The sequence below is a fragment of the Erinaceus europaeus genome, chromosome 6, assembly GCF_950295315.1.
Source record: "Erinaceus europaeus chromosome 6, mEriEur2.1, whole genome shotgun sequence".
Classification (NCBI taxonomy): Eukaryota; Metazoa; Chordata; class Mammalia; order Eulipotyphla; family Erinaceidae; genus Erinaceus; species Erinaceus europaeus.
Window position 1 is genome coordinate 17899454 of NC_080167.1, and position 60948 is coordinate 17960401.

The 60948-nt window shown below is 48.7% G+C and overlaps 2 protein-coding genes and 1 pseudogene across 3 annotated transcripts in view; 2 read left to right on the plus strand and 1 right to left on the minus strand.

The window, feature by feature from the left end:
* DHX37 (DEAH-box helicase 37) overlaps positions 1-31430 on the minus strand; it is a 34104-nt gene extending 2674 nt beyond the window's left edge. Inside the window, exons 1-21 of one of the 2 annotated variants that reach the window (XM_060193271.1) lie at positions 31232-31430; positions 30076-30245; positions 26363-26475; positions 24489-24816; positions 21351-21499; positions 21126-21218; positions 18281-18377; positions 15989-16102; positions 15497-15598; positions 15224-15338; positions 13912-14007; positions 13657-13739; positions 11494-11638; positions 11031-11107; positions 10513-10745; positions 6467-6578; positions 4349-4455; positions 4064-4252; positions 2313-2437; positions 2080-2196; positions 1245-1417 (exon numbers count right to left, since the gene is read on the minus strand). In XM_060193271.1, coding sequence (XP_060049254.1) covers positions 1245-1417; positions 2080-2196; positions 2313-2437; positions 4064-4252; positions 4349-4455; positions 6467-6578; positions 10513-10745; positions 11031-11107; positions 11494-11638; positions 13657-13739; positions 13912-14007; positions 15224-15338; positions 15497-15598; positions 15989-16102; positions 18281-18377; positions 21126-21218; positions 21351-21499; positions 24489-24816; positions 26363-26475; positions 30076-30245; positions 31232-31337 — 2844 coding nt within the window. In that variant the 5' untranslated portion in view covers positions 31338-31430. Of the gene's footprint in view, positions 1-1244; positions 1418-2079; positions 2197-2312; positions 2438-4063; positions 4253-4348; positions 4456-6466; positions 6579-10512; positions 10746-11030; positions 11108-11493; positions 11639-13656; positions 13743-13911; positions 14008-15223; positions 15339-15496; positions 15599-15988; positions 16103-18280; positions 18378-21125; positions 21219-21350; positions 21500-24488; positions 24817-26362; positions 26476-30075; positions 30246-31231 lie in introns of both variants that reach the window. The other variant, XM_016184936.2, reaches the window with a different exon arrangement.
* Positions 31431-33571: 2141 nt separating this feature from the next.
* Positions 33572-33677, plus strand: LOC132539173 (small nucleolar RNA SNORA70; annotated as a pseudogene).
* A 2503-nt stretch (positions 33678-36180) lies between these two features.
* Positions 36181-60611, plus strand: BRI3BP (BRI3 binding protein). Its single transcript, XM_016184924.2, has 3 exons — positions 36181-36490; positions 44831-44933; positions 59778-60611. The coding sequence occupies exons 1-3, from the start codon at positions 36284-36286 to the stop codon at positions 60197-60199; spliced, it is 732 nt and encodes a 243-aa protein (XP_016040410.2). The 5' UTR covers positions 36181-36283; the 3' UTR covers positions 60200-60611.
* The last annotated feature ends 337 nt before the right edge of the window (positions 60612-60948 follow it).

Here is a 60948-nt window from a genome sequence, read left to right on the forward strand (position 1 = left end):
CCTGTGAAGCGACTCCCCTGCAGCTGGGGGCTCGAACCGGGATCCTTATGCTGGTCCTGTGCTTTGCGCCACGTGGACTTAACCCACTGAGCTACTGCCTGATTCTCTATTTATATTTTTATTTATGTTGGATAGAGAAACAGAGGGAAGGGAGAGTAGAAGGGGGAAGGGAGGAGGGAAGGAGTGCAGGAGGGGGAGAGAGAAAGGCCTGCAGCAGTGTTGTGCTGCTTATGAAGCTTCCCTGCTTCAGGTGGGTACTTGGGACTTGAACCTGGACCCTTACACACTCTATATAAGGGACCAAATTTGGGATCACATGCCTGAGAGGTCAATGCTTTATACACTATGCTGCCTCTAGGCCGCTTCAGGAGCTTCAGGGATGCAGAGGTAATGAATGAGATGGGGTGTGACTGCCCATGCAACAGGCCTTTGTTTTGAGAGTGATGAAAGTGTTCTGAGATTGCTTATGGCTGGGAAACACACTGAATTATACACTGTACTTATATTTGCTTTCAGGGCTTTTTGTGTCTGCATGATTCTACTACTCCTGTGGATTTTTTTTTCTTTCAGCATCAGCTGAGAAAGGAAGAGGGAGAGGGACAGGGCAATGGCACATCTGGCTAAGCACACACGTTACAATGTGCAGATACCTGTGTTCAAGTCCCCAGTTCCCACTTGCAGGGGGAGAGCTTCACAAGTGGTGAAGCAGTGCTATAGATGTGTGTCTCCATCTCTATCTCCCCCTTCTCTCTCAATTTCTCCCGGTCTTTCTATCCAGTAAACAATAAATATATCTCTCTATATAACTGTATCTTTATAACTATATAGGGTGGGAGAGGGGGAGAAAGAGAGACCACAGAAATTCTTGTGAAGCTTCCCTTGTGCACAGTACTCCCACATGGGTCTGGAGGCTCTAACCTGGTCTGTGTGTGTGTTAAAGTGTGGACCTCAAAACAACAAGGGCAACAAAAAGGAAATAAATAAGTATTTAAAGAAAAAAAAAAAGTGTGGGCCTCACTGGGTAAGTGGTCCTCCAGCCCCAGTGAACTGTACACTTTCAAAGGTGAACTGAGTGATAAGCAAGTCACATCACAATTCAGTCAAGTAGGTGACACAATGGCCTGCAAGGCCTGTGACCAGGAGGGCAGGCTCTTACACATGCCTCCTGTTGCCAGGAGCCTTGAGCACCCATGGTCGGGAGGCAGTCCCTGCACCAGCTGCCTCGTTGCCCGCTCGGGCCCCACCTTGTAGGCATTCCTCCACTTGTCATCCAGCAGTTCCTCGCTCTGGACCCTGCGGGCCAGGTGGTCACCCAGGCCAGCTGTCACGATCTGCCGTAGGTAAGTCACCTGGATTTCGGAGGGGGGCTGCATTTTGGGGTCCACGAAGAGCCCGGCCTCTGGGCACACGGCATTGACTGGGGGCAGAGGAGAGTAAGGGCAGAGGTGCCGGGGCTGCCTTGGCTGTCGCCTTTCAGAAGGCCCATGCCAGCACCACATGGCCTGTCAGCTGCCTACCTTGGCCGCTGTCCCTCAGAGGGGCTGCCATCAGCAGGGGAGAGAGAGTTGGCTGCTCTGCTCACAGTGGCCCCGGGGACAGGACACAGAACTGCGTGGGCCAGGGCTTCCAAGTGCCCCCCATTCTATGCCTGGCCCTGGCGTGGTCTCAACGGGGGCCCATCTCTGTAGCTCACACCACCAAGGTGTGAGACACATGGACCGAGCCAAAGCTGTGCCCCGAATTCAACAAGGGAGCCCCGTCTACAGTAGTGGAAAACAACCAGGGTTGGACTCCGCTCAGGAGCGGGAAGCCCTAGGCTGGGGTCATGGAGGGGGTCTACTTGGCAGGTGTGGGGACAGTATGCTCTCAGGACTAAACTTTCACTGCTCGTGCACATCCGTCCACATGTTGACTGGACTGAGTGGGGGGTTCTGACTGCAGATAGCAGACGGATTTGGAAATACAGAACTTGTAGATAATAGGAGGATTCTATTCAGATCACATGGCTCAAAGCAGGGCGAGGTGTTAGAAGGGGCTGGGTTAGCTGGCTGCAGGGACCCTATGCTGGCATAGCCGCACCTGCTGTGGTCAGCTGGCCGCGCAGGCGCCGGATCTCCAGCATGGCCTTGTACCGCAGCCCGTTGGCCTCGCAGAACTGGGGGGAGCAGCCCGAGTACTCGCAGGCCCCCACGGCACCTGTGGATGACGTCAATGGGGCATGCTCACCCTCCGCCCCTGACCAGACCCTCTACCCCCCACCTCTGTGGGGCTACAGCTGGCCTGTCCTTTCCCCCACAGGGCCGGGCACATACCCAGCATCACCATGATGTCGCCGAGCTTCAGAGATGCGCCTTGCCCAGCCCAGATTCTCCTCATCTGGGCCACCCGCGCCCGCTGGCTCTTCAGCTGGGCCAGCTCCTCGTCGCTCGAGGCTGGCCTGCAAACACGACAGGCTATTGTCCTTGCCACTCCAAAAGTGACAGAGCCAGGGCACCGTGTCTTCATCAAAACAGGCTCACAGACAGAGAATTCTGGAGGGGCCATTGATCAGTGTGATTAGGGTCCAAGCTCTGGCTCAGAATTCAAGAGCAGCCACCGAGGTCAGAAACGTCTAAGCTTCTGAGCCTAGCAAGCCCGAGACTGGAAGGTGGCAGAGAGAAATCAGCCAGGGGCTGGGGGTGATGTGCCTGGCAAAGCACAAGCCCCCATGTTGGAGGACCTGGGTTTAAACACTCATCTCCACTTGCAGGGGGGAAGCTTTGTGAGCAGTGGAGCAGTGCTGCAGGCACCTTTCTTTCTCCCCATCTCTCTTTCCGTCTCTCACACTCTCACCTCAAATAGTAACAATAAAAAGCCACTGGGGGTGGGGGAAGAGAGCATAATGGTTATGCAAACAGACTGTCATGCCTGAGGCTCTGAAGTCCCAGGTTCAATCCCCTGTACCACCACCTGGGCCCCTATAAAAGAATTTTTTTTTTAACCAGAGCACTGCTATGCTCTGGCTTATGGTGCAGAGGACTGAACCCAGGACTTTGGAGCCTCAGGCATGAAAGTCTGTTTGCATAACCATTATGCTATCTATCCTTGCCCTGAAAGAAAAATTTTAATTGCAGCTGGGGAGGTGGCACAGAGGATACAAGTGTTGGACTCTCAAAAATGAGGTCTTGGGGGCCGAGCGGTAGCGCAGCGGGTTAAGTGCACATAGCACAAAGCACAAGGACCAGTGTAGGGAACCTGGTTTGAGCCCCCAATTCCCCACCTGCAGGGGAGTCACTTCACAAGCGGTGAAGCAGGTCTGCAGGTGTCTATCTTTCTCTCACCCTCTCTGTCTTCCCCTCCTCTCTCCATTTCTCTCTGTCCTATCCAACAATGACAACAATAATAATAACCACAACAATGATAAATAACAAGGGCAACAAAAGGAGAAAAATGGCCTCCAGGAGCAGTGGATTCGTAGTGCAGGCACCGAGCCTCAGCAATAACCCTGGAGGCGAAAAAAAAAAAAGTCTTGATTTCAATTCCCAGCATTCCTTGTGTCAGAATGACACTCTGATACTCTGGTTCTCTCTCCTCCTTGCTTATCAACCAAACAATCAGTCTTTCAAAAGGAACACTGTACTTTGCTTTGCTATTGATCAGTAACACAAAATCCTGAGTGCTCCTGGACGAGCCACCAAGTAGGGAATGGATCAGTGGATTTCTTCTCTTGACTGTGGAGAGAGTTGACTGGCCAGGTTCAAGTCCTGGCTGCACCTCACAGAACTGTCTTGTGGCTTCAGTACTTTGCCATGTTCAGGCCCAGTTTGAATCCCTTTGCTTGTGTTAACTAACCAAACCCTGTCAAGTTGGCTGTGATGGACATCTCATCTTCATCACCCAGAAGGGACAATGAGGCAAAGCCACCTTTCAGAGGCCACACACTCACACACAGGGCATGGCAGAGGGTGCTTTGAACCCAGGTTCTTAGCCCAGCATGCCTGGAGCCTTCAGCTACTGCTTTGAGAGACGTGGTACCAGGCCCTCTCCCTGGCATGACCCCAACGCCCGACCCCAAGCCCTGCACCTGTCCAGCTCCTCGAACAGCTCGCGCACAGTCATGGCGGCCACGATGGTGATGGCATAGGGCAGGCAGTCATGCTGGCGGCTCAGAGCCAGCATTTTGGCGTAGCGGGGCGCCACAGGGAACGTGGCCATGGTCCTGCCCAACTCCGTGATGGGGCAGCTCAGCTGGGCGCTCTGCAGCTGCTTCATCCTGGGGAGGAGAGACGGAAGAGCTGGGGCCCCAGCAGAGGAATGGTGGGGCTCAAGGAGGACCTGCGTTCCCCACTCCCCCCAGGCCCTGTCCTACCTTCCCGATTTCTGGGGAGCCTGCAGGGCACCCAGTGCAATCAACAGCTCCTCTGCAGCAACGAGGGCTTCCACAGAAGGGGGCGTGGGGAAGGGGAAGTTGATGACCTGGGACATGGGACAGAGTATGCAGAGTAGCAGGGTGGCCATCAGGGGAAGCAAAGAGGACAGGGCTCCACTTCTCCAGGGATACCATTCATGCTAACAATACCTGGGGGGCCTGGACACTCATAAAAGGGCCCAGGCAAGCGAGGTCCAAAGTGTTAGTGTAGGTGTGTGTGTGTGTGTGCACTCCCTCTTTCTGATTCACTGAGTGGTACACTCCGAGTCACTCAGTAGCAGAAGCCGCCTGTGAGTGAGCCAGGAACACACAGGTGTGTGTGTGTGCGCAGATGGGGGCATTGGGGAGAGGGCAGAGGGTAGTGGACTTTCCTGGCTCCGACTCCAAGGTCCCAGGTTCAATCTCCACAGCGCTACAAAAAGCCAGAGCTGAACAGGGCTCTGGTTTTTCTCTGTATCTTTCTCAACAGAGAAAAAAAGTTCAAGCAAATGCAGAACGTTCACAGCTGCATTATTCACAGCAGTCAAAGGTGGGAAGAGCAGCTAACAGACACAGGAAGCCTAGCGGGTGGCGCAGTGGGCTCTCAAGCAGGGGGCCCTGAGTTTCATCCCTGGCCTCACAGGTGCCTGAGAGACGCTCTGGTCTCCTCTCTCTTCTAGTGTGTTTGTTGTCACTGAGGTTTCACTGCTTCATGGTAATGTTTCAGACACACAGAAAGAGACCACAGCACTGAGGCTTCCTCCAATGTGGTCGGCGGAGCTGGGCTCTAACCCAGGTGGCACACATGGCAAAGCAGGGCACTGCCCCGGTGAGAAATACATCTTACAAGAAAAAACAATAATCTGTTTACTTATGGGGGAGACCCAGCGCAAACTATGGCACATTTGATGCTGGGGTTGGAACTCAGGACCCCTTGCCAGAGTCCACCCCAGCTGGGGAGACAGAATAATAGTTATGCAAAAAGACTCATGGCTGGTGGTCCAGGAGGTGGCACAGTGGATAAAGCATTGAATTCTCAACCATAGAGTCCTGAGTTCAATCCCTGGCAGCACATGTATCAGAGTGATGTCTGGTTCTTTCTCTTCTCCTATCTTTCTCATGAATAAACAAATTCTTTAAGAAAAAAAAAGACTCATGGCTGAAGCACCAAAAGCCCCAAGTTCATTCCTCAGCACCAGCATAAACCAGAATGGATTAGAGTTCTGGTTTAAAAAGCAGAAAATAAAACCTGAAAGTCTAACATCTAATTCACTGTACCATCTCCTAGTCTGCAAAAATATACATCTTTTTAATTTTAATTTTATTTACTGTTGAATATACAGAGAGAAATTGAGGAGGGAGCGAGTGATATAGAGGGAGAGAGACAGGGAGACACAAGCAGCCCTGCTTCACCACTCATGAAAATGTCCCTTTGCAGGTGGGGACCAGGGACTCAAACCCAGGTCCCTGTGCACTGTCATGTGTGCGCTTAACCAGATGCTCTACCACCTGGCCCCTGCAATAATAAATCTTAACAGAAAAATACAGGTACCAACTAGACTGTATACTGTGTCAGGGTTCAGATGCAGAAAGAAGTGATGACACATCTGGATGAGGGGAGCTTATAAAAACTGCCCTGCCTGAGGAAGCCAGACCCAGAAGCGGTGTGTGCGCGTGTGTGTACGCGTATGTGTGTGTGCACTGGTTACTGTGCTGAATGCTCTCTGGGTGTGAGGTTTCTGCCCGCCTGCGTCATGCCTCCTGAAATCAGAGAGAGGTCAGCAGCCCCTGCACAGGGAAAGTGTGAAGCCTGAGCAGGCAGAGCATTCTATGAGCCACAAGGACACTGACAGCACCCACAAAGTGGAGGCTCCTCCTGCCCAGCTTCTGTACATGTATCTGTGCTCCCCAGAGGCCCCAAGGAGCATCTGCTGATGTGATGGCCCTGAGTGTGTGTCAGGCAGCTAGCTAGCACCTCAGGCTGACCTCTCAGCCCCCACCCACCTCGCCCGAACCCCCAGACACTAAGTGTGGGGATCTCAGTGAGGTGGAGGAAGTGACAGGGGTGGTGTAACTGACCTTCTCGATGTTGAGGGCTTTCATCTGAAGAATCAAGTCTTCCACAGGCCTCCGTGTGATCTCGGGGGGAGGAAACTGCTCAAAGTCCCCAAAGACTGCAGATGAATAGAGCCTGTACAGAGAGAAGCGCCCCCCACACAGTATGTCAATGGGGGGGGGGGGGCGGTGAGAGGAGGGAAAAGCCTGGCCAAACCTCTCAGTTAAGGGAAATTTGATTAGGTCAGTGACAGAGTACATTCTGAACTTCCTGGCTCACAAAGCAGGGCCAGGTGCCAGCATGCAGGCGAACTGCTCCTTTGGAGGAGATGGCAATGGCCACAAGCTGACAGTGCGGACGGCCACGCTCTGGGCCTGGCTGGGGGCGGAGAGCACACCCTCTGCAGAAGTGGCCCATAAATAAAGCAGTATCTTCTTTTTTGGTGCAGGGCTTTGTGCTTGAACAACACCACCACTACCAAAAGGGTGGGTGTTTTGTTTTTTTTTAATTAAACTTTATTTATTCACTTTTTCCCCCTTTTGTTGCCCTTGTTGTTTATCGTCACTGTTGTTGTTATTGCTGTCGTTAATGTTGGATAGGACAGAGAGAAATGGAGAGAGGAGGGGAAGACAGAGAGGGGAAGAGAAAGACACCTGCAGACCTGCTTCACTGCCTGTGAAGCAACTCCCATGCAGGTGGGGAGCCGGGAGCTTGAACCGGAATCCTGATGCCAGTCCATGTGCTTTCTGCCAGGTGCGCTTAACCCGCTGTGCCACTACCCAGCTCCCTCTTTGTTGTTTTTTAAATTTCTGATAAAGGGGGAGTCGGGTGGTAGCAGTGTGTTAAGCGCATGTGGCATAAAGCACAAGGACCGGCGTAAGGATCCCAGTTTGAGCCCCCGGTGCCCCACCTGCAGGGGAGTCACTTTACAAGCAATGAAGCAGGTCTGCAGGTGTCTATCTTTCTCTCCCCCTCTGTCTTCCCTATTTCTCTCCATTTCTCTCTGTCCTATCCAACAATGATGACATCAATAACAACAATAACAATAAAACAACAAGGGCAACAAAAGGGAACAAATAAATATATTTTTAAAAAAAGTAACTTAGGGCACAAAAAAAAATTCCTGATAAAGACAGAGGAGAGGGGCCCGGTGGTGGTGCATCTGGGTGAGCGCCCACATCACAGTGCATAAGGACCTGGTTTCAAGCCCCTGGTCCCCACCTGCAAGAGGAAAGCTTCAGGAGTGGTGAAGAAGGGATGTAGGTGTCTCTCTACACCTCTGTCTCTCTCTACCCTCTCAATTTCTCTCTATCCAATAATAAATAATATACATACATACATATCATCCAGGGTTACTGCGGGGGCTCTGTGCCTACACTATGGATCCACTGCTTCTCGGGCTATTTCTTCCCTTTTGTTGCCCTTGTTCATCGTCGCTGTTGCTATTATTTTTATTGTTATTGCTGTCATTGTTGTTGGATAGGACAGAGAGAAATCGAGAGAAGAATGGAAGAAAGAAAGGGAAAAAGAAAGATAGACACCTGCAGACCTGCTTCACTGCCTGTGAAGCGACTCCCCTGCAGGTGAGGAGCCGGGAGCTCAAACCAGGATCCTTATACAGTCCCTGTGCTTTGCACCATGTGTGCTTAACCTGCTGTGCTATTGCCCAGCCCCTAATAATATATATGTATATTTAAAAATCTATATATTATTTATTTATTTTGAATAGAGACAGAGAGAAATTGTATGGGGAGGGGGAAATAGTGTGGAAGAGAGACAGAGAGACACCTGCAGACCTGCTTAACCGCTTGTGAAGCTTTCCCTCTGCAGGTGGGGACCAGGGGCTTGAACCCACATGCTTATGTACTGCAATGTGTGCACTAACCAGGTGCGCCACTGCCTGGCCCCTTATAATATATATATTTAGAAATATTTATTTATTCCCTTTCGTTGCCCTTGTTATAGTTATTATTGTTGCTGTTACTGATGTCGTTGTTGATATCGTTGGTGGATAGGACAGAGAGAAATGGAGGAAGGGGAGAGAAAAATAGACACCTGCAGACCTGCTTCACTGCTTGTGAAGTGACTCCCTTGCAGGCGGGGAGCCTGGGGATCGAACCAGGATTCTTATGCCACTCCTTGCACTTTGCGCCATGTGTGCTTAACCGCTGCAATAATATATATATATATATATGTGTGTGTGTGTGTGTGTGTATATATATATATATATAATTTTTTTATTATTTATTTTCCCTTTTGTTGCCCTTGGTGTTTTTTATTGTTGTGGTTATTATTATTGTTGCTGATGGATAGGACAGAGAGAAATGGAGAAAGGAGGGGAAGACGAGAGGGGGAGAGAAAGACAGACACCTGTAGACCTGCTTCACCACCTGTGAAACAACTCCCCTGCAGGTGCGGAGCCGGGGGCTCAAACCGGGATCCTTATTCCAGTCCTTACGCTTCGTGCCTCATGCACTTAACCTGCTGCGCTAACGCCCAACTCCTAATAATATATTTTTTAAAGAGAGAAGGAAAAAGAGAGAGAGACAGAGAGAGAGAAGAGACATTGTAGCACTAGTCCACTGTTCACAAGCTGCCATGTACGGTGCTCTCACGAAATGTCTGGGTCTCTGCAGTGGTCGAGTGTGCTCTACTGCTTGAACTACTTCCAGCCCCCAAACAGTTTTGTTTTTTTTAAGATTTTATTTATTTATTAATGAGGAAGACAGGAGGAGAGAGAAAGAACCAGACATCACTCTGGCACATGTGCTGCCGGGGACTGAACTCAGGACCTCATGCTTGAGAGTCCAAAGCTTTATCGCTGCGCCACCTCCGGACCACCAAACAGTACTTTTTATGGCATGTGAAGCATACATTGAAATAGTCAGTAGCGGAGAGGCTAGGTGATGGCGCACCTGGTTGAACACACACGTTACAATGCACAAGGAGCATTTGAGCCCTTGGTCCTCACCCACAGGGGGACAGCTTTGCAAGTGGGGAAGCAGTGCTGCAGGTGTCTCTCTTCCTCCTCGATTTCTTTATTTTTTAAAGATTTTATTTATTTACTCATGAGAAATGATAGGAGAGAAAGAACCAGACATCACTCTGTACATGTGCTGCCAGGGACTGAATTCGGGAGCTCATGCTTGAGAATCCAGTGCCTTATCCACTGCGCCATCTCCCTGGCCACTACCCCTTGATTTCTTACTGTCTCTAGCCAGTAAATAAAGATAATAATAATAAAAAAATTTGAAAAGGGGGACGGGTGGTGGCACACCTAGTTGAGCAACATGTTACAGTGTGAAAGGACCCAGGTTCGAGTCCCTGGCCCCCACCTGCAGGGAGAAAGCTTTGCGAGTGGTGAAGCAGGGCTGCAGGTGTCTCTCTATCTCCTCCTCCCCTCTCGATTTCTGGCTGTTTCTATCCAATAAGTAAAGATAATAAAAAAAATAAATAAAAGTATAATAAAAAAATAAATAAAAATTTGAAAAGTTAGTGTGGGGGTAGAAAGCTCAATGGTTATGCAAAGAGACTCTCATGCCAGAGGAAGCTCCAATAGTACCAGGCTCAATCCCCTGCACCAGCAGAAACCAGAGCTGAGCAGAGCTCTGGTTTGAAAAAGGAAAGAAGCATACACAAAAGTTGTCAACAGGGAGTCGGGCAGTGGCGCAGCGGGTAAAGCGCACATGGCGCAAAGCGCAAAGACTGGCAGAAGGATCCTGGTTCGAGCCCCCGGCTTCTCAACTGCAGGGGAGTCACTTCGCAAGTGGTGAAGCAGGTCTGCAGGTGTCTGTCTTTCTATACTACTCTGTCTTCCCCATCTCTCTCCATTTCTCTCTGTCCTATCCAACAACAACGACATCAATAACCACAACAATGTTAAACAACAAGGGCAACAAAAAAGGGGAAAATAAATAAATGTTTTTAAAAAAGAAATAAGTAATAAAAACAAAAAGTTGTCAACATAAACCAAGTCAGCTGAGAAAGGAAAGAGCAGCAGTATCTGAAAGCCCACAGCAGCCCTGGAGGGATGTAGCCTGGGAAGCGCTGGGGACCATTGGAGCCTCACCTGTAGCAGTGTCCAGGCTCTGTTCGGCCTGCACGACCTGCCCGCTGGTCAGCTGAGGCCTGGGACACCCAGGTGACACGGAAGGAGGACACGCCGGTGACACGGTCGTAGTAGCGCTTCTTGACCTTCCCACAGTCCACCACATACTTGATGCCTGGGATGGTAAGGGATGTCTCGGCTACGTTGGTGGCCACCACACACAGGCGGGTCCCCTCAGGGGGTGGTTTGAAGACCTGGCATGGGGGCGGGGGGGCGGCAGTGAGAAATCAGGGAAGACCTCCTGGGTCGGAAGTAAGGGTGCAAAGATAGGAAGTGAATCCGCTCTATGAGGCCTCAGCCATCCCTGGCCACCATCCCCTAAGTTAAACGCAGTGAGGTGATTCTGTTCTCCAAGCAGATCTATCAGGAAATCTGAGGGTGGTGACCAAACAGCTGGAGGACTGACCTGGTGCCATCTGAGTGCCCCAAAGCTGCCCCATCAAGAAAGCTTCCCCATACCCCAGGCCTGGCACTCTTACCTGCGCCTGCTTCTCGGGGGCCAGCAGAGAATAGAGCGGGAGCACGTGCATGGGGAGTGAGGCATCTGGCTGCCCACCTACAAGGGGGAGAGACTCACTGGCACCCCCAAACGCCCAGTGGTGGGAGCCAGTCTGAGGCAGAGTGGGCAGTCAAGGCATCGAGGCCTCAAAGACTCTCCCCACCCCAAGTCACCCGCCACAATGCAAAGTCCACTCGTAGGATGAGTTGTACTGCAGGCCTCCTGCTTTTAGGGGGCTGAGGGAGGGCAGAGGCCCATGGACTGTTCCACATGGCCTGGGCCTAGCGCACTGTGTGGGCCCCATCTGGCTTGCTGAAGGAACTGAGGGGCAGGGCTGGGGAAACAGCATAATGGTTATGCAAAAGACTTTCATGCCTGAGACACCAAAAGTCCCAGGTTCAAGCCCCCGTACTCGGGGGCACCAGGCCCTGTTGAGACCACACCTGTGTCCTCTCCACCGTCCCCCAAGTCCAGGTCGAGGTCAGAGCCCAGGGCATCCTCTTCGTCGTCCATTTCTGCCTCCCTGTCTTCATCACCTTCACCGACAGGCAGCACTGAGTAGTTGTCCAGGCTGATCTGGGGTAACGCCTATGGCAAAGGAGACTTCTGAGAGAGCAAGTCACATGGCCTCTCTGCCTCGCTTTTCCCATCTAAAAGCTGGGGATCCTCTTCCACAGCTGATCTGTATAGAGCATGTCAAGAACTTCAGCTGTGGGGGGCCAGGCAGTGGGGCACCCTTTTAAGAGCTTACATTACCGGGAGTTGGGCAGTAGCGCAGTGGGTTAAGCACAGGTGGCACAAAGCGCAAGGACCGGCATAAGGATCCCCGTTCAAGCCCCCGGATCCCCACCTGCAGGGGAGTCACTTCACAAGCGGTGAAGCAGGTCTGCAGGTGTCTATCTTTCTCTCCCCCTCTCTGTCTTCCCCTCCTCTCTCCATTTCTCTCTGTCCTATCCAACAACGATGACATCAATAACAATAACTACAACAATAAAACAAGGGCAACAAAGGGGAATATTTAAAAAGCATACATTACCATGCACAAGGATACAGGTTTGAGCCCTAGCTCCCCACCTACAGGGGGCAGGGGGACAGCTCAAGCCCCTGGTCTCCACCTACAGGGTCAGAAGCTTTATGAACAAAACAGATAGCAGTGCTAGTGCTATCTCTCACTCTCGAAAAATAAAGAAAGGAAGAAAGGAAGGTATCAGGAGTGGTGGAGCCCTGTAGGCACTAAGTCCCAGAGATAACCCTGGTGGGGGAAAAAAAAAGGGAGCCGGGCGGTAGCACAACGGGTTAAGCACAGGTGGCGCAAAGCACAAGGACCAGTGTAAGGATCCCGGTTTGAGCCCCCAGCTCTCCACCTGCAGGGGAGTCGCTTCATGGGCGGTGAAGCTAGGTCTGCAGGTGTCTATCTTTCACTCCTCCTCTCTGTCTTCCCCTCCTCTCTCCATCTCTCTGTCCTATCCAACAATGACAACATCAATAATAACAACAATAATAAAAAGGGCAACAAAAGGGGGAAAAAAAAGCGCTTCAGGCTGTCAGCACACAGGAAGGCCAGTGCCTATGAGGTGGTGGCCCTGGAGCTGAGGGTCCCTAACAGTCCAGCCGGCCCCTTCCCTCCCCTATTCATGAAGATGCTCCCTGGGACCCTCAGCTAAGGCAGTCTACCTAAGGCACACAAATCCACCACTCCCAAAGGCCTTTTTTCCCCACCTTCTATTTTCTTTGATAAGACAGAAAAATTAGGGGCCAGGCGGTGGCGCACCTGGTTAAGCACTCACATTATAGTGCGCAAGGACTCAGGTTCAAGCCCCTGGTTCCCATCTGCATGGTGAAAGCTTCACAAGTGGTGAAGCAGGGCTGCAGGTGTCTCTCTATCTCCTCCCCCCTCTCAATTTCTCGCTGCTTCTATCCAACAATAAATAAAAATATTAAAAAGAGAGAGAGAAATTGAGAGGGGAAGGGGAGGGGGAGAGGGAGATAGAGAGGGAGAGAGACAGAGACACCTGTAGCACTGCTTCACCACTCACAAAGCTTTCCCCCTGCAAGTGGGGACTGGGGGCTTGAACCTGCATCCTTGCTCAGTGTAATGTGAGCGCTTAATCAGGTGCACCACTGCCTGGTCCCAAATACTTATTTTCATGAGAGAGTGAGACAGAGACTGGGAGGGGGACACGCCAGGGCATTTTAAATATATTTTAATACTTATTTATTCCTTTTATTGCCCTTGATGTTTTATTGTATTTATTGTTGTTGTTACTGATATCGTCATTGTTGTTGGATAGGACAGAGAGAAATGGAGAGAGAAGGGGAAGACAAAAAGCGGGAGAGAAAGGTAGACACCCGCAGACCTGCTTCATTGCCTATGAAGCGACTCCCCTGCAGATGGGGAGGCGGGAGTTCGAACAGAGATCCTTATTCCCGTCCTTGCGCTTTGCACCACCTGCATTTAACCCGCTGCGCTACTGCCCGACTCCCAGGGCATTATATTTTAAAAATTTTCTCTCAAGATGGATGTAGCCATATGGGGCTATCAGCTGACAGATGGGAAAAGGCGGCTTCAGTACAGACACACCCGACCTGCCCCAGACTCTACATACTGTCACTGCCTGGGCCTTCCTTGCCCTTGTCCTAGACTTCTTAAACTTGCGCATTTCCTTTGCAGAATCTTTCTGGTCATCCTCTTCTGGGGGAAAAAAAAAAAACAGGTCAGGGAGGAAGACATCCTTCGGCCAAGGCTGGGTCATGAGGCCTCTACCCTTTACCATCCAGAGCACCATCTCCATGTCGGGACTGTTTACACGGGACAAGCAAACAAAGTCAGGTGCTTCAGGGGAGTCCTGCAGTGGGGTTACCTGGCGGCTTGTGTCTGGTGTGTGGAAAGGCTTTCCTGAGCCGGCGGCACATGGCGTGCACCTCAGCCTGGCCCGTCAGGAACACCAGGATGCCGCCTGTGGAGAGAAGTCCCTTGGCTGTCAGTTGCCCACAGCAACTGTGGATGAGTGCTGGCCACCTGCCAAGTCCCGCTCCAGAGGCAGAGGGGCTGAGGCCAGTCATAGAGGGACCACACACACAGTGACAGCAACCATGCCTAGCGTGAGGGCACTGTGATGGGGAGCTGAGCCGAGTCACCCTAATGGCCTGGCAGTTCCCAGACCTGGGCATAGGCTCCAAGGATGAGGGAAGAGGGGCCAGGGAGGGGACTCAGCTGCAGTGTATAGGCCTTGTACATGTGAGGCCCTAGGTTCAATTCCCAATGTCTCATAAAATGGAGCAGCCATGCTTTGGTGCTTTAAAAAAAAAAAAAAATCAAAGGAGGGGGGAGGCTAGGCAGTGGCGCAGCTAGTTAAGCGCACATAGTATTAACCACAAGGACCTGTGCAAGGATCTGGGTTTGAGACCTGCAGCTCCCCAGCTGCAGGGGTGACGCTTCAGAAGAGGTGAAGCAGGTCTGCAGGTGTCTCTCTTTCTCTCTCCCTCTCTATCCCCCCATCTCTCTATCCTATCTAGTAAAAAATGGAAATAAAAACGAAAGCAAGAGGCCACTGGGAGCATGGATTCATAGTGGTGGCACTGAGCCCCAGTGATAACCCTGCAGGCAAAAATAAATAATTGAAGGAAAATAAAATCAAAGAGACACAAATGACCCTCATGCCTGAGGCTCTGAGGTTCCAGGTTCAGTCCCCAGCATTACCAGAAGCCAGAGTGGCACACCTGGTTGAGTGTATACATCATCATGTGCAAGGACCTGGGTTTGAGCCTTCACTCCCTGCCTGCAGGAGGGAAACTTCATGAGCGGTGAAGCAATGCTGCAGGTGTCTGTCTCCTATGCTATCTCCCCTTCCCTTTTCAATTTCTGTCTTACCAAATAAAAAGGGGTAAAAAACAAACAACAAACCGCCTTGCACAGCCACTTACAAACACAGTCAAAAAGGTTGAACAAGCCACCTGCCCATCAACAGATACTGGAGAAACAGAATGTGGCCTGTTTGTGTGAGGTGCTCAACAGCTGGTAGGGCCTCAATATCCAGGTGCTGGGTGAGCGGGCCTGTCTGATGTGGGCAGGTGGCTTGTCCATGCCCCCTCCAGCCAGTCTTTCACACCACGCATTCAAAGAGTTCAGAAGCTGGAGCCGCTGAGACACCGGGAGCAAGGCCGGGAGCCCACCTGCGGGCAGCATGCGGTGAATCTTGCAGACCTTTCGGAAACACTCTCCGCTGTAGTCGTCCAGTGGCGTCCGCTTGTTGAAGTGCACGGTCACCGGGAACTGCCTGGACTCCACCTGTGAGAGACCCCCGAGGAGGAGCCCTGAGGCAGGGTGCCAGCTTTAGCACCTGCTGGGTCCTTCCCTCCTCCCTGAGCCCCACACTCTCCCTCAGAGCCACCCTGCCACCAGTGTCCTTGCTCTGTCTCAGTGAAGACAAGGCCCCTGGGGGTCACCTTGATGACGGGGGGCGGCTTGGCGAAGAGGCGCTGGTTCTGGGTGAAGTCCTCCACCCGCAGTGTGGCCGACATGATAAGCAGCTTCAGGGGCAGGTGTCTCTGTGGGGAGGGATACAGGGACCACAGCTGCTCAGGGCAGGAACTTCTGCCCTTGGGTATCCCTTCTCCACCCTGCCAGGGATTCCTGGGCAAGGATGAGGGCAGGCCCTGGCCTCCTGGAAGTGACCTGTAAAATAGGTCCTCAGAATCCCCGCTGATGATGGAACACAAGGGGGTGGGCTGTGAAGTGTATCCCCTGTGGAGGGACAGAGGGGGAGGTCGCTGCTGTGACTGTCTGGACCCAGGCGGCGGGCTGGACTCAGGCCTGGGCTGTCTACACAGAGCCACAGTACCAGCTATGCAGGGGGGGGGGACTCTGCCCCTGGAGACTCCTTAGACACGGGACAGGGGAACAGACAGGTGTGGGGGCTCCTCCTGCCCTACACACACCTTGGCTCGGAGCATCACGATGCGGGACAGGAGGCCGATGAGGATGTCCGTGTACACGCTCCGCTCGTGGGCCTCGTCAATGATCACCACCTTGTATTTCAGCAGCAGGAAGTCCTGCAGAGGGTGGTCAGCGGGGTGAGGCTTGCCGGTACCCTGCCAAGCACCCCCTAAGGTTACTCCGCACCCTAATATTCAAGGAGCCCCTGGATAGTTGCGAGGATGCCGGAGCACTACGTCTGGAGGAGTCCTGCACTGTCACCTTGGTCAGTCACTTAGCTTCCTGTGCCTCTGTTTCTCCTTTCTTTCTTTTGAAAATAAACTTACCTGTTTATTAAAAAGAGAGACAGGTCCAAGAAGGATGACAGTGGACCTAGTGGGGGTTGTATTGTTATATGGGAAACTGGGGAATGTTATGCATGTGCAAACTATTGAATTTACTGTTGAATGTAAAACATTGATTCCCCAATAAGGAAATTAAAAAAAAGAGAGAGACAGGGAGTAGGACAGTGGCACACCTAGTACCAGCACAGGATATGATGTGCAAATACCAGGATTGGGCACCTGCTCCCACCTGCACGGGGTTGCTTCTTGAGTGGTGAAGCAGGTCTGCTGGTGTCTCTCTCTTTCTCCCTCTCTACCTTCCCCTCACCATGGGGTGTGTGTGTGGGGGGACAGGACACCAGAGCATGTACACGTAATGTCAGGAATCAAAATCAGGACCTCATGCTTGAGAGGCCAACACTATCCACTATACCACATCCCAAACCACTTACTTACTTTCTTCTTTCTACTTTAACTTATTTTAATAAGACAGATAGAGATACCAAAGCATTGCTATGCTCTAGCTTATGGTGGTGCCAGGAATTGAACCTGGGATCTTGGGGCCTCTGATATAAGACTTTTTTTTTTTTTTTTTTGCCTCCAAGGTTATCACTGGGGCTTGATGATGGCACTATGAATCCACTGCTCCTGCAACCATTTTTTCAACTTCTTGGATTCGATAGAGAGAAACTGAAAGGGGAGGGGGAAATAGAGAGGAAGAGAAAAAGGTAGATACATGCAGACCTGCTTCATTACTTGTGAAGCAACCCCTTGAAGGTGGGGAGCCGGGGGCTTGAACAGGGATTCATGCATGGGTCTTTGTGCTTTGTACTATGTGCACTTAACCCAGTGCACCACCACCTGGCCCCCGTGAAAGACTTTTGCATAACCATCACAATATCTCCCCAATCCCAGTTGATTTGTTTTTTCCTCCAGGGTTATCACTAGGGCTCAGTGCCTACACTATGAATCCACTGCTCCTGGAGGTCATCTTTTTCTTTAAAAAAAATTTTTTTATTATCTTTTATTTATTTATTGGATAGAGACAGTCAGAAATCTAGAGGGAAGGGGGAGATAGAGAGGGTGAGAGACAGAGAGACACCTGCAGCCCTGCTTCACCACCTGTGAAGCTTTCCCCTTGCAGGTGGGGACTGGGGGCTCGAACCTGGGTCCTTGTGCATTGTAACATGTGCCACCACTCAGCCCCATCTTTTTTCCACTGTTGTTGTTGCTGTTGTTGTTGGATGAGACAGAGAGAAATTGAGAGAGGAGGGAGAGACAGAGAAGAGAGAAAGATAAGACACTTGAAGACCTACTTCACTTGTGAAGCAAGCCCACTGCAGGTGGGAAGCTGGGGGTTCAAGCCGGGGGCTCAAACCGGGATCCTCAAGCTTTGTACTATGTGCAATTAACTCAGTGTGCTACCGCCCGGGATGCCCCAGTTGCTTTTTTTTTTTTTTCCGGTATCTATTCTTTTTTTCTAAATTCATTTTTAAAATCTTTATTTATTTATTTCCTTTTGCAAATGCCCTTGTTTTATTGTTGTAATTGATGTCATTGTTGTTGTATAGGACAGAGAGAAATGGAGAGAGGAGGGCAAGACACAGAGGGGGAGAGAAAGATGGGACACCTGCAGACCTGCTTCACCACCTGTGAAGCAAACCCTCTTGCAAGTAGGGAGCTGAGGCTTGAACCAGGATCTTTACACTGGCCCTTGTGCTTCGCGCCACCTGCGCTTAATCTGCTGCGCTACCGCCCAACTCCCTCCAGTTGCTTTTTTTAAACCGATTTGGGTAGCCCAAGAAGGCTGTGCAGTGGCTGCAGTGCTGGACTTACATTCATGAGATCCTTAGTTCGATCCCTAGCAAGAGATGTGCCAGAGTGCAGGCCTGAATGTCACCACAGTGGTTCACTCTGCCAACAGCTGGCGTGTGACACCACACAGTCGTAGGAAACAAGGCTGAAACTAACCTTCTGGATTTCCTTGAGCAGCACACCATCCGTCATGAACTTGATCCTGGTCTCTTCAGTCACGTTGCCTTCGTAACGGATCTGGTAGGACACGACCCTGCAGGGACAGACGAGGCTCAGGGCAGGCACATCCCTCAGAAAGAGCTGTCATTGGGGGGAGCTGCAGTCACATGGTCCCTCCAAAGTGGGCAGCAGAGGAGGCTGACCCCAGTGAATAGGTGGCTTGAGAACAGGGCCCAATAGCCCCACCAGAAAGGCCTAGATATCTATCCCACCTGTTCCCGTGATCCAGAACCCTGATCTCTGGGGTGCAGGGAAGGGAGCTCTCAGAGCTAACAAACAAGAGGAGATGGACCTTGGCTGGAGCCTGAGGCACGAGCTTTTTTTTTTTTTATTTATTCCCTTTTGTTGCCTTTGTTGTTGTTTTTTATTGTTGTAGTTATTTTTTTTTTATTTATTTTTTATTAAAGAAAGGATTAGTTAACAAAACCATAGGGTAGGAGGGGTACAACTCCACACAATTCCCACCACCCAATCTCCATATCCCACCCCCTCCCCCAATAGCTTTCCCATTCTCTATCCCTCTGGGAGCATGGACCCAGGGTCATTGAGGGTTGCAGAAGGTAGAAGGTCTGGCTTCTGTAATTGCTTCCCCGCTGAACATGGGCATTGACTGGTCGGTCCATACTCCCAGTCGAGGCACGAGCTTTTAAGGAACAGTCTGGGAGGTGGCACAGTGGCTTAGGCTGTGCTAGATTTACAAAAATGAGGTCCTGAGTTCGATCCCCAGCATTGCCTGTAATGATGTTCTGGTTTGCTATCATTATAAATTATTTTCTTTATATAAAAGTTTTCTTATTTTATTATCATTTTAAAATATTTATTTATTCCCTTTTGTTGCCCTTGTTTTATTGTTGTAGTTATTATTGATGTTATTGTTGTTGGATAGGACAGAGAGAAATGGAGAGAGGAGGGGAAGACAGAGAGGGAGAGAGAAAGATAGACACCTGCAGACCTGCTTCATTGCTTGTGAAGTGACTCCCCTGCAGGTGGGGAACTGGGGGCTCGAACTGGGATCCTAACGCCGGTGCTTGTGCTTTGCGCCACGCACGTGTGCTTAACCCACTGCACTACTGCCTGATTCCCCTTATTTTATTTTAACGAAAGATAAAGAGATAAATATAGGAGGAGAGATCAGAGCATTTCTCAGCTCTAATATAGTAGTTCTGGGGATTGAACATGGGACTTCAGAGCCTCGGATATGAAAACATTTATTTATTTATTTATTATTGGACAGAGACAGACAAAAATTGAGAGGGGAGGAGAAGATAGAGAGGGAAAGAGACAGACACCTGCAGCCCTGCTTTACCACTTGTGAAGCTTTCCCCCTGCGGGTGATGACCAGGGCTCGAAACCAAGTCCTTGTAACTGTAACATGAGCATTTAACCAGATGTGCCACCGCTTGGTCCCCAGGCATGAAAGTCTTTTACAGAACCCTTATGCCATCTCCCTAGCCCAAATTATTTTTTAGAGATTTTTTTTTGTATTTATCTAATCTGATAGGACAGAATTTGAGTGCAAGAGAGATAAAGACACTAGCAGCACAGTTTCAGCACTAGTGAAGCTTCTCCCCTACAGATGTGGACTGGGGGCTTGAACCTAAGTTTCTGCACATTATAATATCTATGCTGAACCAAGTGCGCCAACACTCAGTCCCTTTTCAAAAGCTTTTAAGGACACAACTCAGAAATCTGAACATGGCCTGGAGATCACAATTAGGATGCTGTGGGCGAGAAATCTGTCACATGATAATAATAATCCCTGAAATCAGGCCTTGGGGACGTGAGGCTCATTGCAGTGGTCTTTCTTTTGTTGCCCTCGTTTTTTTATTGTTGTAGTCATTATTGATGTCATTGTTGTTGAATAGGTCAGAGAGAAATGGAGAGAGGAGGGGAAGACAGAGGGGGGGAGAGAAAGATAAGACACCTGCAGACCTGCTTCACTGCTTGTGAAATGACCCCTCTGCAGGTGGGGAGCTGGGGGCTCAAACTGGGATCCTTACACACTTTGCGCCACCTGCACTACCACCTAACTCCCCGGTCTTTCTACTTTTATATAGGCTTAACACTGTCACAATAAAAACGGGGGGGGGGGGACCAATATTTTCAAATGTATTTTCAAGATCTCCTGTTAGAGATGGAAAGATGTCAACAGCACGCAACCGTTTATGTAAAAAACAGGCAAGGAGACATAGAAAGACACACAGTCGATCCTCTGAGCATGGAATCTTCTAGGATACACAGGAAACAGTGGTGACTACAGTGTAGATGGACAGCTGGGTACACCCTGACACCTAAGTCTATCGAACCTTTGCACAAAATAAACCTCTTACTGGCATCCCAACTCTGTCTTGCTCACCACGGTGTCCCCAAGGTCTATCACACCGCAGGTGTTGCTCTTAAACATCGACTGAGGGGACACAAGAAGGGCACTCACACTATACTCACACTATACTCTCTGGAGCTTCTGACTCCAAGAGCACAATGGACGTGTGGCCCTTGGAAGCTGTGGGGCAAGGCCGGCAGATGGTGCACATGGTTAAGTGCATGTGTTAGCACGCGCATGGACCCAAGACCCTGGTCCCCACCTGCAGGGGGAAAGCTTCATGAGTGGTGAAGCAGTGCTGTGGGTGTCACCCCCCCCCCTCAATTTCTCTCTGTCTGCATTCTGCCCCGATGGTCCCCCATGCCCAGCAGGTAGGAGTCCTGTGTGGGAGCCTCAATATAGAGAGCCCCTGGGGTGGCAGGAGGCCACACTGCTGCCCGGGCTCCTTCCAGTTCTCACCGATGTGACAGGTTCATCTCCTTGGCCACTCGCTGGGACATGGCCATGGCGGCCACTCGGCGGGGCTCGGTGACACCGATGATGCTGTTCTCACTGGAGAGGGAGAACACAGCACATTAACAGTATGTCACCTGTCTATGCTCCCATCACCTGCAGCTGTCGGGAGTCACCACACAGGTGGGCCCCACACCCAGGAGTGACAGGACACTGGCACACAGGCTTCACCTGCTGTAGCCGGCCTCGTAGAGGAACTGGGGCACCTGCGTGGTCTTGCCACTGCCGGTCTCCCCACACACGATGATGATGGGGTGCTCGGCCACAGCCTCCATGATGGCTTGTTCCTCAGCGAGAATCGGGAGCTTCAACCGTTCCTCCTGGTGAGAAAGGAGTCAGCATGGAGAAAGGCCTCCTTAAGATGGCACATGGGGGAGCTGGGCGGTAGCACAGTGGGTTAAGCGCACATGGTGCAAAATACAAGGACCGGTGTAAGGATCCCGGTTCGAGCCCCCGGCTCCCCACCTGCAGGGGAGTCGCTTCACAGGCGGTGAAGCAGGTCTGCAGGTGTCTGTCTTTCTCTCCCCCTCTCTGTCTTCCCCTCCTCTCTCCATTTCTCTCTGTCCTATTCAATAATGATGACATCAATAACAATAACAATAACTACAACACTAAAACAAGGGCAACGAAAGGGAATAAATAAATAAATAAATAAATAAATAAATAAAGATGGCACATGGGACAAAGAGACACACTCATAAAGTGTTAGGCCAGGGAAGGTGACATGGCTGCTGTAACAATGACAGTCAGAGTTTGGGCACTCTCTAGCCATGGGTAACAAAGGGAAGGGGACAGAGGGACATGGCACTCAGGGACACAGATGTGGGCTGGGTCCTTTGTGGCACTGGGCCAGCTCAGCTGGAAGTAACCAGGACAGGGACTACAGCCGTAGCTGACAGGAGTTCACAATCCCAGAATTGTCTCTCTTGGGAATAATGTGGCCTGTTGCATCCCAATCAAGGACATGCCAGACGGTAAGTCTGCTGAGGGACCTACTTCAGACAGGGGGCTGTCAAACCTTTCACTACGACCCAGGAAGGAAGTCTGTGTGACTATGACGCAGAACACATGTGCACTCAACACATCATACACTACAGGAATGTCAGCTGACATACTGCTGCCCTCTTCCCTGTCAGGCATGCAACACACCTATTCACAAAACTCTACTCAGGGGAGATACTCAACTTGGAGAGCATCACATCTGCGGGTCAGAGGTTCCTGGGTCAACAACCTGTGCCACGTGTGCCTCTCTTGGACTCATGTGAAGTTTACTGCCTTTTATATACAATAAAATGAATCTTTTAATTTTGAGATTTATTATTGGATAGAGCCAGAGAAATTGAGAGGGAAGGGAAAATAGAGAGAAAAAGAGAGCAGGAGTAGATAGTATAGTGGTTTTGCAAAGAGGCTCTCCAGCCTGAGGCTCCAGAAGTCCCAGGTCCAATCCCCCGCACCACAAGCCAGAGCTGAGCAGTGCTCTGGTAAAAAAACAGAACAAGGGGAGTTGGGCGGTATCGTAGCGGGTTAAACGCAGGTGGCACAAAGCTCAAGGACCAGTGGAAGGAATCCGGTGAAGCAGGTCTGCAGGTGTCTATCTTTCTCTCCCCCTCTCTGTTTTCCCCATCTCTCTCCATTTCTCTCTGTCCTATCCAACAGCGACATCAATGACAGCAGCAATAATAACAACAGTAAAAAACAAGGGCAACAAAAGGGAAAATAAATAAATAAAATGTTTAAAAATTAATATATCCTCTAAAACTTAAACGAAAATGGGCACACTTCTGGTCGAACAAGTACCCTGGAAGATAAACCTTGCATGCTTGAGACTCAAGGTTTGATCCCCGTCACCACACAAAACTGAGTGGAAGGGGCCTGGTGGTGGCACACCTGGTTAAGTGCACATATAGTGCACAAGGTCCTAGGTTCAAGCCCCTGGTCCCACCTGCAGTGGAGAAACTTCATGAGTGGTGAATCAGGACTGCAGGTTGTCTCTCTGTCTCTTTCCCTCTCTACCCCCAATTTATGCCCCTATCCAATAATAAACAAATAAAAATATTTTAAAAAAGAAAAAGAACTGAGTGGGGCTCTGGTCTTTGTAGCCCACAAAACAGAAATAATCTTGAATTGTCACCAGGGTTATGGCTGGGGCTTGGTGCCAGCACTATGAACCCACAGAGAGAGACTGAGGAAGAGAGAGAGACACCTTCAGACCTGCTTCACCACTTGTGAAGTGTCTCCCCTGAAGGTGGGGAGTGGGGGCTCGAACTTGGGTCCTTTTATTTATTTTCTATTATTATCTTTGCTTATTTATTTCATAGGTACAGTGAGAAATAGGGAAGGGGAGATAGAGACAGAAAGACACCTGCAACACTGCCTCATCACTCACAAAAAAGCTTTCCTCCTGCAGGTGGGGACTGGGGGCTTGAGCCTGGACACTTGTGCATTATGACAAGTGTGCTCAACCAGCTATGCCACTGTCTGCTCCCCTCCTTCTTTTAACTAAACCTAATCAGTATACAGTTTGAGAATATGTATGTGGACAAACCACACGACAGTCCGGGAAGCAATCTGGGGACGGCTAGGGACACAGAGGAACCTGGACCCCAAGACCAGATAATGATGACTCCACCTCCAGGTCTCCCCACTGCCTACTGGGGGTCCCTGGCTTCATAGCCAGGAAGGGAGACTGAGGCAGAGGGATGGAGCACCAAGGCAGCTAGATGGACCAGTTCCAGCTTGCAGATGAGGAAAATGAGACCCAGGAATGTGCTAGAAAATGGGCGTGGGGGACCGGGTGGTAGCGCAGTGGGTTAAGCACACATGGGGCAAAGCGCAAGGACTGGTGTAAGGATCCTGGTTCGAGCCCCTGGCTCCCCACCTGCGGGGGAGTCGCTTCACAGGTGGTGAAGCAGGTCTGCAGGTGTCTTTCTCTCCCCGTCTTCCCCTCCTCTCTCAATTTCAGCAATAACAACAACACGGATAAAAAATGGGTAACAAAAGGGGAAAAAATAGCCTTCAGGAACAGTGGATTCCTAGTGTAGTCACCAAGCCCCAGTAATAACCCTGGAAGCAAAAAAAAAAAAAAAAAAAAAAGGAGGGGTGGTGGGGGGAGTGGAAGGAGGAGGGTGGGCTGGGGATGGGGGAAACACCAGCAGACCACAGCAGGTCAGCTGTCCCACCTCCAAACTCAACTGGTCAGCACATCCACATGGCATGTCCCTACCCCAACTCATAACGCTACGAGGAGGAGGAGACAGAGGCACCCCAACCTGCCCTTCTAAGATTTCATCACAGACCCCAGAGCCCCACCTGCATTTCCGGGGTGCGATTCACAGGGATGAAGATGGCGGGCTTTGTGGGGGGCCGGGCCAAGGTGGGGCCTGCTGCTGGAGGAGGCCTGGGGGGCTCTGCCGGAGTGGGCAGAGCACTGGGCACTGGACTGTCATCTCCCACTGCTGGGGACACATGCACAGCTGGCCCCTGCTGCTGCACAATCTCCGTCGTGGGGGCCTGGTCAGGTTCTGACTCCCCCGAGCTTTCCAACTCTTCTTCCTCTGACTCCAGGCGGTGGCGTTTCCGGCCCGCTCCGCTGAGGCTGTTGATCTTCTGATCCTGGGCCACCACCTCCGAAAGCTTCCTGCAGAAACGGGGTCTCCCGTGAGCAGGGGTAGAGCTGAGGCCTGGAAGCAGAGCCCAGGCTCCTTCAGCAGTGCAGGTGCTGGTCCCGCTCCAGTAGCCTGACAGACCTTCCCACAAGGCTCCACCCTCTTCTCGGGGCTGCTTTCTTCTTGTGGCGCTTAGCAGCACTGCAGACACATGTTCTCAGAGCCCTCCCTCTGCCATCAGAATGGAGGCTTCTGAGAGGGGACATGGATCTGGGGGCACTGTTCTAAGAGAGCCAAACACATTCGGCTAAGGGGCCACTCTAAGCCAACCCACCCAACATCAAGGTCTACTCTGGTCATCTGGGCAAAAAACCTAGAATAATCTGTGAATGACTGGGCAAGAGAACACCACCATCACGGCACAGGAGGTGGCCCAGTGGCTGGAGGCTAGATTTGAAAGGATGAGGTCCTGAATTTGACCCCTAGCATCGCATGTGCCAGAGTGACACTCCCTTCATCATTCACAAAGCTTTCCCCCTGCAGGTCCTTGTGCACTATAATATGATGTATGCTCAACCAGCTATGCCACCACCCAGCCCCAATAAATAAATCTTTAAAAATACCAACAGGTAACGCCGCGGGTTAAGCGCATGTGGGCAAGAATCGGTGTAAAGAATAAAGATCCCTGTTCAAGCCCAGATCCCCATTGGTGTAAAAAAAAAAAAAAAATACCAACAGGGGGCGGAGGGTAGATAGCATAATGGTTATGCAAACAGACTCTCATGCCTGAGGCTCCAATGTCTCAGGTTCAGTTCCCCACACCACCGTAAGCCAGAGCTGAACAGTGCTCTGGTTAAAAAAAAAATTAATTAAGGGAGTAGGGCGGTAGTGCAGTGGGTTAAGCGCAGGTGGCGCAAAGCACAAGCACCGGTTAGGATCCCGGTTCAAAGCACCGGTTAGGATCCCGGTTCAAGCCCCCGGCTCCCCACCTGCAGAGGAGTCACTTCACAAGCGGTGAAGCAGGTCTGCAGGTGTCTATCTTTCCTCTTCCTCTGTCTCCTCTCTCTCCATTTCTCTGTGTCCTATCCAACAATAACAACACTAATAACTACAACAATAAAACAGTAAGGGCAACAAAAGGGAATAAATAAAAACCACCAACAAAGGTGGGGTCAGGCAGTGGCACACCCAGTTGAGTGCACACATTATCATGTGTGAGGACCAGGGTTTGAATCCCCGCTCCCTGTCTAACTTCCTAACCTAAGCCTAACTCTCTCCCTTCTTATCTCCACCTCCCCTCTCAATTTCTCTCTGCCCTATCTAATAAAAAAAAAAAGAAAGAAAATGGACCAGGCCATGGCACAACTGGTTAAGCACTCACATTACAGTGTTCCACAACCCTGGTTCCTACCTGCAAGGGGGAAGCTTCAGGAGCAGTGAAGCAGTGCTGCAGGTCTCTCTCTCTCTCCCCTTTCCCTCTCAATTCCTCTGTCTCTATCTAGTAGTGAATACTAATATATAAATGCCAATAACAGTGCACCTTTGCTGTCCTGTGCGCCGCAGGACATTTAGACTCACTCTCTGACGTGGTACATGCGGTCCCCGGTGCCCAGCTTGGATGTAGTGTAAAAGAGCTTCATCTCCGTCTCCGAGACCTGCACCTCATTCAACTTCTGGAGCATCTCTGCTCGCTGCGAAAGGAAATGAAGGCATGAGACACGAGCACCATGGTCCTCTCTTCAAAGGACAGAAACTTGGTGTGAAATTTCCACTGGGTGGAGTTTACCCTTTAGAATCTGGGACTGGATAAACAAGGGCCATCCGTCACCATCTGTCCTGACACGAGCACCAAAGCAAAGGATTCTGGGTCGGGGCAGGGAGGAACAGGGTGGAACAGGAAAAATAAAAGTTGGGGGTAAGAGTGTTTCAGATAGGGCACCAAAGTAAAAACCCAGTGGTGAGGGGTAGACATGTAGCTTCCTGGGCCAGTGGGGGGTGGGAATGGGCGGGAGGGATGGGTCACGGTCCTTTGGTGATGGGAATGGTGTTTATGTACACTCCTAGCAAAATGTAGACATATAAATCAGTAGTTAATTAATATGAGAGGGGGAAATCAATTGTATGTCTCAAAGGTTCTCAAAAGACAAACTGAATCTTTTTAATAGATAGGCTACGTATTTGATATGCGGACTCTCTCAAAAGCCTAGACCAAGTAGATTAGAAGCTTCCAATAGCACAGCTATATACAAGATACTGGGTACTGTACAGCAAACCATAACAAAGGGACTTTTCAAAGTTAACCCAATTAACAAATAATGTGATGATAATATTAACTATTGATTGTCTTTTTGAACCCTAAGACAGCAGGAACCTCACATCTTCACTATAGAGCCCCTACTTCCCCCAGTCCTGGCACCCTTGGATAGGGCTCACTTTCCCGTATGCATCTCCCAATCCATACCAAATAATATTGCATCCGCCGATCACAACCTAACCAAAGCAACGATTGCCATCTCAACATGCTTCACCTCAGAGTGTATCCAGAGACTTCACGTGTGGAATGACAACCCTTCAGCTTCATTACTCGGGTGAGACCTTTCCTTTTATAGTACACTCTAATTTCATCTCAGGTAGTTCACTTTCTAACAAAGTCCCATAACCTAGACATACACCAGTTTCTGTGAGAGAGAGCGTATGTGCACACGTATCCATAAACTACTGCAAAATATATACCTGAAAGCAGGATTACACTAGAGTTTGCAGTGAGTACCTCCCTAACACTTCCTCTCCACTATTCCAAACTTGGGATCCATGATTGCTCAACAAATTGTTTGGCTTGGTATGTTAACTCTCTTTTCAATCACCAGGTTCCAGATGCCACCAGGATGCTGGCTAGGCTTCCCTGGATTGAAGACCCCACCAATGTGTCCTGGAGCTCAGATTCCCCAGAGACACACCTTACTAGGGAAAGAGAGAGGCAGACTGGGAGTATGGACCGACCAGTCAACGCCCATGTTCAGCGGGGAAGCAATTACAGAAGCCAGACCCTCTACCTTCTGCAACCCTCAACGACCCTGGGTCCATGCTCCCAGAGGGCTAGAGAATGGGAAGGCTATCATGGGAGAGGGTGGGTTATGGGGATTGGGTGGTGGGAATTGTGTGGAGTTGTACCCCTCCTACCTTATGCTTTTGTTCACTAATCCTTTCTTAAATAAAAAATTAAAAAAAAAAAAAAAGAGTGTTTCAGAAAGATATTCAGTAGAAGAAAGTAGGCCCGTGGCTGCTACACGTGGCAGTTGCTCCATGGGTTTGTGTTGGGTGAATGGCCTCAGGCATTTGTAAAGGTGTTGTTTCTTTTTTTTTAATTTATTTTTTTATTTTTATTATTTATTTATTTATTTATTTATTTATTCCCTTTTGTTGCCCTTGTTGTTTTATTGTTGTAGTTGTCGTTGTTGGATAGGAAAGAGAGAAATGGAGAGAGGAGGGGAAGACAGAGGAGGAGAGAAAGACAGACACCTGCAGACCTGCTTCACCATCTGTGAAGCGACTCCCCTGCAGTGGGGAGCCGGGTTCGAACCGGAAGGTGTTGTTTCTTTTTCATTTATTTATTTATTTATTTTCCCTTTTGTTGCCCTTGTTGTTTTATTGTTGTAGTTATTATTGTTATTGATGTCGTTGTTGGATAGGACAGAGAGAAATGGAGAGAGGAGGGGAAGACAGAGAGGGGGAGAGAAAGACACCTGCACACCTGCTTGACTGTTTGTGAAGTGACTCCCTGCACGTGGGGAGCCGGGAGCTCAAACCAGGATCCTTGAGCCAGTCCTTGCGCTTTTTGCCACATGAGCTTAACCTGCTGCGCTACTGCCCAGCTCCCAATAAACCAAGTATTTTAAGAAAATATAAGTGGAAAAAAAAAAAAAGAAAGAAAATATAAGTGGGCCAGCGAAATAGCTTACTTGGACACTGTATTACTTTGCCATTGCATGATCTAAGTTCAAACTCAGTATCCATCACATTGGGCAAAAATTTGGTGTTCTTAGCTCTTTCACTCTCTCTACCTCTCTCCTAATTAAGCACAAAGTATAGTTGTCCTAATGGTACTTTGGTCATTTAAAATGAGCCTTGGGAGTTGGGCGGTAGCACAGCGGGTTAAGTGCACGTGGCGCAAAGCACAAGGACCAGCATAAGGATCCCGGTTTGAGCCCCCCCCCCCCCCCCCCCCGCTCCCCACCTGTGAGAACGATAGTAGTTATCTTTGGAAGGTGGGAGGGTGGGGACATGAACTTTGGTGGGGATCCAGTGTGGAAACTACACACTGTAATCTTAACAATCTTGGAAATCAATATTAATCACAAATTAAAATAATAATTAAAAACCAACTCCTGGGGCCAGGTGGCAGTGTAGAGGGTTAAGTGCACATACTGCAAAGCACAAGGACCAGCACAAAGATTCAGGTTCAAGCCCTGAGCTCCCCACCTGGAAGGGGTCACTTCACAGGTGGTGATGCAGGTCTGCAGGTGTCTATTTTTTTTTTTTTTGCAAGTGTCTATTTTCTCTTCCCCTCCTCTCTCAATTTCTCTCTGTCCTATTCAACAGTTAACAACAGCATCAACAGGAGTTGGGCGGGAGCGCAGTGAGTTAAGCACACATGGCGCAAAGTGCAAGGACCGGAGTTAAGAATCCCGGTTCGAGCCCCCAGCTCGCAGGGGAGTCACTTCACAAGTGGTGAAGCAGGTCTGTAGGTGTCTGTCTTTCTCTCCCCCTCTCTGTCTTCCCCTCCTCTCCCCATTTCTCTCTGTTCTACCTAACAATGATGATATGAATAACAACAACAATAAAACAACAAGGGCAACAAAATGGAAAAATAAAAAAACAGCATCAACAAGAACAATGGAAAATGATGGCTGCCAGGAGCAGTGGATTTGCAGAGCCTCAGTGATAACCTCGGAGACAAAAACAACAACAACAACAAAAAAAAAACCAACCAACTCCTTGGGTGGAGGAGACAGCAGAATGATCATGCAATGACTTTTCTGCCTGAGATTCCAAGGTTCCAGGTTCAGTCCAAAGCACCCCCATATGCCTGAGCTGAGCAGTGCTATGGTGAAATGCATGCAGATATACCAACTTCCCAGCTACCAGAGTCCATTTCAGGTGTGGCTAGTAGATACATGTCCTGCATTCCAGAAAATTCCACGGGTAGTCCTGCTGCACAGACCCACTCTGGGGAACACAGACACCCCACTACATAGAGACACATTCCCCACTTTGGGTAGCATGGGGCATACCTGGCTCTTTTTCTCCTTTTGTTCCAAGACCTTCTGCAGCATTTTCCGCTCTTTCTTGGTGAGAGGCTTCTTCTCTTTCTTGGATGGGGGAGGGGCTCTGGCCTTCTTTTTCTTCTTCCCAGGCAAGACGAGTGCATTGCTGGCGTCCACTCCTTTCAAAGCATCCTTCTCTGTAAAGACACACATGCCTGAGCTCTGGCCTGGAAACCACCTGAATGCTGTGTCCCCCTGGGGCGGCCCTCTCAGCTCATGATTGCCTCACTTAGCCTCCCCAGGGTGACATCCAGTGGTCTTGCTCCCTCATGCCCAAGCATGTAGGCAATGCTCCTTATTTTCATGTCTTTTACTGCTGGTGAAATCTTACGTTCTTTTTTTTTAAGATTTTATTTATTTTCTAATGAAAGAAATAGGACAGGAGAGAGAAAGAGAACCAGAACATCACTCTAGTACATGCACTCTATTAGGGATTGAACTTGGACCTCATGTTTGAATGTCCTACATTTTATCCACTGCGCCACCTCCGCCAAAACATCAACTCTTGTCTGAGTTAATGCACTAACCCATCTCCAGGTTCTATTTTTGTTTTTACTGCTTTTCCTCAACATGGTTGTCAACGTGAGGTTGTTAGCAGCTAGGGAAATGGCTCAACAGATAAGAGCACTGGGTGGTGGGAGGTGATGGACACTTATAGACATCAGGTTCGCAGCTGGATCTCCGCTATCACATGTACCAGTGATGTTCTGCTTTCCTCTCTCCCTTATGTTAATAAAGCGGATAAATCTTTTAAAATAAAGACAAAAAACTCCTGCTATGTTTCCAAGCACACAGCAGTAGGCTAGACTAGGAAGGAGTCAGGGCAGAAAACACTGAGCAGCGGACAGCAAACTGGTTGATCTGGGTTGAAAATACACATCCAGGAGCTGCAGGCAGGGAGATGCTAAGGGGAGCAACGGGAATGGATGGGTGAGACACTCGTTTTTTATGCCTCTATTCTTCTCGCTACTGCACTGGGGCTGCGCCCTGAGCCCGGGTGGGCCTCAGACTCGGCTGTCGCGAGGCTGTCACAGTCCCTCCTCTGAGCGCTCGGAGAGGGGGGCTCCGGCGACGGCTGGGAGCAGGCCGGGCCCTCCCCGGAACTGCCCGCTGACACCCTCACCTTCTAGCTCCAGTCGCACCGGAGGCGGCTCTGGGGGACCCTTCCCGGGGTCCGGGGCCGCCTGCTGGCGCCCCTTGAAGTTGTACCGCTTGCGCAGCCTCCCCATGGTGCCAGGTCCAGAGGGAGCCGCTCAATCTCACCACCGCGCAACCATACACCCAGCCCACGTGGGTTCCCGAACCTCCAGCTCGAGCAGGGAGACTTCCGGGTTCGAACTCTCGCGAGAATTGAAACCTACAGATTCCGGGGGCGGGATTACGCAGAGACGTAAGACTTTTCAATGCAAATAGGGGGCGTGGTTAACCAATGGGGCGTGGTCTAAGGGCCTAGGGGCGGAGGCCTAGGTTAGCAGTGGAGGCTGTAATTTGAGGCAGTCTATCAATGTCTCAATTATTAACTGATGCTCAATTGACCATTGGGAATATCTTCTCACTTTTTAAAAGTATAACCCCGCCCCTCACCCAAACTCTCCCTACTTTTTTTCTGCTTATCTGCATTTTCTGTTTCTTTTTTTAAATTTTATTTTATTAGTGATTTAATATTGATTTATAAAATTAAAAGATAGGCCGGATGGTGGCGCACTTGGTTGAGTGCACATGTTACCATGTCCAAGGGCCTGGGTTCGAGCCCCCCAAAAGCTTTACAAATGGTGAAGTAGTGCTGCAGGTGTCTGTCTCTCTCCCTCTCTCTCTCTTTTTAATGTCTTTAAAAATTATCTTTATTTATTTTATAGAGACTGCCAGAAATTGAGAGGGTATGCCACCACCTGGCTCCTCTCGCCCTCTCTATTCCTCCTTCCCCCAATTTCTGTCTGTCCCTATACAATAAACAAATAAAAATAATTAAAAAACACTTTAATTAAAAGATAACGGGGTATAATTCTGCACCGTTCCTACCACAGAGTTCTGTGTCCCCCATTCCCTCCATTGGAAAGGGCAATATTTCCCCAAAATCACAGATATAGGTTGACTATTCTTTCTCTCTCTTTTTTTTTTTACCAGAGCACGTTCAACTTTGGCTTATGGTGGTATATGGGATTGAACCTGGGATTTCAGAGCTTCAGGCATAAGAGTCTCTTTGCATAACCATTATGCTATCTACCCCCGCAGTTGACCATTATTTCTTTTTTTTTGTTTAAAGAATTTATTTATTTATTCATGAGAAAGACAGAGAGAGAAAGAACCAGAGATGACTCTGGTACATGTGCTACCAGGGATTGAACTTGGGACCTCGTGTTTGAGAATCCAGTGTTTTATCCACTGCGCCACCACCCGGACCATGACTATTATTTCTATAACTATCTATACTTGTATGTATTAGCCCACATTTTTCTCTCCCCCTCTCTGTCTTCCCCTCCTCTCTCCATTTCTCTCTTTCCTATCCAGCAATAACAACAACATAAACAACAAGGGCAACAAAAGGGAAAAATAAAAAAAAGGAAATCTTATATCTTGCTAATGAAAATAGTCATAACACTTTAAAGGATATTATGTAATATTTGATAAAATGAAAAAAAATGCTTATCACATGTGCTGCAGGGGATCAAACTCAGGACCTCATGCTTGTGAGTCCAATGCTTTATCCATTGCGCCACCTCTGGGACCACTGCTTTATCCATTGCACCACCTCTAGGATCACTGTAGGTAGTTTCTCATCTTCCTGTGACAAGTGTCTGCAAAATATCATCACTGCCAATTTAGTTTCTTGTGTCAGCAACTGTACAGTAACCCATTAGACTCCCCCAATAATGAAAACAAAGAACAATGCTTATCACAATCAGCTGTCCCTCTGTCTCTACATCCACAAAATAAGCATAATAATTTTTCCATAGGGTTGATGTGAAGATAAAATGAGTTAATATATGTAAAGTATTTTTTGTCTCTCAATATGTTACAGGTTTATGGTGGTGCAGAGGATTGAACCTGGGACTTTGGAACCTCAGGCGTGAGAGTCTCATTGTATAACCATTATGCTATCTATCCCCACCTGTGGTTAATGTTTTACAGTATAGCTGTTGGCACATGGGGTATACTTTCCTAACTCACTATGATAAATGTTTGAAAAACACTCTCACCTCTGGCTTAGGTTCCTTTTTTCTTTTTTTCCTCCCAGAGCATCACTCATAAACTCTGGCTTATGCTGGTACTAGGGACTGAGCCTGGGGCCTTTGGTTCCTCAGGCCTGAGTCTTTTGCAGAATCTTTATGCTGTCTCCAGAGTCCTTAGATCCTTTCCCACCATCTTTTCCCACCAGGACCTGAGAGGCTCCCCTCCCCCTCCAACCCTTATTTTCATTGTTTAGGATAACATTGACCTGATCTCAGGAGAGAGCATAATATTTATGCAAAAGACTTTCAAGCCTAGTGCAATGGCTACAAACAGACTCCTGGGTAGTGTGTGCGGCCTGTTGATTGTATAGGCTGCCCTAAGGGATCCCGGAAACAGCCCTTCCTGCTCCCTATTCACTTTATGCCTGACCCTCTGCTGTCCCTAATCTTAGACTCCAGATAGGGATGCAGGGTCCTTTGGGAAGCCCCAGGGCTCTGTGGCCAGGGTCCACATCTGCCATATCATCATGCCCATCCACACCAAGCTACAGAACAAGGAGCATGTGATTGAGGCCCTGTGCAGGGCCAAATTCAAGTTCCCTGGACACCAGAAGATCCACATCTCCAAGAAGTGGGGCTTCACCAGGTTTAACACAGATGAATTTGAAGACATGGTGGCTGAAAAGCACCTCATCCTGGATGGTTGTGGAGTCAGATATTACCCCCAACTGCAGTCCCCTGGACAAATGACAGGACCCACACTCCTGAGAGCCTCAGAGATGTCCCTTAATCAATTACAATATATTAAGATCATGCTTAAAAAGAAAACAAAAAACTTTCAACCCTGGATCTCTGAGGTCCCAGGCTCAATCCTGAGCACCACTATAAGCAAGAGCTGAGCAGTGCTCAGGTAAAAACAATAATAAATTGCACCAAAGCAAAGGACTTCGGGGAGGGAGAGCACAAAGTAAAACATGGATGGATGGACATGGTGAGCAAAGGACTCTGGGGAGGGAAGGGGACAGAGAATAGGAAGAAAACTTTGGGGACCCAGTGCATAATGAAATCATATGCACATGTCAATGATTGTACTGTAAAGCATTAACTTCCTCAATTAAAAAAAAAACACGCAAAGACTGGCATAAGCATCCCGGTTTCAGCCCCCAGCTCCCCACCTGCAGGGGAGTCGCTTCACAGGTGGTGAAGCAGGTCTGTAGGCGTCTTTCCCTCTCTGTCTTCCCCTCCTCTCTCCATTTCTCTCTGTCCTATCCAGCAACAATGATATCAATAACAACAACAATAAAACAATAAGGACAACAAAAGGGAATAAATACATATTTTAAAAGAAAAGAACAATAATAATATTGACCTACTGTCTTTTTTGTTTTGTTTTTGTTTTTGTACCAGAGCACTGCTCAGCTCTGGCTTATGGTGGTGCAGGGGATTGAACCTGGCACTTTGAAGCCTCAGGCATGAGAGTCTGTTTGCATAACCATTATGCTATCTACCCCCACCTGACCTGTTTCTTCAGTAGACGGAAAGTGTGTTCACTTTAAAGTTATTAAAGAGCAGGGAGAAGGCGCATCTGGTAGAACACTCACTTGAGCAGAGTCCTGGGTTTGAGATTCAGCACTATATGGGAGAACCACAGCACTGGGGAAACTGCCAGGTGGTGCTGTGGTGCCTCTCTCTACCTCTCATTGGAAGTAACGCAAAAGTCGACCAGTTGGAAAGGTGCATGGGCAAAGCCCTAGGCTCTCAAAAAAAAAAAAAAAAGGATCACAATGAATATAATTAAATAGGTAATGCTACATGCCCCTATGCTTCCTTTCTCTCACATGTTTTCTTTCTTTCTTCCTCTCTTTCTTTTGAATCATTTTACTGGTGGTGCCACCTCTTCAGATTCAAAGGAGGTCTCGAAACTTTACATCAGGCTCAACCTGATGCTGTTGACTGGCTATGGAAGAAGGGCAAACACTAGAAGAAGAAGACTGGTGGTTGATGGCATATGGCACAGTTGCTGATAGTTTCTCATCACCCCTGATAGGTGTTTGCAAAATGATCTCATCCCCCCCCATATTTTCTTCTTATATAAAATCAATGTCTCCATCCAAACAAATATATATATATTAAAATTTTAAATAACTTAATAAATTTAATAGAAATAAGTATTATATACACATCCATATCCATTTCTATATGTGAAACAAAAGTTAAAACTATCAGAGGTTGGGGGGTGGGTGGAGGCACACCAAGTTGATCGCACATGTTGCAATGAGCAAGGACCCAGGTTCGAGCCCCCGTCCCCACCTGCAGGGGGAAAGCTTTGGGAATGGTAAAGCAGGGTTGCAGGTGTCTTTCTGCCTCTTTCCCTCTCTGTCTCCCCCTTTCCTCTCGATTTCTGACGGTCTCTATCCAATAAATAAATAAAGGTAAAAAAAATATCAGAGGTTGGGTGCAGAGCGGTAGCGTAGCGGGTTAAGCACATATTGCGCGAAACGCAAGGACAGACATAAGGATCCCGGTTTGAGTCCCCGGCTCGCCACCCGCGGGAGGGTCGCTTCACAAGTTGTGAAGCAGGTCTGCAGGTGTCTGTCTTTCTCTTCCCCTCTCTGTCTCTCCTCCTTTCTCGATTTCTCTCTGTCCGATCCAACAACAGCAATAGCAACAATAATAATAACAACAACAAAATGGGAGAAATAGCCTCCAGGAGCAGTGGATTCGTTGTGCAGTCACAGACCCCCAGCGATAACCCTGGAGGCAAAAGAAAAAATTCAGGTTGCCCCTGGTGGGGGGGGGCTCCGGCGGCGGTGGCGGTGGCGGCGGTCCGGGTCTGGGAGGGGCGGGGCGGGGCGGGGGCGGGGCGCGCGGCGGCAGAGGCGGAGACCCAGGCGGAGGCGGCAGAGGCGCGGCGCGCCCCCGTGCGCGCCCCCGCGGTCCCCGCCAGTCCCCCTGCTGGTCCCCTGGCCCCGGCCTGCCCGCCGCGCTCACCCGCCGGCCTGAGCATGGGCGCGCGAGTCCCCGGCGGCCCCCCGGCCCGGCCCGGCCTGCTGCTGCTGCTGCTGCTGCTGCTCGGGCCGCTGTGCCCGGGCGCGCGAGGGGCGCGGGGCCGCGGCGGGGCCGAGAAGAACAGCTACCGCCGCTCGGCCAACACCTTCTCGCAGAGCGTCAGCAGCCTGTTCGGCGAGGACAACGTGCGCGTGGTTCAGAAGGTGGGCGCCCCGGGGACCCCCCCGTTTCCCCCTGGTCCCCGCGCACCTGCCTTGGGGGCCGGCGGGCCGTGGCGGGACCTGCTGGGCGGCAGAGCATGGCGGGGAGGGGGTGCTCGTCCGCGGCTGGGGGTGCCCGCTCCCCCTCCCGGCCCTGCTCGGGGCTGACGGCCGGGGAGAAGGGGCGCAAGGCCTCGGGGCGCCCTTCTTCTTGGACTGGAACCCCCCCAAGGCCGCGCGGCGCAGGCCTCTCTCCCGGGTGGCGCTGGCGCCAGCGGCTTCTCACCTTCATCCATTCATTGATGCATTCATTCATTCATGCACCCCGTTTGAATGAGCACCTACTATGAGCTAGGCACCTGCTGGCTGCCCAGGGGGCGCCCGGCCACTCGTGCCCGCGGCCTCTGCCCGCGCTGCCCACCCCCCCATGTCTTCCTCTCTTGCACCTGGGTCTGCCTCGTGCCGCGAATATATTTACCATTTTTTTAAAATATATATATATCTGTCCTGCTCTGTTGCTTTGGCACCCTAGCTCGGTGACCCTCCTGGGCACCCACTGTATGCCGGGCCTTTTCTGCTTTTCTGACCTGCAGGCCCCTGGGAATAATGTTGGGTACAACTGACTCGCTGCCTGGGAGAAGGGAGGTCCTCCCCATTCTGGGCCAGAGAACACCGAACAGGTCCCCGAAAAGAGGAAATGAGTGGGAGCCAGTTGCCGGTGTGGTAATGCGGTCAGAGCACTGCCTTGCAGTGACCCCGACCAAACACCTCCCTCCCATTACTTTTCTTGCTCTGCAGTTGCCCTGGGGTTTGGGGAATGCAGAGAAGTTTGGGTTCTAGTTCCAGTTAGCCCCTAAACTGGGCTTTGGGCAAGTAACTAGGCATCTCTGAGCCTTAGTTTCTTGCTCTGTAAAATGGAGAGAGTGGGGCTGGGGAGACAGGATAATGGTGATGCAAAAGTCTTTTATGCCTGAGGCTCTGATGTCCCAGGTTCAGTCTCCAGCACTGCCATAAGCCAGGGCTGAGCAGTGCTCTGGTGAAAATATTAAAAGGCAAGGCCTGGGGAGTTAGTGTACTGGTTGTGCAAAAAGACTTTCATGCTTGAGACTCCAAAGTTCCAGGTTCAATCCCTGACATCACCGTAAGCCAGAGCTGAGTAGTGGTCTGGTTAAAAAGAAAGAAAGAAATTGGGAGACTGAAAAATCCGTTCTCTAATATGAAGTGGTACTTATGGAACTTTGCAATCTTTCTGGCCAGTTGAGACTGAATTAAATGTGATCTGTTAAGGTTTTCTCCAGGCCCAGGCCCAGGCCCAGGCCCAGGCCCAGGCCCAGGCCCAGGCCCAGGCCCAGGCCCAAGTCAGCTTTGCTAAGGTCTCCTGGAAGAACTTTCAAGCAGGGGAAGAAAAAAAAAAAAAAAAGGTTTTCTGGTACTTAACGTGGAGGTGGGGAAAAGAATATTAAAACCCAAATCAGTTTGGCTGAATAATTTCATTGGCTTTAGACGAAAAGACAGGTTTGTTGAAAGGTTCTAAAGTTTGACCTCTTGGTTTCTCGGGGAGAGGACTCTGAGCTGAAAGCACAGACACCCAAGTGTGAAGTGGGCTTGGGCAGAAGAGCTGTAGGCAAAGCCAATCCACTTCCCATTTACATGTAATTTGGAGACTGAAATCATTTGTTTTTAGAACAAAAAAAGTCTAACATTACTATTTTTTTTCCCAAGGTAAGCACAAATGATCTTTGTCTCACCCCCACTCCAAGCTTTATTTATTTATTTATTTATTTTATTTAAGAAAGGAGTAATTAACAAAACCATAGGGTAGGAGGGGTACAATTCCACACAATTCCCACCACCCAATCTCCATAGCTTTATTTATTTTTTAATGAGAGAGAAGAATGAGGAGAAAGAGAAAACCAGAGCTCATTCTGACACATGCAGTACCAGGGATCGAGAGGGATAGAGAGGGGGAGAGAAATACAGACACCTGCAGACCTGCTTCACCGCTTGTGAAGCGACTCCCCTGCAGGTGGGGAACCGGGGGCTGAAACCGGGATCCTTATGCTGGTCTTTGCGCTTCGAGCCATTGTTTGTTTATTTTAGGATAGAGGCAGAGAGAGAGAGTAGAAAAGACCACAGCACTGAAACTCCTCCAGTAAGTTGGGGGCCAGTTTCGGACCTGGGTCTTGTATATATGTCCTAGGGAGCTATTTTACCAGCTTCTCTACCTTTCTTTCTTTCTTTTTTTTTCTTTTTTTCTTTCTTTCTCTCTCTCTTTCTTCCTTCCTTTCTTTTTTTAAATATTTTAAAAACTTATTATTTATTTCCCATCTTGTTGCCCTTGGTGTTTTTTATATTATTGTTGTAGTTATTATTATTGTTGATGTCATTGTTGTTGGATAGGACAGAGAAATGGAGAGAGGAGGGGAAGACAGAGAGGGGGAGAGAAAGACAGACACCTGCAGACCTGCTTAACCTCCAGTGAAGCAAACAGGGGCCCCTGCAGGTGGGAGGCCAGGGGCTCCAACAGGGCGCCATGTGCTTATGCCACCACTTGGACTCCAATTTTTCTTTTTACCAGAACACTGCTTAGCTCTGGTTTATGGTGGTGCTGAGGATTGAACCTGGGACCTCAGAGAGCTTCAGGCATGAGGGTGTTTTTTTTTTTTTTTTTTTTGGTACATTAAAAAAAATTATTTTATTTTATTTACCTCCAGGATTATTGCTGGGGCTTGGTGCCTGCACCACGAATACACTGCTCCTGGAGGCCGCCTATTCGCTTTTGTTGCCCTTTTTGTTTATCATTGTTGTTGTTGTTATTGCTGTCATTGTTGTTGGATAGGACAGAGAGAAATGGAGAGAGGAGGGAAAGAGAGGGGGAAAGATAGACACCTGCAGACCTGCTTCACTGCCTGTGAAGTGACCCCCCTGCAGGTGGAGAGCCAGGGGCTTGAACTGGAATCTTTAAGCCGGTACTTGTGCTTTGCCATGTGCGCTTAACCCGCTGCGCTACTGCCCAACTCCCCTTGTACATTTTTAATACTGACAAATATTAAATTGATTTCCAAAGAATTTCACACCCACCAAATGTGTAGGAGCTGGTTCTCAATTTCTTCCCATCAAAGAACCTTTAAACTTTTTGATCTTAGCATGCTTGTGATAGATGATGGTTTCATCTATTTAGAATCCACTGGCCAACAAAAAAGTCCATTATATTTTCTTTTCTGGGAACTGCTTTTTATTATCTTTGCCATTTTCTATTGAGCTGTTGGTTGTTTTTTTTTTTTTGAAGAGGTTTGCAAGAAAATATTTTGAGTAAAGTAGCTTTGACACTTTCCAGTTTTTTTTTTAACTATCATTTTAACAGCTTTATCGAGGTGTAATTGACATATTTAAAGTAGCATAAGGGTGTACAAAAGCGTACAAACTGGTAGAGTTTGTCATATGTAAGCCTTTGTGAAAAATATCACCAGTATCAAAATAATAATTCCTTTTTAAAACTTTATTATTGGATAGAGACAGAGAGAAATTGAGAGGAGGGGGGAGATAGAGAGGGGAGGAGACAGAGAGACACCTTCAGCCCTGCTTCACCACTCATGAAGCTTTCCCACCTGCAGGTGGGGACCAGGGACTTGAACCCGGGTCCTTGCAAACTGTAATGTGTGTGCTTAATTAGTTGCACCACCACCTGGCCCCTTATAATAATTCCTTAAAAATTTTTTTAATGTTTATTTTTATATTATTTTAATTTTTCCCCTTTTGTTGCCCTTGTCGTTTATTGTCATTGTTGTTATTGCTATTGGATAGGGCAGAGAAAATGGAGAGAGGAGGGGAAGACAGGGGGAGAGAAAGATAGATGTCCACAGACCTGCTTCACCACTTGTGAAGCTACTCCCTTGCAGATGGGGAGCTGAGGGCTTGAACCGGGATCCTTAAGCCAGTCCTTGTGCTTTGCGTCATGTGTGCTTAACCTGCTGTACTACCACCCAGCTCCCTCTCTTTTTAAATTTTTTAAAATTTTTTACCAGAACACTGGTTGGTTTTGGCTTCTGGTGGTGTGGGGAATATAACCAGGGACTTGGAAGCCTCAGGTATGAGAATCTCTTTGCATAACCATTATGCTATCTACCAACTTCCCCCCTCCCCCATTATTCCTTTAAGTTGAAGGTTTAGAATAAGCAACAGCTAGAAATTGTTCCCCTACATTGACCAATTATTCACACTTTCCCCAAACTTTTTTCTTTTTTTTTCTTCCTTTTTTTTTAATATTTATTTTATTTATTCCCTTTTGTTGTTTTATTGTTGTAGTTATTATTGTTATTGTCATTGTTGGATAGGACAGAGAGAAATAGATAGAGGAGGGGAAGACAGAGAGGGGGAGAGAAAGATAGACACCTGCAGACCTGCTTCACCACCTGTGAAGTGACTCCCCTGCAGGTGGGGAGCCGGGGTTCGAACCGGGATTTTTTCTTCCTTCTTATTTACAAATAGTTTTTTTTTTTTGGACTGAGCCATTTGAAATAAGTCATAGACTTTATGGCATTTCTATAGAAACAAGAAACTTGGTGACTGTATTTTGCATATATATATATATATATATATATATTATATAAAGTCTATAACCACTTTTATTTCCCTTCCTTCCTTCCTTCCTTCCTCCCTCTTTTTCTTTTTTCCATTCCCCCCCCCCGTCCAGAGCACTGCTCAGCTCTGACTTATGGTCGCACTGGGGATTGAACCAGGGACCTTTGAGCTTAAGGTGGGAAAGCAGCCTTGATAATGCAAAGCAATGCATTATCCAAGTGAGCTATTTCACTAGTCCTGCGCCAACTTTTACAGATAGACAGAGACAGAGGGAGAGATACCACAGCCCTGAAACTTCCTCCTGTGTTATAGGGGATGGACTCAACCAGGGTCATGACAGAAGAGTATGACAGAAGAGGTGTGCCACGTGTGTCCACGTGTGTCCACATGAGCTGTTCTGCTGGTCTTGTTTTCTTCTTGTTTATTTTATTTTATTTTATTTTATTTATATTTAGTTATTTATTTTCCCTTTTGTTGCTCTTCTTGTTTTTTTATTGTTGTTGTAGTTATTATTATTATTGATGTCGTCATTGTTAGGACAGAGAGAAAGGGAGAGAGGAGGGGACGACAGAGAGGAGGAGAGAAAGATAGACACCTGCAGACCTGCTTCACTACCTGTGAAGCGACTCCCCAGCAGTTGGGGAGCCGGGAGCTCGAACCCGGATCTTAATGCCCGTCCTTGCGCTTCACGCCATGTGCACTTAACCCGCTGTACTACCACCCGACTCCCTCTTCTTATGTTTTTTTTTATTCATTCTTGTGTCAGTTGATGGCTATTTGGACTGTCTCCATCTTTGGAGGCTATGAACAATGCTGCTGTGAAATTCCTGTGCAAGCTTTCACGTGAACAGAGGTCTTCAGTATTTGGGGATTTATACCTAGGAGTGGAATTATTGAGTTCACATGGTAACACTTTAATCTTTCATAAAACCTCTTCACCTTCTCACTGGGGGTGTATAAGGAAACCTCACCATCCTTAGCTATCATTTTGTTTTGTTGCCTCCGGGGTTATTGCTGGGGCTCAGTGCCTGCACTAGGAATCCACTGCTCTTGGAGGCCATTCTCCCATTTTGTTGCTCTTGTTGTTGTCATCATTATTATTGTTGTCACTGCTGTTGTTGTTAGATAAGATAGAGAGAAATTGAGGCGGGGGCGGGGGAGACAGGGAGAGAGAAAGACAGACACCTGCAGACCTGCTTTACCGCCCGTGAAACCACCTGTGCGTGTGTTCCAGCAGTTTCTGTCGGTGTGATCTTGGTGTTTCAGGCTCACCTTCAGAAGCTTGTGCAGTCTGGCTGCATAAACACCCTCTGCTCTTCTCATCGGGACATCCTTGTCCTTTCCACCCGGTGTTTCTTGGGTCCAGCTTGCCCTTGAGCAGTTTTGTCTCTTCCCACCTTTACTAGCCTGATCTGCCCTAGTTTTGCTTTCACTCTGAAAAGGATCCAACGTACACAAAGGGAGAGAGCAGGTGTGAGGAACCCCAGGCCCTGAGCCCGTTTCTCACCTTTGTTGCTGCTCTCTCTCTCTCTTTTTGTCAGGAGCAGGGGGCCTCATGCACTTGTGATTTCACTGCACCTGTGTTGGTTTTTCATTCAGAGAGAGCTAGAGAGGGTGTCCTGTCCACTGCCCTGTGTCTTGAGGAGGGCATCAAGGATCGAACACCTCCTCTTGCTGTGTGCCTCATGTGGGACATCCACAGACCCCAAAGGCGGCCTCTCTCAGAACCCTTTAGAGCTGTGGAAACAGGCAGAAAGGAGAAAGTCTCTGCAGTGTAGACAACATGGTCTCTGCCTCACCTCCATTTAGACACCTTGGTGGGAGTCTTTGCTTCTCCTTCATAACACTTCAACACATCATAAAAACCTGCTAGGGGGTTGGGCAGTGGCGCACCCAGTAAAGAGCACATATTACCTTGAGCAAGGACTTGGGTTCGAGTCCCCCTCCCCACTTACATGAGGGATGCTTCATGAATGGTGAAATAGTGCTGCAGGTGTCTCCCTATCTCCCCCTCCCCTTTCAATTTTTCTCTGTCCTATCAAGTGAGAGAAAGAGACAAAACAAAACTACTCTCTATTGATGATTGCTTATAAATTGGACGTCTTTTGGCCAATCCTGAGAAGCAAACATGGTTTAAGAGTGGAGCTATTCGTCCAGGAAGAGGAATGACGTCCTGGTGTGTGTCACATGTGGCAGGGCCTTCTAAGTGATGAGTGAAGGGAGCCAAGCACAAATGGTTTCCTCTGTGTAACTCTGTCTATAGCAAGTCCAGAAAAGCAACGCCATAGATGGAAAGCAGATTAGTTGTTGCCGAGCTTGGGGTTCAAGAGAGGGAATGAGGGGTGGTACTGAAGAGTACAGGACTTCTACTGGGACCGTGAAATGTCCTGGATTAGAGGGATTGTATGACTTGTAATTAGTCTGCAAATCACTTCATGGTACGCTTTTTTTTTGCCTCTAGTCAATGGGGTTCGGTGTCAGCATTACGAATCCACTGCTCTTGGTGTCCATTTTTTCTTTCTTCTTCATTTTTTCTTTCCATCTTATTAGATAGGACATAGAGAAATTGAGAGAGGATGGCACGACAGAGAGGGAGAGAGAGAAAGATAGACCCCTGCAGACCTACTTCCCTGCAGGTGGGGAGCCGGGGGCTTGAGCTGGGATCCTTGCACATGTGCCCACCTCTCCTTTTTTTTTTTTTTTTAATAAGCGTTGTATTCTTTTAATAATAATGAAACAATAAATTTTTGAAATGAGGAGTAAACAGGTGGAAGAGTTGATTGAAATTTGGATCATTTATTTTTAAACATTGGCAGTGGTACAGGAATAGACTCATAGCCAAAGATCAGAAACTCATAACTGTTCTCAATTCCTTGGTCCTAAGATTTTGATGGTTCCTAGAAAGCCACTCAGGTTTCTTGAATTTTGATTTTAGTGTTGTTTTTTTTAAAAAATATTTTATTTATTTTTGTTGCCCTTGTAGTTGTACTTGTTGACATTGTCGTTGTTGAATAGGACAGAGGGAAATGGAGAGAGGAGGGGAGACAGAGAGGGGGAAAGAAAGATAGACACCTGCAGACCTGCTTGTGAAGCGACTCCCCTGCAGGTGGGGAGCCGGGGGCTCGAACTGGGATCCTCACGCCAGTCCTTGCGCTTTGTGCCACGTGTGCTTAACCTGCTGTGCTACTACCCGACTCCTGATTTTAGTGTTCTATTCCATCCAGCAGCAACATTCTGTGAGGCAAACGTGGTAACCACTACACCGAGGAAACAAACCTTAAGTAGCGACCTGAATGGCACACCTTGCCATGCTCGAGGACGTGGGTTCAAGCCCCTGGCTACCCCTCAGAAGCACCATACACATGTACCAGATGTCTGGTTCTTACTCTTTCTCCTCCTGTCTGTCTCATAAATAAACAAATAATATCTTAAGAAAGAGAGAAATTGGAATTGGAGAGCAGAGCTACACAGAGCTCCCAGCTCCTGTAGATAAGCCCCACCAGTCCCCAGAGCACCCCTGGAACCATCAAGTTCAAGGGCACCCCCTAGGCCAGGATACCCATCTCCAGGAGAGTGCAGTGACCCCTGTGTGAGGCTCCCACCAAGTTTTGCTGCATTTCCCTCAGTTTGTGGCCTGCCTGCATTTCAACCCTCCTTTGGGTCAGCCTCATGGTTCTTAGCCGGCCTGGGACCTCCCGTGTGGGCTGAGAAGTGGGGAACATGGGTCTCGGGGTGGAGATGACTGTCTTCCTGTTCCCGCAGTTCCTGACCAGGCTGACAGAGAGATTCGTGCTGGGCGTGGATATGTTCGTGGAGTCCATCTGGAAAATTTGGACAGAGGTCTTAGATGTTCTTGGACTTGACGGTAGGTGTGGAGGAGGGGCGTTTGTTTAAGGTACTGTCATTCTTGTGCTTCTTAAAGTCTGGAGCCAGAAGCCACAAGGGGCATGTAGGAGAAGACATGCAGGCGGGATACCTCAGTGTGAATGCACAGGGTGCAGGGGAGACAGCATCATAGTTATGCAAAAAGACACATGCCTGAGGCTCTAACGTCGCAGGTTCAATTCCCAGTACCACCATAAGCCAGAGCTGAGCAGTATTCTGGTTTAAAAAAAGGGGAAGGGGGGTCGGGCGGTGGCGCAGTGGGTTGAACGCATGTGGCGCAAAGCGCAGGGACCGGCGTGAGGATCCCGGTTCGAGCCCCCAGCTCCCCACCTGCATCGAAGTCAGTCGCTTCACAGGCGGTGAAGCAGGTCTGCAGGTGTCTATCTTTCTCTCCCCCTCTCTGTCTTCCCCTCCTCTCTCCATTTCTTTCAGTCCTATCCAACAATGAACAACATCAATGATGGCAATAATAATAACCACAGTGAGGCTACAACAACAAGGGCAATAAAAAAGGGGGAAAAATGGCCTCCAGGAGTGGTGGATTCATGGTGCAGGCACCGAGCCCAGCAATAACTCTGGAGGGGGAAAAAAAAAAGGGGAAGGGTGGATAATGGTGTACTCAGTACAACATACACATTACTATGTGCAAGCCCCTAGTTCCTACCTGTAGGGGGGGAAGCTTCATGACCACTGAAATGGGGTTGCAGGTCTCTCTCTCTCTCTCTGTCTTTTTATTCCTCTCTTCCCTCTTAATTTCTCTGTCTTTAAGAACAAAAACAACAAAAAGAGTGGAGGAATGGATTTGTCCTGCAGGCACAGAGCCCCACTGATAATTCTGGTGGCAATGAAGCAAAAAAGAACATGAAATGTATTTTATTGCCATAGCGACGGCACTATGAATCTACCGTTACCAACAGCCATTTTTTTTCATTCTATATTATTTGACATGACGGAGAAATTGAGAGAGGAGGGGGAGGTAGAGAGGGAGAGACAGGCACCTGCAGACCTGCTTCACCATTTGTGAAGCATCCTCCCTTTAAGCAGGGGCTCGAACTTGGGTCCTTGACCATGGTAATATGTGCACTTAACTGGGTTTGCCATCACCTGGCCCACTGAAATAGACATTTAAAAAATACCAGGAGGGAGTCGGGCTATAGCGCAGCGGGTTAAGCGCAGGTGGCGCAAAGCACAAGGACCGGCATAAGGATCCCAGTTCGAACCCCGGCTCCCCACCTGCAGGGGAGTCGCTTCACAGGCGGTGAAGCAGGTCTGCAGGTGTCTATCTTTCTCTCTCCCTCTCTGTCTTCCCCTCCTCTCTCCATTTCTCTCTGTCCTATCCAACAACGACAACAACAATAATAACTACAACAATAAAACAACAAGGGCAACAAAAGGGAATAAATAAATAAAATAAATATTAAAAAATAATAATAATAAATAAAAAATACCAGGAGTTGGGCGGTAGTGCAGCGGGTTAAGCGCACGTGGTGCAAAGTGCAAGGACTGGCGTAAGGATCCTGGTTCGAGGCCCCCACTCCCTACCTGCAGGGGAATTGCTTCACAAGCCATAAAGCAGGTCTACAGGTGTCTTTCTCTCCCCCTCTCTGTCTTCTCCTCCTCTCTCCTTTTCTTTCTGTCCTATCCAACAACGACGACAACAATAAAAAAAAAAAACAAACACAAAGGCGACAAAAGGGGAAAAAAACATATATGTATATATATTTATGGGGCTGGGCAATAGCGCAGTGGGTTAAGCACACATGGCTATCTGACACATGGGATGCCAGAGTTTGAACTCCAGACCTTATGCTTTGAGAGCCCAATATTCTGTGATAGTTACCTCTGTAAGAGGCTCACTAGCATGTGGTCCAGGAGGTGGCGCAGTGGATAAAACATCAGACTCTCAAGCATGAGGTCCTGAGTTCAATCCCTGGCAGCACATGCACCATAGTGATGAATAAATAAATTCTTTTTTAAAAAAAGAGGCTCACTGGCAGTGTGATGGGGGTATGTAGGAGCAGTTGCAGTGGGGCCCACTGGCCTGCAACCCAGCTGGACTGGCATCTGGGGCCAAGGCCTCCGGGGCTTGCTTGCAAATCCCTGTTTAGGCAGAAAGAGCACTAATGCCTGAGCATTTAATGGGCAGGAGTGGGAATCTTCAGAAGGCTGGATGAGGTGGTGCAATGGATAGAGTATTGGTCTCTCAAGTATGAGGTTCCAGGATTGAGCCTTTGCATTGCATGGGATCCCTGACATCACATGGAATCATGCTCTGGTTCTTTCTCATCAGTTATCAATCAGTCAGTCAGTCAATCTTTAATGAGGAGAAGGAGAAGAAGAAATGGGGGCCAGGCAGTGGCACACCTGATTAAGTGCACATAGTACTAAGTGCAAGGACCTGAGCGAGGATCTGGGTTCGAGCCCCCACTCCCCACCTGCAGGGGAGGACACTTCATGAGCAGCAAAGCAGGTCTGCAGGTCTATCATTCTCCCTCTGTATCTCTGCTCCTGTCTCAATTTCTTTGTCCTATCCAATAAAAAGGACAAAAATGGCTGCCAGGATCAGTGGAATCGTGGTGCCGGCACTGAGCCCCAGCAATAGCCCTGGAAGCAAAAAGAAAAGAGAATGAGGAGCCATATGAAGCCCCAGAACACCCCCGCCCCCAGGCCCAGCCTGGTAGGGAGGCTGGTACCGGAACCATCAAGTTCAAGGACATCCCTGGACCAGGCTGTGCCTCTTGCAAGGACTGCACTGGGCCCCTGGGCAGTGTGATTTTATTATATCTAGGGGAGCCAGCCACAGGTCCTCATAGCCCCATCCCTTGGAATTCCCCAGGACTCTCTTAATTCATTCCCATGACAGTGAGTTCTGACAACACATGAAGTGTCATCTACCAGGGAGGCCCATTAGAGTCCCACTAGTCTCTAGGGACAAGCTGTGACAAGCTTGTGAACTGTCACCTACCTCGGTGACCCAGCGGTGCTTCTGTGGAGCATAGACCCAGGAAAACAGATAGTCAGTGGAAAGGATGGTGACCTCTCTAAAGCAGGAATGGAGAGAGTCCTCTTTCTGGTCCGTGTGTCGTCCATGGACATGGAGCAGAGGTCTCACAAATGGAGCTCAAGTCCGACACAGTATCCAGTTGCACAGGTCAAGGGCTCCATCCCACAAACACTGCCTCCACTTGGGAGGTCATTTAAATGAAAATCTAGCCTGTCCAGGGCTGGGAGATAGCTCACTCTGTAGAGTATATACCTTATCATGCTCAAGGACCTGGGGTCAAGCCCTGGCACCTCATGGGAGCATGATGGGTAGAAGCTCCACAGACAGTGGAAGAAGCTCCACAGACAGTGGAGTGGAGCTGTGGTGTTCTCTCCTAAGAATGAGGGTCGTAAGGTAGCTCACCTGGCTAGTGTGCTGCTTTGCCGTGTGCACCACAGAGGTTCAAGCCTGGCACTCACTGCACTGAAGGAAGTTAAGTGTAGATGTTACTTTGAGCCCCCCCACCAGCAGGGGGAGATGCTTCATGATTGGTGAAGTGAGTACTGCAGACGCCTCTCTGTCTCTCTCCCTTTCTATCGTCCCTACTTCCCCCCCCCCTTTTAAAATATTGTTTTATTTTAATGAGAAAGGGATACAGAGCGAAAGGCAGAGAGAGAAAGAACAGAGCACTGCTCAGCTGTGGCTTATAGTGGTGATGGGGGTTGAACCTGGCATCCCAGTGGCTCAGGCATGAAAGTCTTTCACAGAACCATTATGCTGACTCCCCAGCCCTACTCCCCCTTTCCTCTCAGTTTCTCTCTACCCTATCAAATTAAAAAAAAAAGAAAGAAAGAAAAGAAGAAAGGAAGGAAGTAAAATGGTCACTAGGAGTGTTAGTTTCTTTTTTTTTTAATATTTATTTATTCCCTTTTGTTGCCCTTGTTTTATTGTAGTTATTATTGTTATTGTTTTTGTCGTTGGATAGGACAGAGATATATCAAGAGAGGAGGAGAAAAATATAGACACATGTAGGCCTGCTTCACTGCTTGTGAAGTGACTCCCCTGCAGGTGGGGAGCCAGGGTCTCGAACCAGGATCCTTTTGCCGGTCCTGTACTTTGTGCCACTTGCGCTTAAACCACTGCACTACTGCCCAACTCCCAGGAGTGTTAGTTTCATAGTGCTGGCACTGAGCCCCAGTGATAACCTGGTAGCAAAAAAAAAAAAAAATTTTTTTTAAAGCTGGACTAGGAAATCACACAAATGTAAGATCCTAGTCTTGAGAGAGTAAGAGAGAAGGAAAGTCAAGGCTGTCACCTGTGTTTCTGACCAACCCATTGTAAACTGGGGTACCCACAACCTCTCTTCTCATTTCCCACTAGTCTGCTGCAGTGGCTCAGACTCAGGAAGGCCATTGGCTTCCTAGATCCCTGATTTGTCACAAAGGTTGTGGGTGAGTCAGGAACCGGCAGGACTTTCCAAATCCCCTGCCCAGGGCTCAGGGTTTTCTGGAAGCCTCATACACACACGCTTGACTCAGCCATCAGCCACTGTCAATAATTAACGTTTCCAGCCCATAGTCCCCCATCCAGGGCTCCAGGGGTGAGCTAATCTCACTGCCTCCAGTCATAGCCACTGACAGAAGCTCAGGTGTGCTTGGGAGGGGTTAGCTCTGGGTGGCCGGGGGAGCTTCTTGTCATTTCAGACATTCCAAGGGGTTTACAAACTTGGCCAGAAACACAGAGGGAGGCCAAACTTGCTTTGATTGATTTTCACCATCAGGATTATCGCTGGGGCTCGATGCCTGCGTGATTCCACCGTTCCCAGCCGCCATTTATCCTTTCTCTTCTTTCTTTCCTCCTTCCTTCTTTGCTCAGGGTAACATGTGTGCTCTACTGGGTGAGCCGCCAACTGGCCCTCAAATGATTTATTGTTCACATTTATTTATTTATTTATTTATTTATTTAAGGTTGAGAGAGAGAGAGAGAGCGAGCGCACCAGAGTATTACTCTGACATGTGGCAATGCCAGGGATTGAACTCAGGACCTCATGAATCCAGTGCTTTATTCACTGACCCATTTCCTAGGTTACCCAAATTTACTCTGTCTCTTTTAAAAATTTATTTTTGGGGGCAGGGGTAGATAGCATAATGGTTATGCAAAGAGATTCTCATGCCTGAGGCTCCACAGTCCCAGGTTCAATCCCTTAAGCACCACCATAAGCCAGAGCTGAGCAGTACTCTGGTAAAAAAAAAAAAAAAATTATTGCTCCCAGGGTTATTGCTGGGTCTTGGTGCCTACACCACAAATCCACTGCTTCTGGCAGCCGTTTTCTCTTTTTTTTTTTTGCCTTCAGGGTTATTGCTGGGGCTCAGTGCCTGCACCATGAATCCATTGCTCCTGGGAGCTATTTTTCCCTTTTGTTGCCCTTGTTGCCATTTTCTCATTTTATTATTATTATATTTTTTTATTAGACAGGACAAAGAGAAATTGAGAGGGGAGAGGGAGACAGAGACAATGAGAGACACCTGCAGACCTACTTCACTGCTTGTGGCCATTCCAGGTGTGGAATGGGGGCTTGAACCTGGGTCATTGTACATGTTAGCATGTGTGTTCAGCTGGGTGCACTACCATCCAGCTTCCCTAAACTTATTCTTACTATAGAGGCCAGATGGTGGTGCACCTGGTTGAGTGCACATGCTACAATACCCAAGGACCTGGGTTCGAGCCCCTGGCCCCCACCTGCAGGGGAAAACTTCACAAGTGGTGAAGTAGTGCTGCAGGTGTCTCTCTGTCTCCCTCCCTCTCTGTCACCCCCTTTTGTCTCAATTTCTGGCTGTCTCTATCCAATAAATAAAGACAATTTAAAAATTAAAAAAAAAAAACACAACTTATTCTTATTGTAAACCATGATCCTACACTCTGGAAACCCACGTTGCCTGATGCTGGGCCCATGTTGCTGGCAGACCTTTCTGGAGGGAACAGCCTAGGGCCCACTGAGTTGACTCTACTGGGGGCTGGAACCAGGATCCTTATGCAGGTCCCTGTGCTTTGTGCCAGATGTGCTCAACCCGTTGCGCTACTGCCCGCCCCCCTGCCCATTTCTTTACTATCTCTCTGTCTCTTAAAGATTCATTTTTAAAAATATTTATTTACTTACTCCCTTTTGTTGCCCTTGTTGTTTTATTGTTGTAATTAATTTTTAAATATATTTATTTTCCCTTTTGATGCCCTTGTTTTTATTGTTGTTGTAGTTATTGTTGTAGTTATTGATGTCATTGTTGTTGGATAGGACAGAGAGAAATGGAGAGAGGAGGGGAAGACAGAGAGGGGGAGAGAAAGATAGACACCTGCAGACCTGCTTCACTGCCTGTGAAGTGACTCCCATGTAGGTGGGAAGCCGGGGGCTTGAACCAGGATCCTTACGCTGGTCCTTGTGCTTTGTGCCCATCTGCACTTAACCCACTACATTACTGCCCGATTCCCTTAAAGATTCATTTTTGGGGAGTGGGGCAGTAGCGCAGCGAATTAAGTGCATGTGGCACAAAGTGCAAGGACTGGAGTAAGGATCCCGGTTCAAGCCCCCGGCTTCCCACCTGCAGGGGAGTCGTTTCACAAGCAGTGAAGCAGGTCTGCAGGTGTCTTTCTCTCCCCCTCTCTGTCTTCCCCTCCTCTCTCCATTTCTCTCTGTCCTATTCAACAACAATGACATCAATAATAACTATAACAAAAAAACAAGGGCAACAAAAAAGGAAATAAATAAATATAAAATTTTTTTTTAAAAGATTCATTTTTATTCCTTCTCCTCCTCTTCCTCTTCCTCTTCCTCTCCCATAGCCTTCTTATTTTACCAGAGCACTGCTCAGCTCTGTCTTATGTTGGTGCTAGGGATTAAACTTGGGACTTTGAAGCTTCAAGCATGAGTGTATTTTGCATCACCACTATGCTGTCTCCCCAACCCTCTGGCCATGTGTTGTAGCAGCAGGCTATGTAAGGCACGGGGTGTAGGGCTCTGGCAAAGCTACACCCTGTCTCGCACTTGTTGTCCTTCTCCTTTACCTCTGGGACTCATCTCCATTCTCAAACCTGTGGGCCCAGCCTTGGTGAGAGCTCAGACCAGCCTGGGCCCCTCTCTGCCTTGGCAGAGAACCTGAGGGTGCTGGAGAGGAGGCTGGGCAGAGGCTGCAGCTCCTGGGGCTACCGGAGGGCCCTCTTGGGGACTCAGGCTGAGTCAATGACGCAACCAGATAGAGCAATCGTGTGCAATCCCACTCAGAATCCATGGCCACTGCCTGGGTCGTTAGACTGTCTTGCATCTCCATCCCTGACGTTGGAGCTCCAAGGGGGCAAACCTGATTGCAGGAGGTTGCATGCAGCTTGGAAGGGAGCCCAGGGCAAAAACAACGCTTACCGTGCAGGAGCTGACAGGGACTATCATTCTGGAGCAGAACCAGGTTGCCACACCTGCTCACAGGTGGTGAGAGTGTCTGGTACAGCCAGGGGGAAGTCAACTCATTTCCATGTCAGGATGTTCCTCCACCTTCCATTTACTTACTTGTTTGTTTAATCCTTTCTCTTTCTCCCTTTCTTCGCTTCTTTCTTTCTAACTATATTTTATTTGTTTTGATGAGAGAGATACAGATAGATAGAGGAAGAGAGATACAGTGTGATCCAGGAGGTGGCGCAGTGGATAAAGCATTGGACTCTCAAGCATGCGGTCCTAAATTCAATCCACGGCAGCACATGTACCAGGATGATGCCTGGTTCTTTCTCTCTCCTCATAATAATAAAAAAAAGATTTGGGTATTTACAAAGAGAGAGAGAGAGAGAGAGAGAGAGAGAGATATCTCAGAGCACTGCTCAGCTCTGGCTTATGGTGGTGCTGGGGATTGAATCTAGGACTTTGGTGCCTCAGGCATGAGAGTCTGTGTACAGAACCATTATGTTGTCGCCCCTGATCCACCTCCCCTTTTACTTGAATCCACTTACTTTTGATTTTATTTGAATAGTCGTTTCTTTTGTTATTTTTTGTCTTTCCGAGAGAAACAGGAAGAGGAGAGACACCTGTAGCACTACTCCAGCACTTGTGATGTCACACTCATTAGAACGCACATGTTACCATGCACAAGGACTCAGGTTCAAGCCCCCAGTCCCCACCTGAAGGCCAAGTTTCCTGAATGGTTAACAATGCTTTGGGTGTCTCTTTCTCCCTCTGTATCTCTGTCTTCCCTTCTAATTTCCTCTCTTTTTTTCTTTAATTTGTATAACCTTCATTTATTTATTGGATAGAGACAGCCAGAAATCTAGAGGGAAGGAGGGAACAGAGCAGAAGAGAGACAGAGAGACACCTGCAGCACTGCTTCACCACTTGCAAAGCTTTCCACCTGCAGGTGGGGACCGGGGACTCAAACCTGGGTACTTGCGCATTGTAACATATGCGCTCAACCAGGTGCGCCACCACCAGGCCCATCCTCCTAATTTTTCCATCTCTGTCTAAATAAATAGAATATTAAAAGAATTGAAATATAGGGTAAAAAAAAAGTACCCTGGTGGCAAAAAACCCCAAAGTTTCATTTAATTAATTAATTAATTAATTAATTAATTTTTGCCTCCAGGGTTATTGCTGGGGCTCAGTGCCTGCACCACGAATCCACTGCTCCTAGAGACCATTTTTTCCCCTTTTGTTGCCCTTGTTGTTTTATCATTGTTGTGGTTATTGTTGTTGTCGTTGTTGTTGCTGTTGTTGGATAGGACACAGAGAAATGAAGAGAGGAGGGGAGACAGAGGGGGAGAGAAAGATAGACACCTGCAGACCTGCTTCACCACCTGTGAAGCGACTCCCCTGCAGGTGGGGAGCCGGGGCCTCAAACCAGGATCCTTCTGCCGGTCCTTGTGTTTTGCGCCACATGCGCTTAACCCACTGCGCTACCGCCTGACTCCCAGTTTCATTTTATTTTATCAAGAAAGAATGAGAACCAGAGCATCACTATCAAAAATGACAATGCCTGTTACAATGACCTGTATGGGGAAAAACAAAACAAGGAACAAATGCTGGAGAGGATGTGGAGCAAAGAGAATCCTATGTACTGTGTTGGTGGGCTCTGGGTTGGTGTGATGAGTGGTGAAGCAGGGCTGCATGTGTCTGTCTCTCTGTCTCTCTCCATCTCTATCTTCCCTTCCCCTCAATTTCTCTCTGTCTCTACCCAATAATAAATGAATTTAAAAAAAATTTTTTTAAAGTTAGAAAAAATATAAAATATTATACATGTGGGAGTTGGGCAGTAGCGCAGCGAGTTAAGCGCACGTGGTGCAAAGCACAAGAATCAGCAGAAGGATTCCGGTTCCCCACCTGCAGGGGAGTCACTTCACAGGTGGTGAAGCAGGTCTGTAGGTATCTGTCTTTCTCTCCCCCTCTCTGTCTTCCCCTCCTCTCTCCATTTCTCTCTGTCCTATCCAACAATGATGATATCAGTAACAACAACAATAATAACTACAGCAACAATAAAAAGACGAACAAGGGCAACAAAAGGGAAAATAAATAAATATAAATTAAAAAATATTATACATGTGTTTACTATTTATTGGGTAGAAACAGAAATTGAGAGGGAAGGGGAGACAGACAGACAGACAGAGAGAGAGAGAGAGAAATGCCTGTAGCACTGTTTTACCTTTCATGAAGCTTCCCTTTCTGAGGGCTTGAACTTGGATCCTTGCACATTGTAACAAGCACACTCTACTGGGTACATTACTGCTTAGCCTGGTACCCTAGCACATTATTTGACTATAAAAATAAGGGCATCTTGTCATTTGTGCCAACATAATTGGACTTGGAGGATATTATACTAAGTAAAATACATCGGGCAGAGAAAGACAAATGCTTTGTAAACTCACTTTATGTGAAATTGAGACAAAAGCAAATGCATAGAAAAAAGGGGCCAGAGTTATGGTTGCCAGAGGTAGTTATGGTGGGAGGTAGGAGGAATTGGATCAAGGTTTGTTCCTTGGGACAAGGGTAGGGTTAGTTTTCGGGTGTCGTGTAAAGCCTGCTGGCAATGGTCAACACTGCTCTTTGATTCATTTGAAAGTTATTAAGAGAATAGACTCCCAAGAGCTCTCATCAAAAGATAAAAACATGCCTTTATTTATTTATCTTTATATTTTTAAAATTTATTTTTATTATCTTTATTTATTGGATAGAGACAGCCAGAAATTTAGAGGGAAGGGGGTGATAGAGAGGGAGAGAGACAGAGAGACACCTGCAGCCCTGCTTCATTACTTGTGAAGCTTTTCCCTGCAGGTGGGCCCGGCGACTTGAACCTGGGTCCTTAGGTGCTGTAACGTGCACTCAACCAGGTTCACCCCATATTTACTTATTTTCCTTTATTTTATTTTACTGTTCCTATATTTGATAGGACAGAGTGAAATTGAGAGGGGTGGGGGAGGGTGAGAGAGAGAGAGAGAGAGAGAGAGACACCTGCAGTCCTGCTTCATTGCTCATGAAGCTCCCCCCAACCCCCAGGTGGTGACTGAGGCTTGAAACCAAGTCCTTGAGCATGGTAGTGAGTGTGCTCAGCCAACAATTTGTAATTTTTTTTATTTTTAGCATTTATTCTTATTTGTGTATGAGAGAGGGAGGAGGAGGAGGAGGAGGAAGGGGAGAGCAGGGGAGAACCAAAGCATCACTCTGGCATATGTGGTGCCAGGAACTGAATTTACCACATGCTCAGAGCCCAGTGGCTTATCCACTGTGCCATTTCCCCGCGCCACCATGAGAGACTGCAGCTCTCTTCATTAAAGAGCCCCCTCCCCCTGCCCTGCTTGAAAAATCAGGCACATCTTTAGCCACTGGTCTACAGCCAGATGTGTTGGGGGTTTCTGGTTCCTTGGTATTTGTGACAAATAGAGGATGACAACCCAGAGTCCTTCCTTCCTTCCTTCCTTCCTTCCTTCCTTCCTTCCTTCCTTCCTTCCTTCCTTCCTTCCTTCCACCTTTTCACTAGAGCACTGCTCAGCTGTGGCTTCTGGTGGTGTGGGAGATTCAACCTGGGTCCTTTGGAGCCTCAGGCATGAACTTTTGCAGAGCCATTATGCTATCTCTTCAGCTCTGTTCTTTAGAGTGAAATAACAGAGAGCGTGAGAAAGGGAGAGGAGACAGACAGACAGAAAGGAGATGCACCACTGCACCACTCCACCTTCCATCGAGTTCCCCCGGGGCACCCAGCTGCTCTTTAAGGCTCAGCTCAGCTGTCCTCTCCTGCAGGAAGCCCTTCCTGACTGCCAGTCCAGGTCAGGTACCTCTTGAGCAGGGAGGCCAGTCGAGACACCCCAAATGTCTGGAGGGCTTTTAGGTGGATGCAGGCATCCTTCATTCTTTACTTCTTTTTTTTTTCCTCCAGGGTTATTGCTGGGCTCGGTGCCTGCACCATGAATCCACCGCTCCTGGAGGCCATTTTTTCCCCCTTTTGTTGCCCTTGTTGTTGTAGCCTTGTTGTGGTTATTATTATTGCCATTGTTGATGTTGTTCATTGTTGGATAGGACAGAGAGAAGTGGAGAGAGGAGGGGAAGACAGAGAGGGGGAGAGACAGACACCTGCAGACCTGCTTCACTGCCTGTGAAACAACTCCCCTGGAGGTGGGGAGCCAGGGGCTCGAACCGGAATTCTTACACCCGTCCTTGCGCTTTGCGCCACATGCGCTTAACCCACTGCGCCACCACCCGAACCCCAATTCTTTACTTCTTGACCTGTATGGTTATTGGCTATTTGGTGCTAGTTAGGCCAACTGTCTACCACTTAGGGGATGACTCCTTTTGGCCTCTGGCCACAGGTTTTTCTTCTTGAGATTCCACTGATGGGTGTCTTAGGCCCAGGCCCTAGTCTAGGTGGCTTCTGGTCACAGGTTTTCCTGCTAATTCCAATGGAGGGTGGTAAATCCAGCAGCCCTCGGGTCCCACCTTTTATTTGTATCAAAATTAGGTGAGGGATGCTAACTGAACTTAGGATCATCTTTCATAAAGTATGTAAGCCATCAGACTGCATACATTAAACTTAATCCAGTGCTGTAGGTATAATATGTATATTATTATTATTGTTGTTGTTGTTATTGGATAGAGACAGAAGGGGGATTGAGAGAGGAAGAAAGAGAGGGAGAGACGTCTGGGAGGTGGCGTAATGGATAAAACATTGAACTCTGAAGCATGAGGTCCTGAGTTCAATCCCTGGCAGCACATGTACCAGAGTGATGTCTTGTTCTTTCTCTCTCTTCTCCTATCTTTCTCATGAATAAATAAATAAATAATATTAAAGGGGGGGCTGGGTGGTAGCGCAGCAGGTGAAGCACACATGGTGCAAAGTGCAAGGACTGTCGTAAGGATCCCGGTTCGAGCCCCTGGCTCCCCACCTGCACAGACGGTGAAGCAGGTCTGCAGGTGTCTCTCTTTCTCTCCCCCTCTCTGTCTCCCCATCTCTCTTGATTTCTCTCTATCTTATCCAACAACGACATCAATAACAATAATAACTACAACAATAAAACAACAAGGGCAACAAAAGGGAATAAATAAAAAGAGAGAGAGAGACTTGAAGCACTGCTTCACTGCTCATGAAAATTTCCCCCTGTAGGTGAAGACTGGGGGCTTTAACTTGGTCCTTATACATTATATGTGTCCTACTGGGTGCACCATTGCCCAGCCCCTATATGCCAATTATATCTCAGTGAAATGGGGCCAAGGAGATGCATAGTGAAGTGTGGTGGGTGCAGCTTTCAAATGACTGTTAAAAAAAAAGTGAATGGGGAGTCGGGTGGTAGCACAGAGGGTTAAGCACATGTGGTGCAAAGCACAAGGACCAGTATAAGGATCCCACTTCGAGCCCCTGGCTCCCCACCTGCAGGGGAGTCACTTCACAGGCTGTGAAGCAGGTCTGCAGGTGTCTATCTTTCTCTCCCCCTCTCTGTCTTCCCCTCCTCTCTCCATTTCTCTCTGTGCTCTCCACCAATGACAACATCAATAACAACAATAATAACTACAACAACAATAAAAAAGGGCAACAACAGGGAAAATAAATATTTAAAAAACTTAAAAAAGAAAGTGACTGGAGAGAAAAGTGAAATATGACCAACATTAACAATTGTCAGGCCTAAGCCATTTCAGTAGGAGTCTTTATTTTGCTCTTTGTCTCGAACTGCTCTTAGTCAGGTACGCAGAAGACCCAGCTGCTCCATTTCACCGCACTCGTAAGCTGGGACTTTCTGTGTATATGCACCTGTTATGAGTAGAGTCAGTCGCCTGTGAGCCACGGAGGCCCTAAGTGACAGCAGCTTAAACAAGATAGAAGTTTACTTACCTTTCGTGAAAGCTCACAGGTAGGCGGGTAGGTAGATAGGTAGCTGTGTGGCCCGTCACCCTCAGGATGGGGGTGCCTTTCACTGTCATTGCTCCCTTGCTAGGTGACTACCCTTTCCTCCTGATTCAAGACAGCTGCTCCCACCCCAGCCACTGCATTTGCTTCCCAGCAGGCAGAAGAAGAGGTAAAAGGCATATTTTCTGTTACTTTTTAGGAAGAAAGTTAAAACAAGCCCTTGAAGCTACCACAGAACATTTTTACTCACCTCTCTGTGAACAAAGCCCTAGCCTCATAGGTACTAGAGAGGGTGGGAAATAGCTTTATCCTTGGCTGCCATGGCTTTGGCTGAAAACTGGGTGTGGAAGAGTTAGGAAGGACAGTTTGCAGACTTCTCTGCCGTGAGAAACTGTCTTGCACTCCTACTCTGGCGGCCAGTTTTTTTGTTTCTTTGTTTTAAGTTATTGGTTAGAGGGGGAAACTGAAGGGGGGTACAGGGAGGGAGAATGAGAGATACCTGCAGCACTGCTTCACCACTCATGAACCACTCTCCTCCCCTCCCACAGGTGGGGACTGGGGATTAAACCCAGGTCTCTGGGCATGGTAGTATGTGCCTTCAACTGAGAGCACGCCACCACCTGGCCGCCTTGCGGTTAGCCTTAACAGTGTTCCCTGCTGGGCCAGTAAAATAGCTCACTTGGACAGTGCACTTGGTGCTCTGCTGTCTGCACGCCCCAGGTTTGAGCCCAGGCAGGTCCCACTGCATTGGAGGAACCTTCAGTGCTGTGGTCTCTTTCACTCTGTTTCTCTGCCTCTAGGGGGAGAAAAAAGGAGCAGGGGAAACAGCATAATGTTTATGCAAAAAGACTTAGATACCAGGGCCGGGCCATAGCACAGCGAGTTAAGTGCACATGGCGTGAAGTGCAAGGACCGGCATAAAGATCCCAGTTGAAGCCCCCGGCTCCCCAACTGCGGGAGGATCACTTCACAATTGGTGAAGCAAGTCTGCAGGTGTCTATCTTTCCCCTTCTCTGTCTTCCTGTCCTCTCTCGATTTCTCTCTGTCCTAGTCAACAACAACAACAGCAATGACAATAATAATAATAACAACAATAATAATGATAAACAACAAGGGCAACAAAAAGGGAAAAGATAGCCTCCAGGAGCAGTGGATTCGTAGTGCAGGCACCAAGCCCCAGCAATAACCCTGGAGACAAAGAAAAAAAAAATTAACAAAGAAAAGACTTTGATACCTGAGGCTCCAGGTTCCCAGGCTCAATCCCCAGCACCACTATAAGCCAGAGCTGAGCAGTGCTCTGGAAAAAAAAAACAAAACAAAAAACAAGCCAGAGTGCCCTGCCTTTCGTGCACTGCGAAAAATAAGGATGTCACTTGCTTGTTGCTTGTATTTTCTCTGGCTTGTCAGCAAGACCAGAAGAGCAAGCAAGCACCCCCCCCCCCAGCCCCCATCTCTAACCGCCGGCCCCCTCCTCTCTCCCACCCCGCAGTGTCCAACCTGTCGCAGTACTTCAACCCAACCTCGGTGGCCAACAGCCCCGCCCGTGCCCTCCTGCTGGTCGGCGTGGTCCTCCTGGCCTACTGGTTCCTGTCAATGACCCTGGGCTTCATCTTCAACGTCCTGCACTCGGTGTTCGGCCGCTTCTTCTGGGTGGCGCGAGTCATCCTCTTCTCCATGTCCTGCATCTACATCCTGCACAAGTACGAGGGGGAGCCTGAGAACGCCATCCTGCCGCTGTGCTTCGTGGTGGCCGTCTACTTCATGACGGGGCCCATGGGCTTCTACTGGCGCAGCGGGCCCAGCGGGCCCAGCGTGGAGGAGAAGCTGGAGCACCTGGAGAACCAGGTCAGACTCCTCAACATCCGCCTCAATCGGGTGCTGGAGACCCTCGACCGCTCCAACGGCAAGTGACAACCAGCCAGCCGGCCGGCCCCCCTCATTTCAGCGCCCAACTTCCGGAAACAGAAACGGAGAAGGAAGAAAAGGACTCCCAACCCCAAACAGTCTTAATAAAAACCTCCCTGAGCAAGACTGAGGCGCTGCGTGAGAGTGTTCCCCGGCCAGGTGTCACCTTTTTGGACACCAAGGACGAGGAGGAACAGGAGGTGGTGGATATACGACACCACCCCCCTCAGTGTCACTAGTGGGAAAGAAAAATAATAATAGTATTTTTTAAACAGAGGATATAACCCTATAGCTATACAGTAAGAGAAGTTTTACCTGTGCATAGAGTATAAAGTTCTTTTTTCCTCCCCCCTTCCCCCCAAGCACTGAAATACATCTTTTGCAAGTTTTTCAAATAAAGGCAGACCTAGTTAAGTTTGTTAAGATGTCACACTGGGGGAAGGACTAGGCTGATTTGTCATTTTTGACAAGTTTCCATTGTAGTGTCTATTCTCACATCCTGAGGGTGTGGCGGCTACAGGTGGGGGCCTCGCGCTTTATTTTCATGTGCCCAGACTCCAAGCCTTATCCGATGTCGGTTTTTGGTTTGTCCCATTGACCAGGTGGATTAATGTACCTTCTCCTTGTAAGTCTCTTGAGTTTTAGGGAAAAAAAATTCTTTGGAAGCCTAGTGACCCCCCCCACCCACCCAGCTCAACCCCCTTCGATAATATATTTTAAGTGGACTACTAATACGTTATTTGTCGAAAAGTTGA

Bases quoted from the DNA above. Each gene is read 5' to 3' on its own strand.
- BRI3BP (XM_016184924.2), top strand. From the start codon at position 36,284: ATGGGCGCGCGAGTCCCCGGCGGCCCCCCGGCCCGGCCCGGCCTGCTG. The intron at 36,491-44,830 runs GTGGGCGCCCCG...CTGTTCCCGCAG, and splicing joins ACGTGCGCGTGGTTCAGAAG to TTCCTGACCAGGCTGACAGA. The intron at 44,934-59,777 runs GTAGGTGTGGAG...CCCACCCCGCAG, and splicing joins AGATGTTCTTGGACTTGACG to TGTCCAACCTGTCGCAGTAC.